At 41.0% G+C, this 72,089-nt stretch overlaps 3 protein-coding genes across 3 annotated transcripts in view; 1 reads left to right on the forward strand and 2 right to left on the reverse strand.

The window, feature by feature from the left end:
• The window catches only part of LOC130737948 (aquaporin SIP1-1-like), a 5,652-nt gene extending 3,963 nt beyond the window's left edge, over positions 1–1,689 (reverse strand). Inside the window, exons 1-2 of the mRNA XM_057589825.1 lie at positions 1,137–1,689; positions 1–126 (exon numbers count right to left, since the gene is read on the reverse strand). The exon at positions 1–126 is cut by the window's left edge and continues 147 nt beyond it. Of these exons, the coding sequence (XP_057445808.1) occupies positions 1–126; positions 1,137–1,451 (441 nt within the window). The 5' untranslated portion in view covers positions 1,452–1,689. The remainder of the gene's footprint in view (positions 127–1,136) is intronic.
• A 25,033-nt stretch (positions 1,690–26,722) lies between these two features.
• On the forward strand, positions 26,723–28,207 carry LOC130737949 (syntaxin-related protein KNOLLE). Its single transcript, XM_057589826.1, has 2 exons — positions 26,723–26,881; positions 26,982–28,207. Exon 2 carries the CDS (start codon positions 27,020–27,022, stop codon positions 27,980–27,982), a length of 963 nt encoding a protein of 320 aa, XP_057445809.1. The 5' UTR covers positions 26,723–26,881; positions 26,982–27,019; the 3' UTR covers positions 27,983–28,207.
• Positions 28,208–42,205: 13,998 nt separating this feature from the next.
• LOC130736387 (uncharacterized) lies at positions 42,206–43,537 on the reverse strand. The gene has a single exon (XM_057588221.1). The coding sequence runs from the start codon at positions 43,535–43,537 to the stop codon at positions 42,206–42,208; it is 1,332 nt and encodes a 443-aa protein (XP_057444204.1).
• Positions 43,538–72,089: the final 28,552 nt, after the last annotated feature.

Consider the following 72,089-nt stretch of genomic DNA (forward strand, 5'->3'; position numbering starts at 1 on the left):
CAACACCCCTTCTGCAACGGCTCCTGTATGCAAGTCAACCTTCAAAGTAGGCCCTCCAATCATGTGCCTATATTTTGGTGGAATCACCTCCATAATTGCGACAACACCGCCAACTGCACCTAGCGCCTGTTTAACACCACTCATTCAATTCACTCACGTCTATAAAAACTCTCAAGCACCATGAAAATAATACAGAACACAAATCACAAGATAAAGAAAATGGCTGATGCATGGCTTTAAAAGCTTCTAAACTCGTGCATGTTTGAATACACTGTGGAAATCAACAGTAAAGCCAAAACCATAGCGGAAAGCCACAAAATCTAAGTGAAGTTGTTTCTATCCCCTGTGATTTTGGCTTACAGAGGTTCTCAAACATACAATATTGCAGCCACAACCATGGTTGTTATGAGTACAACATGTTGGGTTTCGTGTTGCTCATCTGCAAAAGCACTTCTAATCTTCTCAAACACAGTGTTTCATAATTAAAACAAGTTTGGTGAAATTCTTAGAAGAAATTGAGACGGACAATATCACTTTGAGGTCAAAGCAAAAAGAACATGAAAGTGATTTCAGCTCTTCTCACAAGACATTTCTATCATGTTCCCATAAAATCATGATTATAATAAATGTATTCAAACATAAATCACATCACCTTCAACTCACTTTTACCATAATCAATTTTGTGAGTGTGTTTGGTTTGGGAAACCTCAGAATCAATTCTGGATGAAAATATCAATGTTCGGAAGTTATTTTGGATAGATGATTTCAGACCTAAAATCAATTTTGGTAGAAGTTCGAAACAGCAGCGGTTGAACATAACCAATTGTGAGATTTTACAACTGAATTTTACAACACTATTCTAACTCATTGTTTTCATACAGGTATCCAAACATAAATCACTTCACTTTTACTATCATCAATTTTATCAAAATCAATTGTGACAAACACTCATCCGAACACACACATAATCAATTCTATCCAAAATTATTTCTTCAAAAGCTCAACCAAACATACTTCTCCAAAGCTAAACCAAGCATGCACTAACCAGTAATCATGATAGAAAAGAGACAGGAAGCAATTTTTTCCCATCAGCATCTGAAAAGACCCTTTATGGCATAAAAACAAAAGTAACAAACCTGAGCAGGGAAACGCAGAGCCATAGAGAAAAGGGTGTCTGAGCCAACACCAGCTGCATAGAAGGAAGCATTGCCGGTGGGGTTGAAGCTGGCACCACCCAATGCATTGCCAATGATGGTGAAGATGGAGACAAGGACGAAGATGATGACAGTGGTGAGAATAATATTGGGGTAATCAAGACCATTGTAAGACAAATGATGAACATCAAGCGCTCTGGTTATGGCGTTGGCGACCCAGCCAATGTTGGCAGAGAAAAAGACCCACATGAAAGTCAACACCGCATCTCCAATCGCTGCCTTTACTGCATTAACCATCTTTTCCTAACCCTTATAGGATCTCTGCGTTTACAAAGCACGAAAGTTTCTTTTTTTTGGTGGGTTTTCTTCTTGCTTTTGAAACAAGAGAGAAAAATAAAGAATCAGAATACGGGAAAAGCACAAAGCATAGAGGTTTGGTTTCGGATCAAACGATGTGAGATAGTCACCTAAAACGACTCATGTTTTGTAGAGATAATTGTGCCGGAAAATGCTAACATGGATGATGTCTATCACATTTTTGACTGACAATAACAGATAAAGTGGTCCTTCAACTCGATCGGCAAATTAAACAGATAAGCACAAACAAACAAAAATACCAAAGATATCTTATTTTATTGACTTAATTGCATATTTGCTTCCTAATCTAACACGATTTTAGTCTCTTTTATTTTTGATGTGAGCAATTATGATCCTTCCGTCAATCTACCATCAAAAGCTAACGGAGGATGCTGACGTAGTATCATTAATTGATGTGGAAGTCCATCTCACCTTACCGCATGAATAATTTATTAATAAAACATTAATTTTGTAACACAAAAATTTCAGTAATAATTAAAGTTAACAAACAAAAATTTAAAAACAAAATAACCCTAAACAAAATCTAAAATAATTAAATAAGTAAAAAAATTCCAATTTCTCCTTCATCCCACCACCGCCACCCCACCACTTCTTCACCTTTCTCTCCTTCACGGCTTCACCACAACACCACCACCACAATACGTCGTACCAACACCGAACATTATCTGGGTTAAAAGATGGCTGGTGGTGGTTGCTTCAGAGGCGAAGAAGGATTCGCAATCTGGGTTGAAGAGAGGGGCAGGGGAAGGGCTCACAGACTAGCCAGGAAGAAGGGCTCCTGATCTGCTTGTCTACTTCTGATGGTCATTGAGGTTTCTCTCACATCTGCTTCTCTCGCATCCGCTTCTCTCCCTCTCAATCTGGGTTTCTCTCGCAAAGTGTTGATTGCGTAAAAGTGGAGAAGGATGGTGAACAAAAAAAATTGGTTTTTTGGTCAACTAGTGAAGGGAAAGATAGTGTTGATGTTGGTGAACAGAAATTCATCCCCCCGTCACTTTTGGGTTTGGGTGGGATTTCAGGCTTTGGTTATGGATCTAAATTCTGGGTTAACCGGTTTGATTTGGAAATCTAGATTTTTTCTAAAAAATCTGAGTTATAGCTCATCTTCTTGTGGTGGGAGATCAAGACTTGAGAAGAAATGGAGGTTTGGTTGTTGTTGTTTCACGGAAAAATGGGAAAGAGGAATGGATGGTTCTTTGTGTTCTAGGTTGTAATCTTGATATCTGATTAGAGGCACTATTGGGCAAGTTGCTGTTCAATACTAAGATGTGGTAATTTCGATAAGTATCACCACCTCATGCTATGCATTTTTTTCATAAGTTTTCTCTCTCAAATTATTATTAGTTCATAGATGATGTCATATTTTTATTTTCTAACTTTTCAGTTATTTAAATATTTAATAATTTCATATTTTCAAAAATAACTATTGTATTAAAATGACAGCTATTAATGATATTAGAATAATTAACAAAATTCAATTGTGACTTTTTTTAAAAATAACTACCGTATTAAAATGACATTTAATGGTTATTATGATATTAAAATAAGTAACATAAGACAATTGTGACTTTTCTACCAAAATAGTTTATGACATTTGAGGGTTATTATTGATATTTTTTTAGTATATCGGAAAGATAAACTGCACCCTCCAGGGATCGATCCCTGGACCTTGCACTCCCCAACCCATATGTTCCAAACTCTAATTTATTGATATTAGACAAATAAACAAAAGTCAATTGTGATTTTTCTACTATTAAAAAAAGGAATTAGAATAACGTCGTGAAATAACGTTGTGAATGTGACAAGGATCTGATACTATAAATAAAATAAAGTTGTGAATGTGGGTTTTTGACAAGGCAAGTAAACAGAGGTAGCAACAGATGTCCATAACATAAGAAGTACAACAAAATATGGTTTGGTTCGACAAATAAATCTATAATGCAATGACTCCATAGATCCGATATATTCCCTACGATTTACGCACCGGAGAAGTGCGGGAAAGCAATGCACCGGAACCTACCCAAAATCCAAAAATAAACTTATACAGTTTTCCTACAAGCTTTAACCAATGATGGTAAGCTTCTCTACCCAAGGCCCTCCATCATCACTCAAGTCTTATGTTGATCAACCAAAGGCCCTCAGGTCGATCTACTCACTTTTTATGAAGTCTTCCCGTCGATTAGCAATCACCTTCTCCCTGCAACACAGCAGCCACTCACAACACCACTTGTGATGGCCTCGAAGTTTTCCGACCGCCCAACCACAAACAACACAAACAATGCATATAAGGGTGAACTTCCTAGGGTAATGTCTAATACACTATAGCATAACTCAGTATAGCAATAGAAAACATGTAATTAGTGAAGTTGATTAGAGTAGCAGAAGAAAGGGGGTTTGAATTGTGCCCACTAAAATCTTGGTTCTCCAAACGATATAAAGATTTATCATCTTCGTTGGTATCGTTTGGTGTAGCAGAAATAGGTAAGCAGGGAAGTAGACGATGCACTCTAGTAATTTCATCTTCGTTGGCTGCGTCCAGTCCTTGGCAACGCCAAGATTTCACTAAGCTCAAGTATCAATGACTTCTCCATACAAGTATTATAATACATTCCTCTTCAAGCATAATAAGTATTCTTTTTCTCTGCCTCTTTAGGCATAACGAGTATTCTTTTGCCACTGCCTCTCCAGGTATTACAGAGTATTCTTTTGCCACTACCTCTCCAGGAACAAGTATTCGAATGACTCCTCCTCACTATGTATTATCAGGACTCCTCATTTACAACACGTTTAAATGACTTCTCCTCAAACGATCTTTCGCAAGATCGTTTCATCTACAAATAGTCTCTTTTAATAAGAGTGATGGTAGATACATTTAAGTTCATGAATCATAAAATATTTAAGACGAGGTTTGACTCTTAGTGTATACTTTATGTTTTGTTACATGTGAGAGTTACATAGAATTTGACTGTTAAGAAAATCTGCCCATGTTGAAGCAGACGATATTGATGATCATCTCTGAGTTATGAGCTCTGAGGCTTCTTTTCACGCTTAAGTGATTTGAGCATAGAAGCACAATCTATGTGAGCATAAGCGCTACCTCTTCAAGTCTTCACTTCTTCGTTTTATACTTCTGAATCTTCTATGAGTGAAAGATAGTCGTTGCAGCCCGTTGGAGAGTGTTCTTCACAAAGCTTCTAGGTGTTGGATCAAACGGTACAAAATGTACTTGCGTCAGAGCGTTGTACTGTTTGATGGAGGCCCTTTGTAACACCCCGATTTCGGTGGCATCACTTTAGTAACCAAAAGTAAACTTAATGCGGAAAAACGTGAAATATTTTTTTTTTCGATAATAACTAAGACAAGACTGAATTAAATAAAACCCAACACTAACAATAATCAGAACTAATATACAATATATAAACAGCCCCCGCTGTAGTAGTAACCTCGTCACGAGTAAACCTCCAGTGACGGAAAGAAAAGTGTAACGCCCGAAGGCAAAATATACAAACCAAATGAAAAGGGTGAAGTGCCCGCAACACCATCCCTCAAAACTGAGAATCAGCTGACCCAATGGCCTGAAAATAAGACTTCCTAAGTCCAACCAACTCTCTGTGATTCCTGTAAAGAAACCACACAAAAAGCTATAGGTGGGAAGCTACCCTGTCCCAAAAGAAACAAATGATGTTCAGAGCTAAGACTCTACTCCTACACTAATCCCATCTTGAGGAGCTCACACCAGCACTAAAACCTACATGCTAGCATGATCGTCGTCCGAATTCGAAATCCAGAACGACCTAGTCTATGTACACCATCCGTCATCCTCTCGCTACCGCGACGCGCTCCTGTTCCAGCATCCCAACCTAGTTTCCCCCGAAGGGTGGACCATGGTGAACCAGTCCGCAATACTCATCTGACAAAAGGCGTTGTCCGCCAAAACACACACAGAAGACGCGAGGGTCAACTCTAAAGAACTATGTAGATAATAAACCAATAAATATAAATAAGATAATAGCCACTTAGGCTTATAACTAGGGATAACATCCTAGGGTTGCATATTTCCACAAAGAATATAACGACTGTAAATCACAGTTAACATGCATCAAGTAGAACTAACAAGTATCAAACACACTCATCAACTATGTCAGTATGCATGTTGCATGAAATGATATGCAGGTTAACCCAGTCAACCAATATGCAATCCGGAACGGATGGACATCATCGGATCAGCCCTTCACCAGCCACGGTGGTGCCATTTCGGCCCGTGATGCCTCTTACTCCAACATCATCATGTAGTCAGATCAGCATAAAACCCGAAGGCCTGCCATTTCGGTCTGCTACTAAGAGTCGCCTAATAGCGCTCTTACGCGGAAATCCGGGTCTTATGACCATTTTGGAATCCACCGAGGTCCGGTATCACGCCGTGTATTAACCTCCAATTCACCGAGGTCCGGTATCACGCCGTGTATTAACCTCAAATTCACCGAGGTCCGGTATCACGCCGTGTATTAACCTCCTATGTATGCATGAGTGCAATGTGATTAGCCAAACAACGTCTCCGACCTCACTCGACACGTCGCCACGTGTTCTAGGTAAATTAATGTCTCTAAAAGCTTACCCTAAGGTAAAAGTCGATTCTGCGACAAAATACAATAATCATAAAATGAGTGCAACCACTCACGATAACTCTTCAAGTCATCAAAGCTCTCACGAAGTCTCACGCTTCAGTGAAGTTCCATGCTATTCACGAGGTCTCACGCCTCAGTGAAGGTCCATGCTTTCCACAAGGTCTCACGCCTCAGTGGAGTATCACGCATTCACAAGGTCTCACGCCTCAGTGAAGCTTCTCGGCTCATCCCTTGGATGGCTAACAAACTGCTCAACGAGCGAATGAGTACCAACATACTCATAACTTACTAAACTCCTCAACACTTGGATCCGACGACACTCCTCGCTTTTCCAAAACTATGATTTGACTTCCAATGCCTTCCTTCGAGGTTGTTATCATTACTTAAAGATTTTGAGGTTATTTAAGGTCTTATGAATTTTCTTTATAAAATAGATTCCATTTTGTCTTATCGCAAGTCTTATACATTTGCAGGATCTCCCAATCCCAAGTCGCTTCCAGAGGATGTCTCGATCCACTAAACAGAATTAAGGCCCGAACCTCGTTCGTCCTATCAAACTTTCTCAAAACTCTCAAAATAAAATCGGCATGACCTGCCCGCTATTCTCACCGTTCAGAATCTCAGATTCCAGTACAGAGCATATTTAAATCATCACGATCAACAACATGTCATATATCAATAAATCGCATCATAAACACTTAGCACTTAGCATATAAAGCATGCACCACACATCCTAGATTACCCACATAGCACATAGCATGTAAGTCAATCTTCAAAAACATTCAGTAGATGAATCATCTACATTGTCAGCCGAAGCCTCAGAAAACATTTTCAATCACACACAATCCCAGTGCATAAACAGTAAACAATGTCGAAACATCGACCCTAAGCATTAACTAGAGATTCAGTGAGAAGCCCTCACCTGTAGGTTCTCCAGAATAATCAACTAGTGCTTCCTCGCACTCAAAGTGTTGTTCCTCAGGAAATTCCTCAAAAGTTCCTTTAAAACAAAATCACAGAATTACTATCAGAATCTATCGGAAACTAAGCTATCGATACTTACTAAGGTTACTCGAAGTAATCTATACTCTAAGGTACGATAATCTAGCGCGAAAGACAAGTTTTCGGAAAAAGGAAATTTCCTCCTCCCCCCTTATAGCTCTCGGCCACTATAGGTAATTGTAGGGTTCGATTTTTCTTCGATCAAACTTGGTTCCTATGCTTTCATAAGCCGTAACTAAGGGTATTCTGAACTCGGAAAAATTATCGGATCAAAAACTGTCGCAGGGGTATTTTGGTCATGATTTTTAACTTAGAAATTTCAAAACTGAAATCCCAAAAATAAAATTTTGCAGGGACGTCACCAACGACGTTTATGACAACTAATCCTACTAGCACTAAGCTAAGGCTATAGTTTTCAGCCTAAAGGTTGAAGCTTTACTCCAAAAACTCCAAAATGGGTATTTTAGGCTAAAATCGATTCCGGCGGAATTCCGGCGACATAACGGAAAATCTAACCCGGCAGAAGTGATCTTGGGCATACATAGAAGAGGTTTAGAATCAGAAATGAAAGATTCAGGATAGTTTTGCAAAAACCCATAAACTATCCACTCAGAAAACTCTACAGAAAAGCTATGGAAAAAGCGATCAGAGGTAAGGATTAGCGACTATACCTCGAAGCCTTGAAGTAGCAACTAACGGATCAACGATCAAGCAAACGATGAAGAAAAACTCTTCTTCCTTCTTCCTTGTTCTTGGCCGCGGTTTAGAGGAGAGAAAATGGAGGAAAATTGTGTTTTTTCTTCCTTTGTTTGCTATATATAGAAGGTGGAAATTAGCGGGAAAATGAAAGTTTCGCGAATCTGATTTTTCCGGCATCATTCTCCATGAATTCTAAGATAGGTTTTGGCAAAGGAATTCCTAAGCTAAGAAGATGTCTCCTTGTATTTTTGGCAACTAATGCAAAGTCGGTGCAAAGTCGGTGTAAAACTATTTTACCCGATAAGTTGCTTTTTGCATCGAATGTCGGAATGGAAAACTTCCTTCGGAAGAAAGATTGAAATCATCAAGAGAAATAGGTGTACGCGTGTAGAATATTCATTTGAAGCTCTGAATAGAAAAAGTCTTCATTGTCGAGAAATTCTAGGGTTTTGAAATACCAGGGATTCGGTTTCGGCAAACTTCCGATGATTGGAATCGGACGTTCGTAGATCCTAGAGTTTCGCCTCGAAACGATTGTGATATATGGAAAAAGAGAAGTTCTAACATTTCTCTGAAGATTTTTGGAATTAACTTCCGTCGTGCCTAAAAGTGAAAATTAGCTATATACTAGGGTTTCTGACCTAGGTTTAAGCGTATAACGATCGTGCTATAACTTAAATCGACTTCGATAAAATCCTTTGACTTTTCCTGAACTTTCTCCTTCATAAATATATTTCCTTTAATAAACTTTTGTTCAGGTTTCCCTTCTCAATACGTCAAACCTAATCGTGAATGGAAATCTCTTCCACTTATTCTAAGCTTAAAAACTTGGGTCTTACACCCTTTGTTGGGAAGATGTAATCTATCATCTAGCAGGTAGCATAGGTCTGAATTGCTATCTGTTGGTGTAGAGATAAGGAAATCTGATAGTGACACCACGATACCATTTATTTTCATCATAGCATTTGTGGCAGAGATTGAGATTTCATCTTGAAACTTTTGCACAAAGCTTTCTTGGCTTTAACTTCAACGAGAAGTGTACTTCATTTGACTTTGTAGCTTGGTTGAGTGAGAGCTTGATTCCTTAGATGATCTTCTGCTTCTATCGTCTTCATTCTGCTTCAGACAATCTTTGTTCATCATTCTCTTGATCTTTAGACGATAATACTTGCTTCAGCTAATATGTGTTCCATCAGATGATGTAACTGTGATGCACATTCTTCATTTTGTTCTTCTAAGCTTTGTAGACGATGCTCTTTGCTTTGACCATTCTTCCCTTAGAAGATTTTATCTGTACAACACATGCTTCATTTCTTTCTTCAATTAGTCATTCAGAATGAGATTGATAGCGCTTACCCCGGGTTCATTTAAATGAGAAAAGAATTCCAGGAGCAGTCAGCTGCAAAATCTGACTAATGAAATATTCGTCGGATGAGAAAACTTCCTTCACAGAAAAGATTCCTAGAGGTCAAATGATTAAGTTAAAGCGAACGAAACCTCCGGAAGAAGCTCTGAACACAAAATCCTTTGATCCAGGGGCTCACATAAGTCCTTGCGGTGATAAAATATAATTTTATCGGGTTTCCGGAATGCGAACCCTATACATATATTGAATATTCTACATTGTTTCACTTGTCAATTCATCAATCACTTGTACTGGTTCCTCTCACGCTTACACAACACCCTAGGCATGAGTCCGAATTTACTTAATTCCCCTAATTCTAAAACTTGGGTCTTACAGTTGAGGAGATGGAATTCAATCGTGTTTTTCTGATTGGTTAAGGGGATTTACCTTAACCATGTTTATTGATCGGTTGAGGGGATGAACCTCAATCGTGTTTTGTTAATTGATTAAGGGGATGGACCTTAATCTTGTTCGTTGTTGGGATTTTGGGGATGGACCTTAAACTTGTGTGTTGCTAGTTTGATTAAGGGGATGAACCTTAATCTTGTGTTACTTGTTTGATTAAGGGGATGAACCTTAATCTTATGTGTTGCTAGTTTGATTAAGGGTGGACCTTAATACTGATGTTTGGTTTAATCGTTTGAACTTCGGGTCGTGCAAGCACTATAGAGGTACGTGGTGCTGCTCTGGTGAGGGCCTGGAGATATACATTGTGTAGGCGGCGAGCTTACGAACTCATGACGTAACTCATGGTCACCAAAAAGGAATATGTGTTGCTGTTAATTATTAATTACATGCCTTATATTGCTATGCCAAATTATGCTATGATATATATTACATTACTCTAGGAAGTTGACCATTGCATGCCTTGTTTGTTTTGTTTTTGCTCAGGCGGTCGACAAACTTCCAGGCCATAATGGGTGTTGCCGGGAGTAGCTGCTTGTTGCTAAGAGAAGGTGATCGGGTTGATCGAGGGGGAAGACTTCCTCGGAGTGAGTGGATCATCCAAAGAATGTAAAAGTGGTTTTAAATATAAGGCTAGGGCCTTAGGTAGTGAAGCTTACCACCAAGGTTCTAAATATCGTTTGCGGTCGCGTTGCGGATTTCGCGATAACGGATATTATCGTTGCTGCGGTATGTGTTGCGCCTATTGCGGTGTGAATGACTCTCAGATTTTCACAAATTATGTTTAAAATGCATAAATCATGTGAAAAAAGAAATATTATTATATAACATATATTATTGATCATAATAGTAACATCTACATTATACAAAAACTCATGACATATATTTTAAATCTTCATAAGATGTCAAAAAGTAAAGAAAATAATTAGAAAATGATTGATATGAATACATTAGTAGCTACTAATATATTTAATAAAATTCATACATTAACATAAATCAAACAATAAGAATCATTCAAAAGAATCATATGTCTATTAAGCTAGATATAAAGCTAGATAATCAAATAAAAAGCTAGATAATCAAATAAAAAAAAACTACATATAATATAACCCATTTCAGTTTTTTTTTTAAATCCATATAACCCATTCAACGAATTTGTTATGAGCCCAAACCAACACCCTTTTAACCAATTAAACAAATTAATTCAGAATCAATTCCAGGGAAGGGAAAAACTAAATCATGGGCATAATTTTAGGGAAATCAGAAAATCAAAATATGATAAAATAAATAACAAAACTGACCCCACTTTTTTTAAGAGAAAAAAATCAAAATCTTTCCACTCTCCTCCCATTCCAAAACACGATCAACAAAAACCCAAAAGCCAGAGAGAAGACAACTGCAGATCTGAAGAGATTGAACTTGAAGGGTGAAGAAGAGACAGAAGAGAAGAGTGAAGACGAGAGCGTCGCGGACAGTGTACGGTGGTTTTGGGTGGCAGCGCGGCTGCGCTGGTCGGTCAGAGGCTTGGAGCACGAACTGACGAACTCATCTCAGTTCTCACTTCTCACGGTCAAAGTCTCAGAGTCAGAGAGCAAGAGGGAAAAACACAGGAAGAAGGGAAGATAGAGGTTTCTGAGTTGAATCTAAGAAAAAGCTGAAATTTGGTACAAGATTCTCCAATTCTCCATTGATTCTCTCTAAAATTGATTCCGAAAATGGGTTTTTTTGGAGGAAAAGAAGAAGTCACGGCAGTAACGGCGTTACAAGGCTCTGTAACGCCTCTGTTGCGGCCGATACGCCGTTACGGTGCGGCCGTTACACGTGATTCTGCATAGCACCGAGAAATCGTTCCGTAACGGTAACGTTCCTCGCCGTTACCGCAACATATCGGACGATATCAAGATATCGTTCCGATATTTAGAACCTTGCTTACCACCATTAGTTAGAGCTTGTAAGGTTATTTGTATAAGTTTACTTTTGGTTTTTGGTAGGTCCTAATGCATTGGTTTACTGCGATTCTCCGGTATGGAAGTCATAGGGAGTATGTTGGACTTATGGAGTTGTTGCTTTTAGATTCAATTGTCGAACCAAACTTTATATTACTGTATTTCTTATAATATGGACATCTGTTGTTACCTACGGGCGCTTGCCTTGTTAAGCTGGTGTAAGATCAAGTTTTGATCTAGTAGTACAACTCTATGTTTTGATGATTACAAGTTAACCTTTTGATATGAACAATTGTGGTACTCTAACGTGTTTTTCTGAGTGTGCTATTTACAGGCTCTGACCTCAACTCAATCTCACACAAATCAGAAGCACTGTGTTAAAGAGCGACCCAAGCAACGCTTTCGCATTCACCATGTTCAGTATGAACAGTGGAAAAGCTTCAGAAGTTCTGAAGTTATACAAACTCTGATGTGGACTCAGTCACTAGAAGTTCTGAAGATCCAGAAAGTCTGATAACCAAGAAACACTGAAGGCTCAGATATTCTGATGGTGTAGAAGACTCTGAAGATCCAGAAGCTGATTAGTGAAATTCTGATGTCCAGAAGCAAGATACTCTGAAGACCATGTACTTCCCTCTGAGTTCAGAATCAGAAGAAACAATGGTCAGAGGATCTGGGCTTTCCCTCTGACTCTGATCAACCGGCTTCACAAGTTCCAATATGAAGCATTCCCCTGATCAGAAGTCTCCTAGGTTTAAAGGTCAAGTCGCTATCCAAGTACAAAAGCAACTGTACCTTCCTGACGACCTACCTAACAGTCTCAGACATAGCAGAAGCTGGATTTTCCAGAACTGCCCTCCAACGGTAGCATTTTCCATGCAACGCTCAACCCTAATCCTTGGAGTATATAAAGAGGCTGAAGACTGAAAGAAGCGGCTAGAAGCATTCACATACGCACAAGACAAATTCAAATTCTTCTAAGCTTTCTTTCATCTGAAATTCATTGAGTTTACTATTAGCTTTTTAGAAGCAAATCTCTTGTAAACAATTCTTTGATAAACAGTTTGTTTAGTTCCTTTAGGAGATCAAGGTTGATCGGATCCTAGAGAAGACTAAGAGAGTGAATCTTAGTGTGAGCTAAGTCAGTGTAATTGTTAGTCACTTGTAGGTTTCAAGTGCAGTTGTAACTCTTACCTGATTAGTGGATTGCCTTCATTCTAAGAAGGAAGAAATCACCTTAACGGGTGGACTGGAGTAGCTTGAGTGATTTATCAAGTGAACCAGGATAAAATCCTTGTGTGCTTTTCTATCTCTTATCTTTAGCACTTAAGTTCTCGAAAGATTTGTCAAAATCTTTAAGGTGGAAGCTTTATACTGAAAACGTTATTCAAACCCCCCCTTTCTACCGTTTTTCATACCTTCAATTGGTATCAGAGCGCAAGTTCTGATTACCACACCTAACAGTGTTCAGTGATCCGGGCCGGTGTGAAAAACAATGGCTGCCACCACCAGTGAAACTCAAAGAGATGGTTACAATGCAAAGCCTCCTATGTTCGACGGTCAAAGGTTCGAATATTGGAAAGATAGACTGGAAAGTTTCTTTCTGGGTTTCGATGCAGATCTCTGGGATATTATTGTGGATGGCTACGAGCGTCCAGTTGATGCAGACGGCAAGAAGATCCCAAGGTCAGAGATGACTGCAGATCAAAAGAAGCTGTACTCACAACATCACAAAGCAAGAGCAATTCTTCTAAGTGCTATTTCCTATGAAGAGTACCAGAAGATTTCAGATCGTGAGTTTGCGAAAGGCATTTTCGAATCTCTGAAGATGTCTCATGAAGGAAACAAGAAAGTCAAAGAATCAAAGGCATTGTCTTTGATCCAAAAGTATGAATCCTTCATCATGGAGCCAAATGAGTCCATTGAAGAAATGTTCTCCAGATTTCAGTTGCTTGTAGCTGGCATACGACCTCTCAACAAGAGCTACACAACAAAAGATCATGTCATAAGGGTCATCAGGTGTCTTCCTGAAAGTTGGATGCCTTTAGTGACTTCAATAGAGCTCACGAGAGATGTTGAGAATATGAGTTTAGAAGAACTCATCAGCATTTTGAAATGCCATGAGCTGAAGCGCTCAGAGATGCAAGATCTGAGGAAAAAGTCCATAGCCTTGAAATCTAAATCTGAAAAGGCTAAGGCTGAGAAGTCAAAAGCTCTTCAAGCTGAGAAGAGGAATCTGAAGAAGCATCAGAAGATTCTGATGAAGATGAGCTGACTCTGATCTCCAAGAGACTCAATCGCATCTGGAAGCACAGGCAGAGCAAATACAAAGGCTCTGGAAAGGCAAAAGGAAAGTCTGAATCCTCAGGTCAGAAGAAGTCCTCACTTAAGGAAGTCACATGCTTTGAGTGCAAAGAATCAGGGCACTACAAAAGTGACTGTCCAAAGTTGAAGAAGGACAAGAAGCCAAAGAAGCACTTCAAGACAAAGAAGAGTCTGATGGTGACATTTGATGAATCAGAGTCAGAGGATGTTGACTCTGATGGTGAAGTCCAAGGACTCATGGCTATTGTCAAAGACAAGGAAGCAGAGTCAAAGGGAGCCGTTGACTCTGACTCAGAATCAGAAGGAGATCCTAACTCAGACGATGAAAATGAGGTATTCGCTTCTTTCTCTACCTCTGAACTGAAACATGCATTGTCTGATATCATGGATAAATATAACTCCTTATTGTCTAAGCATAAGAAGCTGAAAAAGGATTTATCTGCTGTTTCCAAGACTCCTTCTGAACATGAGAAAATTATTTCTGATTTGAAAAATGATAATCATGCTTTGATCAATTCTAACTCTGTGCTTAAGAACCAGATTGCTAAGTTTGAAGAAATTGTTGCCTGTGATGCCTCTGATTGTAGAAATGAGTCTAAGTATGAAAAGTCTTTTCAAAGATTCCTAGCTAAAAGCGTGGATAGAAGTTTAGTGGCTTCAATTATCTATGGCGTAAGCAGAAATGGAATGCATGGCATTGGCTATTCTAAACCAATTAGAAATGAGCCCTCTGTGTCTAAAGCTAAATCCTTGTATGAATGCTTTGTTCCCTCTGGTACTATATTGCCTGATCCTTTACCTGCTAAAGTTGCTAAAAACCCTCTTAAAAAGGGATCCTTCTCTATGACTAAATATCATGCAAATATTCCTTTAAAATATCATGTTGAGACACCCAAGGTGATCAGAACCTCTGGGGTAACTAACAAGAGAGGACCCAGAAAGTGGGTACCTAAGGACAAGATTATCTATGTTGCAGATATCCTTGATAGCTCCACTGAAACACCAATCATGGTATCTGGACAGTGGATGCTCGCGTCACATGACGGGAGAAAGGCGTATGTTCCGAGAGCTGAAACTTAAGCCTGGAGGCGAAGTTGGCTTTGGAGGAAATGAAAAGGGTAAAATTGTTGGTACTGGTACTATTTGTGTAGATAATAGTCCATGCATTGATAATGTGTTATTGGTAGACGGCTTAACACATAACTTATTGTCTATAAGTCAATTAGCTGACAAGGGTTATGATGTTATATTCAATCAAAAGTCCTGCCGGGCTGTAAGTCAAATCGATGGCTCTGTTCTGTTTAACAGCAAGAGGAAGAACAACATTTATAAGATCAGATTATCTGAGTTGGAGGCTCAGAATGTGAAGTGCCTTCTGTCTGTTAATGAAGAGCAGTGGGTATGGCATAGACGGTTAGGGCATGCCAGTATGAGAAAGATTTCTCAGCTGAGCAAGCTAAACCTTGTCAGGGGCTTACCCAATCTGAAGTTCGCTTCAGACGCTCTTTGTGAAGCATGTCAGAAAGGCAAATTCTCAAAAGTCCCTTTCAAGGCAAAGAATGTTGTCTCAACCTCAAGGCCGTTGGAACTTCTGCATATCGACCTTTTTGGACCAGTGAAAACTGAGTCTATAGGTGGCAAGAGATATGGGATGGTTATCGTTGATGACTATAGCCGCTGGACATGGGTAAAGTTTCTAACCCGCAAGGATGAGTCTCATGCTGTGTTCTCTACCTTCATTGCTCAAGTGCAAAACGAGAAGGCTTGTAGGATTGTGCGTGTCAGAAGTGACCATGGTGGAGAGTTTGAGAATGACAAGTTTGAGAGTCTGTTTGATTCCTATGGAATTGCACATGATTTCTCTTGTCCCAAAACTCCTCAACAAAATGGTGTTGTTGAGAGGAAGAACATAACTCTTCAGGAGATGGCTAGAACCATGCTCCAAGAAACTGGCATGGATAAGCACTCTTGGGCAGAGGCAGTAAATACAGCATGTTACATTCAGAACAGAATCTCTGTGAGACCAATTCTGAATAAGACTCCTTATGATTGGTGTCCTTAATTGAACCCAAGTTCATAGATGAAGCTCTTCAGGACAAGGATTGGATTCTGGCTATGGAAGAAGAATTGAATCAATTCTCCAAGAACGATGTTTGGAGCTTAGTGAAGAAGCCTGAGAGTGTCCATGTAATTGGAACAAAATGGGTATTCAGAAACAAGCTGAATGAGAAAGGAGATGTAGTCAGAAACAAGGCAAGGCTAGTTGCTCAAGGCTACAGCCAGCAGGAAGGAATAGACTACACTGAAACATTTGCTCCAGTAGCAAGACTGGAGGCAATCAGACTGTTGATCTCTTTTTCAGTGAATCACAACATAGTTTTACATCAGATGGACGTGAAGAGTGCCTTCCTAAATGGTTATATTTCAGAGGAAGTCTATGTTCATCAACCCCCAGGTTTTGAAGATGAGAAGAAGCCAGACCATGTGTTCAAATTGAAGAAATCACTCTATGGTCTGAAGCAAGCTCCCAGAGCATGGTATGAGAGACTCAGCTCATTCCTTCTGAAGAATGAGTTTGTAAGGGGTAAAGTAGATACAACTCTTTTTTGCAAGACTTATAAAGATGATATCTTAATTGTGCAAATTTATGTTGATGATATTATATTTGGTTCTGCTAATCAATCTCTATGCAAAGAATTTTCTGAGATGATGCAGGCTGAATTTGAGATGAGTATGATGGGAGAATTAAAGTACTTTCTGGGAATACAAGTTGATCAAACACCAGAAGGAACATATATCCATCAGAGCAAGTACACTAAAGAACTTCTGAAGAAGTTCAATATGCTGGAATCTACAGTGGCCAAGACTCCAATGCATCCTACATGCATTCTGGAGAAAGAAGATAAAAGTGGTAAAGTATGTCAGAAGCTCTATCGTGGCATGATAGGTTCACTTCTATACTTAACTGCATCTAGGCCAGACATACTATTTAGTGTTCATTTATGTGCTCGTTTCCAATCAGATCCAAGGGAAACCCACTTAACTGCTGTTAAGAGGATCCTAAGGTATCTGAAAGGCACCACTAACCTTGGCTTGATGTATAAGAAAACATCAGAGTATAAGCTTTCAGGTTATTGTGATGCTGATTATGCTGGAGATAGAACAGAGAGAAAAAGTACTTCTGGAAATTGTCAATTTCTGGGAAGCAATCTAGTCTCATGGGCAAGCAAGAGGCAATCAACCATTGCACTATCAACTGCAGAGGCAGAATATATCTCAGCAGCAATATGCAGCACTCAGATGCTCTGGGTGAAACATCAGCTGGAGGATTATCAGATCCTTGAGAGCAATATCTCAATTTATTGTGATAACACTGCTGCAATCTCATTGAGTAAGAATCCTATCTTGCATTCAAGGGCAAAGCACATTGAGGTAAAGTATCACTTTATTAGAGATTATGTACAGAAGGGCGTACTTCTTCTGAAGTTTGTTGATACTGACCATCAATGGGCAGATATCTTTACAAAGCCCTTAGCAGAGGATAGATTTAATTTTATTCTGAAAAATCTGAACATGGACTTTTGTCCAGAGTGAAGATGGATCAGAACCTCTGACTATGATACTTCTTGATCAGAAGATGTCTAGTCCAGAAGGTAACTCAATCAGAGTGTGTGTACCCATTGGTACTGACTCTGAAGCTGAGACAACAACACGTGTGTCAGTATTTCTGATGCATAGTTCCTTGTGCCCGTGTGACAGTCTGTCATGTTGCGTGTAGATGTGCTTCTCTCCTGTGTGTGATATGTGTATTTACTGTTACTATCTATCTTTAATTTTCAACCGTTGATTTTAAGTTGCTTTTTGAATCAACAACGGTTATTTGTCAAAACCCACTATACACACACGATCTCCTTCACTTTCGGTTTTTACTCTCTCTCTCTCTTGCTATTTCAAAACCGCTTATCCTCGATCTCTCTTCATCTTTCAACCTTCATCTTTTACCTAAACCTTCAACCGCTCCAAAAATGGTGAGTCAAACCAGAAGAGCTACTGCAGATGCAACCCAGTTCCCTCATATGGTAGTTGGTCTAGCAACAGGTCAAAGGGGTCCTGAGAATCCGACTCAAGATCAAGGTCAAGCTCAAGAGCAGATTATTCCGATTGCAGAACGGGGCTGTGCCGTTCACTGCGTATATGCTCCTGAGGAACTTCAAGTACTGGCAGAATGGAGATTCGACCTCGACAACCTTGCTACAAATGGGTATGATCTTCGTCCTGAAGTCCAAGTTCAAGGTTGGGGAAATTACTTCAACAGGCTTCGAGGACCGGTGTATGATAAACTGATCAAGGAATTCTGGAAGCACGCCGACTGCGATGATACTCAGGTGGTATCTCACATTCTTGGAAGAAAGATCATCATTACAGAGAAGTCTTTCGTGAACCTGCTGGGTGCAGAAACTGCTTTTGGGTATCGTTTCCAATTCATTGAATCAAAGCTGAAACCCAAGACGAAGGATGAGACCAACAAGGCCCTGTACACCAATTACAAACCGGGCAAGACTAATTACAAAGTGATGGACCTTCATCCCAAGCTCAGGATCTGGCACAAGATTTTGCTCCACTGCATAAACCAGATACCAAAGGGCAGTTCCCCAGATTACATCAACTTCAACCAGAAGGCGATGTTGTTCTTCATCCAAGACAAGAAGAAGATCTGCCTTCCCTACTTCCTGTTCTCCTACTTGAAGGAGTGTATCCGGAAGCCTCGTACCACTGCCTCCATCAAGTCAGCAATCAAGTATATTCCATTTGGGAGACTGTTGTCTGATCTCTTCATTGAGAGTGGCCTCATTCAAGATCTGGTAAATGCTGGATGCACAGAAGATCTGACCACCATTGTCAGTGATGTCTTCACTGCAAATTCTCTAAAGAAAATGGGCCTAGTCAAGAAGAAGATTGCTCCTGCCCATGAAGACACATCTTCTGAAATCAGAAGTAGAAGGGTGCCTCTGAATGACTACCCTTTGTGGACACAGGCAGACAATCCTGAAGCCATTAGGTGCTATGTTGAAGACCTAAGGGCTCAAGGCTTTGAAATTGATCTCGATGAATTCTTCAGCAGACTGCCGCCAGCTCCAGAGTTTCCTTCTCCTATCAAGAAGAAAGTTCAGAGGAAGATGATCCTAGAAGAATCTTCTGAGGAATCAGATGTTCCTCTGATCAAAAAGAAGAAGGCTGGTCAATCCAAGAGAAAACATGATGAAACCAGCAAGCCCGATGATGGTGATGATGGTGATAATGAGGATGGTCCTCCTTCTCCTAAGAAGAAGAAGAAGCAGGTCAGAATTGTGGTGAAGCCTACTCGGGTGGAACCAGCTGCTGAAGTGATCAGAAGGATTGAAACTCCTGCCAGAGTGACAAGATCATCAGCACATTCAAGTAAGTCTGCAGTTGCTTCTAATGATGATTTGAATTTATTTGATGCACTCCCCATATCAGCCATGCTCAAACAATCTTCAAATCCCCTCACTCCTATTCCTGAGTCCCAACCAGCTGCACAAACCACCTCTCCACCACATTCCCCAAGGTCTTCATTTTTTCAACCTTCCCCTACTGAAGCACCTCTCTGGAATTTGCTCCAGAACCAACCCTCTAGGCCAGATGAACCAACCTCTCCCATTACCATCCCGTACAACCCATTAACTTCTGAACCTATCATTCATGAGCAACCAGAGCCTATCCAAACAGAACCTGGACCCAGAACCTCTGATCACTCTGTCCCAAGAGCATCAGAACGTCTGGCTCCCAGAACCACGGATACAGACTCTTCCACAGCCCTTACACCCGTATCCTTCCCAACAAATGTTGCTGATTCTTCTCCTTCCAACAACTCTGAATCCCTTCGAAAATTCATGGAAGTTAGAAAAGAAAAGGTGTCTACCTTAGAAGAATATTATCTCACTTGTCCAAGCCCTAGGAGATATCCTGGCCCTAGACCTGAACGTCTAGTTGACCCAGATGAACCTATCTTGGCCAATCCTTTACATGAGGCAGACCCTTTGGCTCAACAAGCTCACCCTGCCCCTGACCAACAAGAGCCTATTCAACCAGAACCTGAACCAGAACAATCTGTATCTAACCAATCCTCAGTTAGATCACCCCATCCTCTGGTTGAAACTTCAGAACCTCACCTTGGAACCTCTGAACCAAATGCTCAAATGTTTAACATTGGCTCTCCACAAGGTGCCTCTGACGCTCACAGCAGCAATCACCCAGCCTATCCTGAAACCAACCTCTCTATAATTCCTTACACTCACCTCCGACCCACATCTCTCTCTGAGTGCATCAATATTTTCTATCATGAAGCCTCTTTGATGCTACGCAATGTGCAAGGTCAGACTGACCTAAGCGAAAATGCTGAACATGTGGCTGAAGAGTGGAACAATCTGGGCACTTAGCTAGTGGCTCAAGTTCCAGTTATGATGCAGCTCCTGCATGCAGAGGGAAGTCAGAGGATCGAGGCTGCAAAGCAAAGGTTTGCTAGAAGGGTGGCTCTTCATGAACAAGAACAGAGACATAAGCTACTTGAAGCTATTGAAGAAGCCAAAAGAAAGAAAGAACAAGCAGAAGAAGCTGCACGTCAAGCAGCAGCTCAAGCTGAACAAGACAGATTAGAGACAGAACGACTTGAAGCTGAGGCTGAAGCTCTTAGATGCCAAGCACTTGCACCCGTAGTTTTTACTCCTGCTGCTTCTGCTTCCACTCCAGATCCTCACGCTGCTCAGAATGTTCCTTCTAGTTCTGCTCAGCCAAACTCGTCCAGACTCGACATTGTGGAACAACGTCTTGACACTCATGAGTCTCTGCTGATTGAAATGAAGCAAATGATGATGGAACTTCTGCGTCGATCTGATAAACCCTAGCTTTAGGATCTCTTCGCTTTGATTTCTTTTTCTTTATCTATGTTTTATTTCGTTAACCTCTAGCTCTTTCTTATTAATCTTTACTTTGTTCGTTTGTGATTATCTATGCATATATATATATATATTTCTGACATTATGTTTGCAAATTAATTTTTTATTATTATTCATCATAAACGCTTTTACATCATACATTCTCTTTCTTTTTCCTAAAATCCTAGAATGGAGGATCCCTCCTCATTCTTCTGCACTCCTGGCGCTGCTCTGACCTCTCCTTCTCCAGACGCTCCAGTGCATACTGGATGTTGTTGAGCCTGTCTTTTAGCTCATCCCTCTCCAGAATCTCTTCTGCAGTCTTGAGCTTCTCTTCAAAAATCTCCTTTTCTTCCAGCAGCTTGAGTTCAAGCTGGTTGAGTTCTTGCACCTCCTCCACGAAGGCAAGAAATTCCCTCAAGTCTCTCTTCAACTCTGGACGTAGGTCCTCCTCCAGCAGTGTCCGTGTTAGCTCTGAGATGGTTTTTGTACCCTCTGGATGCCTAATGTTCAGGAACAAGTCCTCCTCAAAGGCCTTCTTTCTCAGCTCTTCTAGTGCTACGATGTATGATGCCATTTTTTTACTGATAATTGTTCGAGTTGTGAAGCTTACCTCTCTCTCCAACGCTTTATATAGGCTTCACTTTCTCTCTGAAAGTTAATGCTCCTACAGTTTCTCGAGGTTAAGTTCTTGGTAACTGACCCTCCTCTTTACTCCCTTGGCCGGTGGTAAACGTTCTTATCTTGCATTAACTCTTCTATTTATTTCGCCTAACTCTGATTCCTGCATCGTTTTCATTTTCTTTAAACTTAGACCTTCTCTAAGGGGGAGTACCTTGTACTTCAAGCTAAGTTTTTCACACCCCAAGCTTTTTGCTTATGACAAAAAGGGGGAGTAAACCCAGTTTTTGATGTGTAAGATGTGTTAGTGTGATTTATTTTTCTTTTGGAGAATTTAAGAGTTCCACCTTTATGACCATAGATGTGTCACTGGGCAAATACAAGGAATACATTTCACTTCTTCTGAAGTGATTCTAATTTGACTCTGATACCTTGTCCGTTGACTCTGATTACTTATGCGCTCTGATTACTCTATTTTCATCTATGTCATAAGTTTTTCACTCTGAACTCTTATATCATTTAGCTCAGAATCTAGACTTTACTAATGTTTTCATCAAGTATTAGATTCAGGGGGAGCTAAGCTCAGAATCAAGCAGTGACTTGAATTCAGAATGAGCAAGATAAACTATTCACATCAGGATAAGTCTTATTCTATATCTCTAAACTCTGAGTGAATTTAGTTTAATGTTTAAGAATTGTTCATCAAAAATCTTAGTTTTGTCATCATCAAAAAGGGGGAGATTGTAAGATCAAGTTTTGATCTAGTAGTACAACTCTATGTTTTGATGATTACAAGTTAACCTTTTGATATGAACAATTGTGGTACTCTAACGTGTTTTTCTGAGTGTGCTATTTACAGGCTCTGACCTCAACTCAATCTCACACAAATCAGAAGCACTGTGTTAAAGAGCGACCCAAGCAACGCTTTCGCATTCACCATGTTCAGTATGAACAGTGGAAAAGCTTCAGAAGTTCTGAAGTTATACAAACTCTGATGTGGACTCAGTCACTAGAAGTTCTGAAGATCCAGAAAGTCTGATAACCAAGAAACACTGAAGGCTCAGATATTCTGATGGTGTAGAAGACTCTGAAGATCCAGAAGCTGATTAGTGAAATTCTGATGTCCAGAAGCAAGATACTCTGAAGACCATGTACTTCCCTCTGAGTTCAGAATCAGAAGAAACAATGGTCAGAGGATCTGGGCTTTCCCTCTGACTCTGATCAACCGGCTTCACAAGTTCCAATATGAAGCATTCCCCTGATCAGAAGTCTCCTAGGTTTAAAGGTCAAGTCGCTATCCAAGTACAAAAGCAACTGTACCTTCCTGACGACCTACCTAACAGTCTCAGACATAGCAGAAGCTGGATTTTCCAGAACTGCCCTCCAACGGTAGCATTTTCCATGCAACGCTCAACCCTAATCCTTGGAGTATATAAAGAGGCTGAAGACTGAAAGAAGCGGCTAGAAGCATTCACATACGCACAAGACAAATTCAAATTCTTCTAAGCTTTCTTTCATCTGAAATTCATTGAGTTTACTATTAGCTTTTTAGAAGCAAATCTCTTGTAAACAATTCTTTGATAAACAGTTTGTTTAGTTCCTTTAGGAGATCAAGGTTGATCGGATCCTAGAGAAGACTAAGAGAGTGAATCTTAGTGTGAGCTAAGTCAGTGTAATTGTTAGTCACTTGTAGGTTTCAAGTGCAGTTGTAACTCTTACCTGATTAGTGGATTGCCTTCATTCTAAGAAGGAAGAAATCACCTTAACGGGTGGACTGGAGTAGCTTGAGTGATTTATCAAGTGAACCAGGATAAAATCCTTGTGTGCTTTTCTATCTCTTATCTTTAGCACTTAAGTTCTCGAAAGATTTGTCAAAATCTTTAAGGTGGAAGCTTTATACTGAAAACGTTATTCAAACCCCCCCTTTCTACCGTTTTTCATACCTTCAGCTGGATGTATGGGTTTTCAGACAGCTGTATGTATGTCAAGTTTATGGAAACATTTTGAGAAGAAAAAAAAATACCCGTATTCATAAATCCTTTATGGCATGCACAATATGCACTGTATAAAATTATGAAGAAGATCAAAGTGACTCCCTTTCTTCGGGGTGTTACAATGCATTGCATACTCTAGGAATTTTACTAATTGTGACTCCCCAAAAATCGGGGTGTTACATCATCTTACCTAAGGGAGGAGCAATACATCAAGTCAATTGGCATGCACAATATGCACTGTATAAAATTATGAAGAAGATCAAAGTAAATCCAGCCCATCTCATATGAGACTTCCTAATTTGCTTTCTGGCCAACCCTCAAGAAGACTTGCCGTTTGGGTCTCTCATCACTGCCATGATAGAAAAGAAAGGAATCCTGGCTTCATTTGTGGAAACTGGTGACCTTCTTGATGAAGACATAGTGTGGCCCACTCCCATTGAACTCTCAGACGTTCAGAAGATGAGGATCGCTTTTGATGATTCCAAAATTCCTGAGAAATTTCGAACAAACTTGAAGAGGAAAATAGCTAAAGGCAGAGGAAAAGGCAAGGAAATTGACTTGCAAAGAGCACCCAAGATCATACGTGAAATTACAGATTCAGGCAAAAACTTGGAATCGTAAGTCTAGAAGACTCAAAAGCCTACTCAAACACCTCTCAGAATTTCCTCCGGTGGAGATCCTGTGTTCAAGTTTCAAAGGCATGCTCATCCCTCTCTCAAGATATATTCTGAAGAAGACCCTCCTTTCATTGATCCGGTTGTTCCAAGAAGGACCAGATCTCAACAAATATCTTTCTGCAAATACACGAACTCTTCAAACTCATTATGGTCGACAAGAGCCATCTTCAAGGACAAAACAAAAGGAGGTTCAAATATCTTCAGTCAGTCAAAGGTTTGTCCCACGCTATGCCAAACGACATAGGATTGAGGAATTTGATGATGAAAATGAAGAGGATGATGACATCATCTTGCCTGATGTTGTAACACCCCGATTTTCAGGGGTCACTTTGGTAACCCGTTAAAGTAAATATGCAATATTTTCTAAAAAAGGATTTATAAATGCGAGTATTTTTTTTCCTTTTCGAAGTGTTTCTAAAATATGTAATGCATACTCCCAACCGTAAATAATTTACATCTGGCCTCGATCCAGGCACAACATAAAACACATGACAAATAAATTAAGATCCAACAACGGACTCACTATGCAATGACTCCATAGATCCGATATACTCCCTATGATTTCCACATGGGGGTAACCATAGAAAAGCAATGCACCGGAACCTACCCAAAACCTCAAATACAAATCATAAAATGATTATGCAAGCTTAAACCAATAACGGTAAGCTTTTCTACCCAAAGGCTCTAACCCTACACTCGACTCTATTCTTCGAGTCTTCTATAGTTCTTCCACGTGGAGTAGCATCTGCTCACATCACCTCCTTTCGTCGTCTGGTATCATAGCCGACCTCTCCCAGTATGGTGTAGTTCGAGTACAAACCAAGTAGAAGTTGGTGGGCCTGTGACGCCTTGAGCTGACGAGGGCGAGGATTGATCGCCTTCTATGTGGAGGGACGCACCACACCTGAACTAGAGGTATTCCGAGACTGTGTAGGGATGGACTATACAGTTGAGGAGAGCATATATGATTTGATTGTACTACTCATAACAACAAGTTGCAACTTCTTTTCGGGAGCCCAACTCATAAGAACTCCATGGTTAAGTGTGCTAGACTTGGAGCAATATTATGATGGGTGACCTCCTGGAAAGTTTTCCCGAGAAGCGTGCGAGTGAGGACAAAGTGCGCTGAAAAGACTCGTGTTGTTACCGTGAGGCCAGTCGTCAGATCGCGATGTTACAGATGTGAACCAAGTTCTTCAAACCTTCACGACGGTAAGGTCTTCATATCCTAAACCTTCACTTATCTATGCATCGTCTACCTTTCATGATCACTCGGTTCTTTTTATAAGCCATGTATGGGTAGTGGTGGTTGTCTTGTTAGAGATGATTAGGACCGGCGTAAGTTTGAATTTTTGTCTTATGATAGTGGTGGTGATCCTCTTTTGGTAGAGTGGAGGTCATAAGAGAGGGGTTGCAGGCACATCCTGTGTTAGGTTGGATGATTTATGTTCATAGGATTTATTGTGAATGCAATTCAACTTCACATTTACTTGTGCATCTAGGTGTTCGCTCCTCTATTTTTTTGTTGTTTTTCAAAGAAATAAAAAAGATATATATTATATTTTTTTGATGAGCCAGGGTATCACTGCCTATAGCAATGACTAATCACTTTGACCTGGTGCTTGCACTAAGCGGGAAACACGCTGGTCACAATATGCGCTCCATTCCCTGAGCATGAAACGAACTAGTGAGAAATTGAGCTAACCACGACATCATAATTTGTGATTACACCCTACATGGTTTGATCACTAGATCTTCCTCTCCCCCACCCATATGTCGCCAACATTTACCACTTGAGTGGTGACCATAATATATTAGGGGTGTAAGTGGGTATGGTCTGATCCACGAATCCGATCAAATCGATCAGAACCGAACACATTAAGGTGGGTTGAATTGGATCATTGGTTTGGTACAGATTTTTTTTACTGAATCCGATCACCATCGGTTCAAGTATCGGATCTGGGGATTGAAAAACCGATCAATCCGAACCAACCCAATGAATTAAGATTTTTTTTACATCAAACTCAAACACTTTCAGCCCATTACATTATATATATATATATATATATTTGTGTTAGAGATGTTAGTTTTATTTGAATTATATGAATTATGTCATTATTGAATGTTGTATTGGTTAAAAATGTTGAATTTTTATATATATTTTTTTATAATTTTTCACGTTTTTAGAATTTTTTTCTGATTGAAATCGGGTTGGTTTGGTCTGAATTTCATGGTAAAAATCATGAAATCCGAACCAACCAAAACCGAACATATTTGATTGGTTCGGACATTTAAACACCCTAAATCCGAACCAATCCGGTCCGATTACACCCCTATAATTTATGATTGATTACAATATTACATTATACATATTATTTATATTCGGATAATTATTTAAATATTTTTGTAACCAAAAAAGAATTGGTCAAGACTTAAGAAGTCAAGATCATGGTAAATACGTTTTGTTATTAATTGATTGATATTAAAAGTATCCGTTGGGATTGGTGAGAGAACAGCAACGGCTACTTACCTAAAAAAACTATCCGTTGGCACTCCGCTGGGAACTCATTAAATAAAACACCTTCAACACTTTGAATTTTCAAATCTACTCTACCCTTCATCTTCTCCGACTTCACTGATTTGCTTCTCTGTTCAAGTCCACTTCATCCTTCTTTCCTTTCTTACAACGCTAACGGGGTAAGGTGTTTCGTTTCCTATTTCGAATTCCTGACATAAACACTGATTGATTTCACTGAGGAATTGAATTGAATTGATTTTCTGTTTTTTTTCTATACAGGGAAGTGGATTTTCCCAATTAATTTCTGAGATCCAAAGATGAACGACCTCATGACCAAGTCATTCACCAACTACGTAGATCTGAAGAAAGCAGCGATGAAAGACGTTGATCTCGAAGCAGGTCACCCTCCTCGTCCTTCATCCGATGTGGAACTAAGCTTAAGATCTTCAATGGACACTGACATGGGTCTCTTCCTGCAAGAAGCAGAGCGAGTGAGAACCGAAATCGGCGATCTCCGTGAAATTCTCGGAAAGCTCCAACAAGCCAACGAAGAGAGCAAGTCCCTTCACAAACCGGAAGCCCTGAAATCGCTCCAAACCAGAATCAACACCGACATTGTGACCCTCCTGAAGAAGGCGAGGGTGATCAGGACCCAGCTCGAAGAGATGGACCGCGCCAACGACGCTAACAGAAGGCTCTCAGGGCTCAAAGATGGGACGCCGGCGATTTACCGGACGCGAATTGCGGTGACGAATGGGCTGAGGAAGAAACTGAAGGAGCTGATGATGGAGTTTCAAGGGCTGAGGCAGAGGATGATGAGTGAGTACAGGGAAACTGTTGGGAGAAGGTATTTCACTGTGACAGGGGAAAATCCAGATGAAGAGGTGATTGAGAAGATCATTTCGAACGGTGATGAAGGAGGGTTTATGTTTTTGGGGAAGGCGGTGGAGGAGCACGGCAGAGGGAAGGTTCTGGAAACTGTGGCGGAGATACAGGACCGGCACGAGGGCGCAAAGGAGGTGGAGAAGAGTTTGTTAGAGCTGCATCAGGTGTTTCTGGACATGGCGGTGATGGTGGAGGCGCAGGGGGAGAAGATGGATGACATTGAGCACCACGTGCTTCATTCTTCTCACTATGTGAAGGATGGAACGAAGAACCTTCAGACAGCAAAGATGTACCAGAAGAGCAGCAGGAAGTGGATGTGTATTGGGATTATCATTCTTCTCATCCTCATTCTGGTTATTGTCATCCCCATCGTTACCAGTCTCACCAGTTCTTGAATGAAAACCATTTTCAAATGTTTGGATTGTTTTATTTCTGAGTTTTAATTTGTACGACTCATCGTCGTTTCGATTTCCAATTTGTTTAGAAGATCCTTAATGTGAATTTCCAAATTTCAATTTTAATTTACAGGGTAGAAAATCCGTGACATTTGTTATTTGTAATGCAACCTTGTAAGCCATTCGCATTGTAACCCTGTTGCAGTAGATGATTGCTCTTCTTTACAGTCTTGTGGTACGACTAGTTAGTGAGTGATATTCTTCTTTTTAATTATGTTTTGGATCTAGAATTATGTTGGGCTCATTAGATGATTGAAGGAAATTTTTCAGTGTCTTTCACAATGTTGATGGAATGCAAAAAGTTCATCACCCCCTGTAGGATTCCGTCTTTCTAGCAACCGGGACCTTTCTCCATGCTTTTTCAAAATCAATTAAAAGTAATGTGTACAACATAATAATAACAAGAGGGGACCTTTCTCCATGCTTTTTCAAAATCAATTAAAAGTAACGTGTACAACATAATAATAACAAGAGGATGACTCCGTTTACAACTGTGTGAGTCTAAAACTCTTACACTTATTATTGTTCATTGATCAAATATAAATCTAATTGTCCCAAATAATTTAAATTAGTAGATCACGTGATTTTCTTTTACTCTTTTCCCCTTTTCAATTGCAGTTACCTCTATCCTCCCACCATTGAATTTAACCTAGCCTCAATCTCCCAAACATCACCGTTGTCATATGGAAGGTAAGGTCCTTTAATGATAATCATAATCATGTCATGGCTAGTCCTAAAAGTGTGTCTTATCTGAGGTGTCACAGAAAAATGAATGATGCTGCAAAAAAATCTTGTTGAAAAGTTTAATGAAGAAGGTTTGCCTACTGGAAAGGTTGCTGCAATATTCAGTGGTGGCGATTTAGCTTTTTCTCATAAAGATTGTTGGAATCATTTGACAAATGTGCGTAGAAAGAATTTCAATGTCGGAGATGCTCAAGCTGTATTCAATTATTGCAAACAAAAACAAGGCCAAAATTCTGATTTCTTATATGCAATACAGTGTGATGATGATGCTCGAATGAAAAGCTTTTTTTCGGAGATGTTGTCACTTTTGATACCACGTGTAAGACCAACAAGTACAACCTGCCATTTGCCCCATTCACTGGATTGAATCATCATCTTCAATCAATTTTATTTGGTTGTGCACTGTTACAAGATGAAACTGAAGCATCTTTCAGATGGTTGTTTGAAACTTGTCTTGAGGCAATGAATGGAAAAAGACCAATATCTATATTCTGCATTTAAGCGTGATTTGAAGAGGTGCATTCGAGAATCTCCAAGTACCAAGGATTTTGAAGATGATTGGAAGCGCATAATAGATGTGTATGAATTGCAAGAAAATGAGTGGCTTCAAAAGTTATTTGAAATTAGAGAATCATGGATACCTATTTATAATAGAAGCACTTTTTTTGCTGGTATCAATTCATTTTTTGACTCCTGTTAATTCAGGCACAACATTGCGAGACTTTGTGGTGAAATTTGAGAAAGTAGTTAATAGTCGTTGTGAGGTTGAGAAAAGAGAGGATTTTGAGTCTGTACATAAATCTCGTATTTTGACTATTGGCTCAAAACTTGAGGAGCATGCTGCATCTGTGTATACCAGAAATGTCTTTCAAAAGTTTCATCATGAGATTGCTAGTGTTAGCCAGTTTACAAAGGAGAAAATTGAGAAAATTGGTTTACAACTAAAGTATCGAGTTTCTAATTGTTTTAATGCTCGAGATGCATTCTTTGATGATGTAGATTTGGAATCAAAGAATGCTAAATGTAAATATGAGTTTATGGGAATACTGTGTAGGCATATCTTGGTAATTTTTAAAGCAAAAAATAGTATTCAAATTCGAAGTCAATAATATATTATGCAGCGCAAACAAAGGAAGCCAATATGTGTGTATTAAGGTTGAAGATATTGAGATTCAAAGTCATGAATCAGATGTTTTAAGTATGTATGTGCAACATCAATTTGAAATTTTTTCTCACTTGGCTAAAAGAGCAAAAGATGCATACAAGTATTTTATGCCAGAGCTTGATCGTATTTACAAAATAGCTGTTACAAAGGAAAATGAAACACCTGATGCCAATGAAGCTCTACCAAACCAGCAAGATTTGATGCTTGACAGGGATGATGCTGCTGCAAATTGTACTCTGAAAGACCCACATATATCACAAATAAAAGGTAGAAAAAGGAAGGATTCTGACAAAACGCCTTCAGCAGGAAGGTATAAGAGTGGTCTTGAGGTGTCATTGAACAAGACCTCGGTCAAAAGAAGAGCATGCAAATCTTGCGGAGAATGTGGTCACTATCAAACAACTTGCAAAATGTCAACTTAGCATGTAAGTGATGTTGTCTTATTTTTCAATTAAGATGAGTTATACTTGTATATCTATATTCTTAGCCTATTTCAAGATTATATATCTAATTGCACTTTATTGATAGAATTTACACTTATCATTGTGAAACATTAATCTAACTTTCTAGTATTACTTGTAGGTCTCAATATTGAGGATGGCCAGGAATGTCATATGAAGATTGTGAAGATGATATATTGTTGTACTGTGTCATTTTTACAAGACTAGTTTACTGGACAACTTCATTTCAATCAAGACAATATTTTTAATATGTTCTTTAACTCTTGTAACTCATTCTTTATTATTTCTGGGATTCAATTTCTTGCTATGATTTCAAATTTAATTTGAAGAGTAGTGGAATTAGAGCTCTTGACAACTCCTCCTCTGGAGATATCTAATATGAGCAGAGCAACATTTTTTTCATTTTCCTTACTTTTGAATCCTACAGGTTTGGTGTTAACCGTTTAACTTTCTTATTGCATGCCACGTGATGCTATAGTTCTTGTGGCTTATAAAGTCTAACATGATGATCAAACAGCTTCATATGTTTTCTTTCATAAGCTTGAGGTAGAGTTGCCAACACAGGTTCAAAGAAGGATTCAATTCCTAATTCACTCAGCACTTCTATCATAATATGTAGTACAGCTTCACATATTTTTGTGGCGTACATGATGAATGCTTATATACGATTGGATTCTAGTCAATACCCATTAGTAAAGGCAAGCACAAACCAGAGAAGAAATTGACACCAGAGATTCGACCCACGGACAAGGGATAAAGAAATTGTAGACTGACAAAAGAGAGGAGCCAAAAAAACCCGAACTTGCAATGCCTTTTTTTTCATATGCCACAAAACCTGGCAAAATCCAGATCCAGCTAAAGGATGAGGAAAGAAACGTTTTTCTTCCAGATCCAGTAAGGGAGAACACCAAATAACGTTCAGCCTAGCAGGTAGTGCATGGGTTTCTTGTTTATGGTTTGATTAGCATGGGTTTCTGGCTATTGGTGGTGGTGGTTTCCGAGGATGCGAATGAGGGCGGAGGTTTATGGTTGTTGGTGACGGTGGTTTCTCTGAGATCGAGACCAGAGAGGAGGGGCCTTGTTAATGGTGGGGCTCAACTGCTCATCATAGCATCTGAGTCATCGGCTTCGTCACCACCATACATGTTCGTCAGATCTTCGTCACCACAATCATTACTCTAAAACGCCTTTGTGGACGGCGGTGGGTTCGTCTCCACCGTTAGACACACATGTCGTTCGTCCTCAAGTTGCATCTTGAGGTCGTTCATGTCCCCTTCAGAGACGCAACCTTGAGATGGAAGGAAAAAGAAAAATTCAAAACTTGGGAATCAACAATTAAGAAGAAGAAGAAGAAGATGGGTTCTCCGTATGATGGTTAAATTTAGATCTGAAATTGATGTTTGTGTCGTTTCCACTTCTACTTTGACTATGTTTGGCACACATAGCTGAAAAGCTAGCTGATAGCTGATAAGCTAAATGAAAGCTGAAAAGCTATGTAACTGGAATAAAAGTGTTTGGTAAAACTACCTGTTGAACAAGCTGAAATTGTAAAATGACATAAAAGGACATACTTGTATAATTCTTTTTATATTTAACATTACTTTATTTTCACATTAATACCTATATAATATTAATATTAAAATTATTATAAATATTTTAATTTCACTCAAGTTATTTATCATCTTAAAAATATAATATTTTTTTTTTGAAAATGAAAGTAATATTATTAATAATAAAGCAACCATGAGTAAAGGTTCTCAAGGCTGGGACAATGTACAAGACCCATTATCTCACAATCAAGAAAAGAAAACAACTAAGAACCACCCGTTACCGACTTTCCCGCAAAACGGTTAAGAAAATCTAAAAGCACCAACAACAAAAAATAACATCAGCTGTAAATAACAAACAACACCAGCCAACAAACAGCAACAAATTCGTGACAGGAACAGCAGGGAAATTTCTGACAGAAACAACAGCAATTTCGTGACAGCAACATCAGCCAAAATTAACAGCAACAGCAGCAAAAAACCAACAGCACCAGCAACAAAACAACAGCAAATACTTGACAGCAACATCAGCAACTGCAACAACATCAAACCCCCACATGCCTAGCGCTTGAGCCTCCTTAAAACCTTTCTAGACGAAGTAAAAAGAGTACACCAAACAACTAGAGTGCCTTTGAAACACAATCCCAAAAAACCTGAAAAATTGCTCCAAACACCCTTAACCAGTTCAGCAACAAAAAGGGCCAAACGTGATACACCAAGGGATAACTAGCTGCTCCACTTTTCCCATCTAATGCCTCATGCAAGTAACCACCAGATATATGCCACCATAAATCAAATAAACCTACAATCTATATTTATTCCTCCATATACTTATCTCAGCAAAACAGCAATACCACGCAGCAAAAATCAGATTCTGCAGCTAAAATCTCCTTCGTCCATTAACACACAACAATGCTCCAACAATGACAAAAGACAAAAAGCACCATCAAAAGCTTCCTCATCCTTAATTTATCACCCATACCACATCCATACCTGTTAAAAAACAACCAAAACGGCATCAACACACAAACACCAAGACCTTAAAAAGCCAGACATGATCTAATCCAGCATACAATATCCTTCTTTACTGATTTTTTTTTTTCTGAATAATATGAAAAAAAAATTATTTAGCAAAAAAGGGTGGAAATTTTTTTTTTTTTAGCAAAGTGGGGTAGTTTTTTAGAAAAGGCAACGCAAGCAGTACCACGGGTCAAAAACCGTGGCCAAAAGTCATAAACTGTAAGGCCCGGATTTCAATAGGGTTATTGCTAGTATTGAGATGAATGATAATTGTGAAAGTCTAGTGAAGAATGTGTCTTGCTTGAGTGATGATGTATGTGAAATTTATTGAATGTGATTGAGTTTGATTATGAGTGAAGGGGGATATGTTTACTCATTTATTTTAATTCAGTTTTATTTAAATTGAATAATTAAATAATTATCACAATTAAGTATATGGAGAAAAGAAAAAAAAAAGGGGTGAACACGTTTTGAGAGTGTGGCCGCCGGCCACTCATGTGGGGTGAGGGAGGTTTCATTTTGACTTCATTCTCCTTAATGAGTGATTAATAGAATTGATTGCTTGGTCATGGGCTTGGGCTAGGAAGAGGAAAAAAAAAGAAAAACCTAGCCTATGTGGGTGTGGAGCCGCGGGTACAAAGGGGAGAAGGGGGACGGAAATTTCATTTTCTTCTCATTCTTACAAAATAGATAGAAGGAGCAACACCTCTGATTTCCTTCACCTAAGAGCTTCAACAAGAAGAGAGAAAAAGAGCCCTTGAGAGAAAAAAGAGGGAGATCACGAGAAAGAGAGAAAAAGAGAGAGCAAGAAAGAGAGAAAGGGAGAGAGCCGCCACCTATAGAAGAAGAGCAAGGGAGGAGCAGATTTGTGAGAGGAGCAAGGAGAAGAGAGGGTGCTCATCATCTACATCAAAACATTCATCTTTCATCTCTCATTTCCAGGATTAAGAACTAAGGTGAAGGTGGTTCTAGTCAAGGGTAGAGTCTAGGCGATAACATGCTCAAAGTTTTGTGATTTTCTTGCGAAAGTTGTGATCTATGATGATCTTGAATATATGTTGCATGAATGGATGATTTGAATCCCTTTTTGTGCAAGAACCTGATTTGTAGTTTCTATTTTGACTATGCTAAACTCCTATGCCATGATTTCATGATGAAATGTAGGAGAAAAATATGAAAAATTCATGTATGCACCAGACTTATGAAAGTAAGTTGGAGATGGATTTTTATGTTGATATGTTGATGAATAGTATGCTGGAATTTAGTATGATATATTGTTATAACATGAAAAATATGTCCTTTGGTGCTTTGTATATGTAACACCCTGATTTCGGTGGCGTCACTTTAGTAACCAAAAATAAACTTAATGCGGAAAAACGTGAATTTTTTTTTCCGATATAAACATAGACAAGACTGAAGTAAATAAAACCCAAAAGCGAAAAACAACAGAACTAATATACAATATATATAACAGCCCCCGTTGTAAGTAGTAACCTCGTCACGAGTAACCTCCAGTGACGGAAAGAAGAAAAGTGTAACGCCCGTAGGCAATAAGTACAATCCAAAAGGAAAGGTTAAGTGTCCGCAACACAAACCCTCAAAAAGAAGAACGAGTTAGCCCAGATGGCCTAAAACAAGACCTCCTAAGTCCAACCAACTCTCTGTGATTCCCGTAAAGAAACCACACAAAAAGCTATAGGCGGGAAACTACCCTGTCCCCAAAGAAACAAATGATGTTCAGAGCTAAGACTCTACTCCTACACTAATCCCATCTCGAGGAGCTCACACCAGCACTAAAACCTACATGCTAGCATGATCGTCGTCCGAATTCGAAATCCAGAACGACCTAGTCTATGTACACCATCCGTCCTCCTCTCGCGACCGCGATGCGCTCCTGTTCCAGCATCCCAACCCTAGTTCCCCCCGAAGGGTGAACCATCGTGAACTAGCCCGCCAACGACATCTGACAAAGGGCGTAGTCCGCCAAAGCACACACAGAAGACGCGAGGGTCAACTCCAAAGAATTATGTAAATAATAGCACCGATAGATACAGATAATAGAATAGCCACTTAGGCTTATAGCTAGAGATAACATCCTAGGGTTGCATATTCCACAATGAATGTAAACAACAATAATAGCAAATAGCATGCATCAAATAGGATTATCACTTATCAAACACACTCAACAACTAAGTCAGTATGCATGTTGCATGAAATGATATGGCGGTTAACCCAGTTAACCAAATGCATTCCGGAAATGGATGGACATCAAACGGATCAATCCTAGCACCAGCAACGGTGGGACCATTTCTGCCCGCGTGCCTCTTACTCCAACAACAACGGTAGTCAGATCAGCCGTAACCCGTAGGTCTGCCATTTCGGTCTGCTACAAGAGTCGTCTACAAACGCTCTTACACGGAAATCCGGGTCTTATGACCATTTTGGAATCCGACGAGGTCCGGTAATCACGCCGTGTATTAACCTCCTATGTGTGCATGAATGCAATGTGATTAGCCAAACAACGTCTCCGACCTCACTCGACACGTCGCCACGTGTTCTAGCTAACTTAATGTCTCTAAAAAGCATACCCTAAGGTAAATGTCGATTCTGCGACAAAATACAATAATCATAAAATGAGTGCAACCACTCACGATAACTCTTCGAGTCATCACTGCTCTCACGAAGTCTCACGCTTCAGTGGAGTCTCACACATTCACAAAGTCTCACGCTTCAGTGAAGTTTTATGCTTTCACGGGGTCTCACGCCCCAGTGAATTTACACACTTGCACGAAGTATCACGCTTCAGTGAAGTTTCACGCATTCACAAGGTCTCACGCCTCAGTGAAGCTTCATGCTGTTCACGAGGTCTCACGCCTCAGTGAAGATCCATGCTTTCCACAAGGTCTCACGCCTCAGTGGAGTATCCCGCATTCACAAGGTCTCACGCCTCAGTGAAGCTCCTCGGCTCATCCCTTGGATGGCTAAACAAACTGCTCCCAGAGCACAAGAGTATCAACATACTCAAAACTTCTTAACATTCTCAACACTTGGGATCCGACGACACTTCTCGCTTTCCAAAACTAAGATTTGCATCCAAAGCTTCCTTTCGAGTGTATTATCATTATTTGAAGATTTTGAGGTTGTTTAATGTCTTATGAGTTTTCTTTACAAAATAATATCCTTTTAGTCTTATCGCAAAAACTTATAAGTTCTCGGGATCTCCTAATCCCCAAATAACACCAGAGAATGTCTCGATCCATGAAACACCATAACAAGGCCCGAATCTCATTCGTCCTATCAACTTTCCCCAAAAACTCAAAATAAAATCGGCATGACCTGCCCGCTATTCTCACAACTCAGAATCACAGATATCAGCGAAAGACATAATTAAATCATCACAGTCAACCAACATGTCATATATCAATACATCTCAGAATAAACACGTAGCACTTAGCATATAAAGCATGCACCACACATCCTAGATTACCCACATAGCACATAGCATGTAAGTCAATCTCAAAAACAGTCAGTAGATGAATCATCTACATTGTCAGCCGAAGCCTCAGAAAACATTTTTCCAGTCAACCACAAACAAGTGCATAAACAGTAAATCAATGTCGAAAGCATCGACCCTAAGCATTAACTAAGGATTCAGTGAGTAGCCCTCACCTGAAGGTTCTCCAGGGTGATCTCCTAACTCCTCTTCACAAGCGAAGCCTTGTTCCTCGGGAAACTCTTCAAATGAACCTTTAAAGTAAAACCACAGAATTCTATCAAAATCTATCGGAAACTAATCTATCAATGCTCACTAAGGTTACCCGAAGTAATACATACTCCGAGGTACGATAATCTAGCGCGAAAGGACAAGTTTTCGAAAAAGGAATTTTCCTCCTCCCCCCTTAGGGTGCTCGGCCACTATTAGTAATTGTGGGGTTCGATTTTTCTTCGATCAAACTTGGTTCCTATGCTATCATTAGCCGTAACTAAGGGTATTCTAAACTCGGAAAAATTATCGGATCAAAAACTGTCGCAGGGGTATTTTGGTCAATATTTTTAGCTCAGAAATTCAAAACTGAAATTTCGAAAAACAAATTGGATGGGGACGTCACCAACGACGTTTATGACAACTAATCCTACTAGCGCTAAGCTAAGGCGATAGTTTTCAGCCCAAAGGACGAAGCTTTGCCCCAAAATGGGTATTTTCACCAGAATTGAAACTCGACGGTAGTTTTTCGAGAATCGGCGGAGTATTATTAGCTAAACATACTCAGGAGAACGTAGGGAAGATGTTTAGAATCAAAAATGGAATTATCAGGATAGTTTTGCAAAAACCTCAAAACTATGAGCACAGAATTACCTAGAGAAAAGCTATGGAAAAGACGATCAGAGGTAAGGATTAGCGACTATACCTCGATACCTTGAAGTAGCAACTGTCGAATCGACGATCAAGCAAGAAATGAACAAAAGCTCTTCTTCCTTCCTCTTCAATGGAGCTCGCGGGTTTGGGAGAGAAAATGGTGAAGGTTTTGCCATTTTTTCTCCTTTTCTTGCTATATATAGAGGTTGGCAAAACGCGGGAAAATGAAAGTTTCGCGAATCTGATTTTTCCGGCTTCATTCTCCGTGAAGAGTTTATGGTAATAGTTCTAAGACTAAAAGGATATTATGGTAACTCTTGATGACTTAGTCACTTGCAAGTAGTGTGATGTGACTTATGGTAATAGTTCTAAGAGTAGGCTATGGACCATGAGAACGATGGTGCCGTTAGAGACAAACAGTTACTTGCATGCGAGGGTGGTTGTGGATTGACTGTGTGTCTCCACGAGATGAGGTCGACTGCGGTCTCCTCGAGATTTATGGATTGACTGAGTGTCTCCATGTGACTTGGGTTGACTGAGTGTCCCCTCGTGATTGTTCATCTGCGGATGATCGAGATTGGATCCATGGTGTTGAGGTGGTTGTGTGAAATGGTGAGGACGTTTGTGTAAGATCAAGTTTTGATTATGTAGTACAACTCTATGTTTTGATGATTACATGTTAACTATTATGTATGAACAATTATGCTACTCTAACATTGTTTTCTGAGTGTTTTAATGACAGGCTCTGACTCTAATCTAATTACACATAAATCAGAAGCACTATGCTCAAAGAGTAACCTACGCAACGCTTTCGCACTCTCTATGTTCAATCTGAACAATAGAAAAAGCTTAAGAAGATCTGAAGATAGTTAAGCTCTGATATGGATTCAGATCACTTGAAGTTCTGTAGACCAGACGTTCTGAAGACTAGACGCTCTGAAGATCCAGAAGCTCTGAAGGTTCAGAAGCTCTGAAGGTCCAGAGGCTCTGAAGGTCCAGAAGCTAAGAAGTGAAGACTCTGAAGTCCAAGAGTAAGCTGGCTCTGAAGACCAAGTACTTCTCCTCTGAGTCCAGAAGCAGAAGTTACAAAGGTCAGAGGATCCAAGCTTCCCTCTGACTCTGATCACCAAGCTTCACAAGTTCCAACATGAAGCGTCGCTCTGATCAGAAGTCAACTAGGATAAATGTCATGTCACTATCCAAAGTACAAAAGCAATTGTACTATCCTGACGACCTTACCTAACGTGTTCAGCCACAACAGAACGTGGAAATCCTAGATCTGCCCTCCAACGGTAGCATTCCATGCAATGTCTAAACCCTAATCCTTGGAGTATGTAAAGAGGCTGAAGATTGAAAGATGCCGCCCAAGAAACTTTGTTCAAGCTTAAGCAACATTCAAATATTCTCTTAGCAATCTTTCTTCAAACTGATTTTATTGTGTTTACTTTAGCTTTCTGAGAAGCAATTCTTTGTAAACCCAAACTCTTAAACAGTTGTTTATTTTTCCTTAAGGAGACCAAGGTTGGTTAGATCCTTGAGAAGACTAAGAGAGTGAATCTTAGTGATAGTTAAATCATTGTATTGTTAGTCACTTTGCAGGTTGCAAGTGCAGTTGTAACAAACTCTGATTAGTGGATTGCCTTCATTCTAAGAAGGAAGAAATCACCTTAACGGGTGGACTGGATTAGCTTGAGGGATTTATCAAGTGAACCAGGATAAAATCATTGTGTGCTTTCCTCAACTCTTATCTTAGCACCTTTATCTTCTGTGTTTGAAGAGATTTGTTAAAATCTCAAGTGGTAAAAGTTTTAGTTTGAAAACGCTATTCAAACCCCCCCCCCCTTTCTATCGTTTTTTCATACCTTCAGTTAGTTTAACCAATTTAGGGTTACTAACTTGAGATATGTTACTATTTATTTTATGGCTATATGCTTGTGATTTCTGAGAGTCTTTGCATGAGAACTAACCCTCTATTATCTGCTATTTGTTTATTCTGGGGGGGTGGGGCAGATGGTGCTGACGAAGAGTTCGGTGTATTCTTGGACACTGAAACTTCACGATGAAGATATTGACGGCGCCTGGGTGGTCGACTCGCGCCAGGTGTGTCGGATTTATGTCGGCAAGGCTACGATCACGGGACGCGACGCTAGAGGACTAGTCAACCAGACCCAGAGGATGGAGCATGGGAGGGTGAAGGTGCCTTTTGCACCCCCTCGTTTCTATTTTTTAATGGACGCAGGGTCGAGGACAAGTTCCGCTCAGGTATCGACGAAGAGCAAGATCCTTCGGAGGATATGGGGATCGCCTTGGGGAGGACATTGGCAGGGCCCAGTGCACTGCCAGTACCAGCTCTGGAGGCAGCTGCCGTCAAGCGGAAGGCTGAGGATCCAGTAGAGCCACAGAAGAAGATATGCGGAGGGTGGCTTGAGGATGAAGATGAAGAGGAGGAAGAGGGGTCTGAGTTACTCTACTTTACTATTGGGTTGAGTGATCGTTAGTTTTGGAACTCATTTATTTTTCTTAGTTGGATTTTATTTCCCTTATTGAAAGGTTATTGTAATCGCATTTTGAGAATCATTTTAATAACTATCATATTGCGTTATGGTTTACTTTAATGTTAAGGTTACGACTATTTCTTTATTTCCGCGTGTTTTGAAAAGTAAAGTTTCAAGAGTTTTTCGGATCTTGAACGATTTGTCACTAATTAAAGATTAATAATTGAATCGACGAAAATTCTTTACGAAATTCATGACGTGTTGGTTACTGTGTGACACTCGAGAAATCGGGGCGTTACATAAACAGCCACGGTTCTATGCATGTGTGGGCGAATCCCGGTTTCAGCAAAGGTTTCCTTACATTCACATCAATTTTTTTTTTCTCTAAAAGATTCATATAAATTATTTTAACTGATGATGAATAAATTATTATATGTTTGTTGAATTTAATGACTTTACTATATTTCCTATGTAATAAAAAATAATGTCATATGAGTTTACTATATTCATTTGTGTTATTTATAGATATTTATTTTAAAGAACTAAAATAAATACAGGCATTTTTTTTATTTAGATATTTTCACAAAAAAAATTATACATCAGTAAAATTTCATGAGTTTATTATAGCTATTTGTGTTCTTTATTAATATTTAAATAAAGAAAAAGCCTCATATTTGTTTTTGTTCTTTAAAATAAATATCTATTTTTGTTTTTAAAAATAAATATCTTTAAAGAAAACAAATAAATACAGTAATTTCATATGAAATTATAAAAAAATTAAGAATTGTTTTTTACATAAGTTAAAATAATTTATATGAATTTTCTATTGTAAACAAACTTTAGGCAACAGTTACAGAACCGTAGCCTTTGACGAAACGTGGGTTCTACCCACATTTACAGTGAACCGTTGCCTTTACAGACTTTAAGCCAAGGTTTATTGACAGGGGCACAGTGCCCGTGGCATTTTCTCTAAAAACTACCCCGTTTGCTAAATGTAACGCCTCGATTTCTCGACGGTCACTTTAGTAACCTTTTTAAAAATTAAATATGCTGACTAAACTTTCGAAGTTCCAAAAAAAGCGAGAATATTTTTTTTTCCAAAACATGCTCTAGAAAATGCATAATAATTACACAATAATAGATATCTTTATATCCATAAATATGCATACAGATAAGTCTTCAAAAGAAAAATAAAAAGACTTCTTATGCCCGACAAGCTCATTGTGATCTCCACACTGGGTAGACCACAAAATAGCAAAACATCGGAACCTACCTTTCCCCTAAAACCAAAAGAATACAAACTCATATGATCGTCCTACAAGCTTCAACCAACAACGGTAAGCTTTCTACTCAAAAGGCTCAAGCCTTACACAAGAATCTATTCCTCCTCTGCGGGATTTTACTCGACGGTCGAACAATCGATCTCGGATAAGATCTGCAACAGGGTTCTGACATCAGCACACGTCTAGTCAATCCCACGGACGACTCACGACACACTTCATCGAACTGTGATACAAAGCATGGCTCATAACCTCATTATCATGGCTCCTCGTCATTGGCAGCATCACTGTGGCTCCTCCAAGGCATGGTACATGATCACGTCGTCGTCCATCACCTGGCAGTCGCCGACCGCCCAAACACAAGCTATACATACAATGGCGTGCGAGAGTCAACTTCCAGAATATATGTGTATATATATATATATATATATAATATTAGGTCTATTTGCTAATTGGATGACAACACCCGTAGGTTTCAAAGGTCCAAGTGAAAGTGATTTAAAAATAGACATAGGCATCACATTAATTGAAGCTCCTAGATCTAGCATGGCATTTTCAAATTTAGTATCACCTATGACACAAGGAACAGAAAACGTACCTGGATCCTCACACTTTTCAGGAACATCAGAAACAGGAGCAGGTTTACCAGCCTTACCTATGATTGCAGAAACGCTTCTCCCCATGCGAACTCTTTCATTTCCTTTCAGCTTCCTTTTCTGAGTGCATAATTCTTTCAGAAACTTTGCATATCTTGGAATTTGCTTGAGTGCATCAAGTAGAGGTATGTTCACCTCCACTTTCTTGAATATCTCCAAGATTCCCTTATCTACCTCTTCCTTCTTCTTGCTTGGCATAGCTTTCGGAGGGAATGGAAGAGGAATGGAAGGTGGTTGTACTTGGAAGGTTCTTGTGGCAGTGGTCTCTGTCTCCTTTTCAGGTTCAGGCTCTGGCTCTGGTCCATGATCTGCATCAATTTGCTTCCCCGACCGTAAGGTGATGACACTCACATTTCTTGGATTGACAACCGTCTGAGAGGGCAGCTTATCAGAATTCTGGGACTGTAGCTGGTTTATTGAAGTAGCCATCTGTCCTATCTAGGTGGTCAGATTCTGAATAGAGGATCTGGTGTCTTGTTGGAACTGCATGTTTTGGGCTGTCATCTGCTTCAACATATCCTCCAATGAAGATTCTTTAGATTGCGGTGCAGCAGGGTTGTTAGCCTGTTGTTGCATTGGAGGAGGAACATATGGTCTAGCATTATTCTGAAACGGTGCTTGGGCAGGTTGTGACTGATCAGACCATCTAAGATTTGGATGATTTCTCCAGCCAGGATTATATCTGTTAGATGACAGATCATAATTTTGCTGAGGTCGATTATTGAAAATGTTGGCAGCATATGCTTCAGGATTCTCATCTGTAGGTTCCTGCAGAGAAGGACAAACATCAGTATTATGGTCTTTAGTGCAAATGCCACAAACCTTTGCCTGTTGTGAAGGTTTATTCTGGTTCATGGCCAATTGAGTAACCAAGCTGGCAATGGTTTCCATCCTCTTCTCAAGCTTGTCCATCATTGGATCTGTCCCAATCTCATTAACAGGTTTAACAACATCATTACTCCTTGTTTGAAACTGGTGAGAATTAGCAGCCATCTTCTCAAACAACTGCCTGGCTTCAGTAGGATTCATGTCATTCAATGCACCTCCACAAGCAGCATCAATGAGATGTCTCTCCATGTTGAGCAAACCCTCATAGAAATACTGAACTAGGAGCTGCTCGGAAATCTGGTGATGGGGGCAGCTCACACATAGTGTCTTGAATATTTCCCAGTATTCATGTAGAGTCTCTCCATGTAGCTGCCTGATTCCTGAGATGTCTTTTCTGATTGAAGTTGTCCTAGAGGCAGGGAAGAACTTCTCAAGAAACTTTCTTTTCAGGTCGTCCCAGCTTGCAATGGATGAAGGAGGCAGGTTATACAGCCAAGTCTTTGCAGTTCCCTGAAGGGAATGAGGAAAAGCCTTCAAACATATATGATCTTTGTCAACTTCAGGAGGCTTCATGGTGGATATGACAGTACGAAACTCCTTGATATGCATATGAGGATCTTCACCTGCAAGACCACCAAACTTAGGCAATAAATGGATTAGTCCAGTTTTGAGTACACATGGTACATCCTCAGGATACTGGATACACAAGCTTTTGTAGGTGAAATCAGGTGCAGCCAGCTCCCTTAATGTTCTCTCTCGCGGTCCTTCTTCAGCCATGTTATCAGAAACTGCAACAAAATCAGAATCAAAATCAAGGTCAGAATCAGAATCACTTGAATGAGGATCAATAACAAAAGCTCTACGTGCTCTAATTAACCTATGAAATTCTCTATCTATTTCAGAAATAAATGGATGCAAAAACCCAGGATTAGCCCTAGTCATGCAACACTAAGTATCCCAAATAGAATAAGAATCACTTGAAAGTAAATTTTTTTTTTCAAAACCCTAAAAAAACTTTTGGCGGAAGGCCTCTTTTTGCGTTTTTAAGAATCGATATCACAGCGTAGCGGTCACAGATGAATTGGAAATTTTTTTCTACCCCAAAAGCATATATAATATGTTCAATTCCGAGTTTTGGAGCAAAATATATGGCCGTTTGAAGTTACAGCCTAATTATCCTTCAAAAATCACTAATCCTTACCTTCACCAACAAATCCAGTACCTGCGTCAGAGATCGAACTTGTTAATACTACTACTAATAATACTAATAATACTAATACTATTGAACCTTTGGTAAAGACGATAGTCCCCGGCAACGACGCCAAATTTGATCGAGGCCGTACCCGATACAAATAATTAATTTAGAAAACTGTAGTAACTAGGAAGTGACTCCTAGGTCGTTTCCCAAGGATTATCGTTTCAACAAAGACTCAGTATTAAGAGAACGCACAACACACACACACGGGGGGGTTTTGTGATTCAGTTCAAAAGATTAGCAGAAAGTAAAAACAGATTAATACGATAAGTAAAGACGGACGAATCCCTTCGTTCAGTATATCGCTGCTCAATCACGGGTATCTAAAGATCAATTCTTGTTATTAGTTTCCTAGTTCGTGAGAATTAATTAACTAAGCGATAACTAATTCACAGATTCCTAAACTAAGCGATTAAGAATCGTTTACGCCCTAATATGAACTAAGCGAACATACATCATCTTCTATTTCGTGAACATAAGGAATTAAGCAAACCTAAGCCAGAATTAGAGATGAAGAAAACTAATCAGGTGAATTCTATTAAGCACTATACCTCAAGAGCGCGATATACTTTGCAAAGGAATTCGTTCAAAGTGAATTAGCCTTCCATGGATGGGGCGAATTCAACAATTATATTGGAGAAGAGAATAGGGATTAAAAGCATAAAATCCTAGCAGAGCTCTAATATAACTGAAATTAGAAATTGCATAAAATAATAATCAGAAGGCAAAAGGTAATTGTTTCTCTCAGCACAAACCCTTAAATAGGAGCTGAGATTACAAATCCTAATCAAAATCAAATCCTAAAAGATAACAATAAATCCTAACAAATCCTAAAGATAGAGTTTTAAAATAACAACCTAAATAAGTTTGAATCTGAAAGATATCAAACTTAATTTATTTCAAAATTAAATCCTAATATTTCCTAAAATACAATCTTCACTCCAGCACAATTAAATCTTCATTCCGCAATTCTCCAAAATGCCCTTGATGTCAAATAAAACATGAAAATAAGAATAAACGTAATTAGACCAAATAATAGAAATCTCTGTCAAGCAAGGTCAATTAATTACGAATAATCATTAATAATGACAAATTAAGGCTATATAAAATGGATAAAATATTGCTCATCAATCACCAAGCTCAATCGACAACCCTAAGGTTAGTCTATATGCTCGTGCAAATGCAATGCCACACAGGCACATCAAATGATCCGAATATAAACGCCATTTTGATATGAGGTAGGCGGGACAACACTTCGTCGGTCTGATACCCACTCCAGTATCGACCTGTGACTAGTGAATGCCACTTAGTTGATACCCACTCCAGTATCAACATAGTTGATAACCTCTCCATTATCAACATCTGAAGGTACGACCACTCCATCGTCCTCAGAAGACAGGCATGGCCACTCCACCATCCTGACAAAATGTATGCATGCGTAATATGAATCATGGTTAGCCAAACAAACAAGAACGCCCTCTCCAGTGTTCATGTTTACTGCTAAGAAAATAGTCAAACTAGGACACAATTCTGGTTTCATCACCAACGGTGGCACTCCGCTCCAAGTGACCGAAGTTTACACTATGACAGGTCACTCAACTCCAAGTAACCGTGTCACCGAGTCTCGTCTTTCCTTTCTCAAAAATTATCAAATAAAGTTCCCCTTTGAAATTCTCTTTTCTAAAAAGGATTGAAGTCCCCTTTGAAAATATCCTTCTCATTCTTTAAAAGTTTTGCAGTGCAAATAAACCTTCTTTTATTAAAAAAAAATTATACATCATAAAGTAAATTAAAAAATTAAATTAAATTAAATTATCAAAAAAATATCTCCTTCATCTTCTCATTTTTTTTTGATAAGCCAACACATTGCATTTAACCAGCACAAGGGATGCTATCCCAAATACAATGAGAAAAAATTCTGTCTAGAAACAAGAATCAAAGATACAATAGGAGCAGAAAATGTAAACCAGAAAATCATGACCTGTTTCTTCTTGTACAGATTCATCAAACAAGTTTAGATTTGCAAACATTAGGAAAATGCCACTTGCATGTACAATGATTATCGAAAAACCAAACCGCAACTACATCTCAATTATTTAGGAAATGTGACAGAACATATGGATCACTAATTGATCAACAAATTAGTCTCTCTAGCCAAATCAGTCACAATTTTCTGTTCACCTTTCACATTATCTTATCTACATGCTGAGAACAATTTTTTTTCCAGAAATTCTACAGAACCCCAAATCAATCTCGAACGATAAGCAAGGTCTGAACTAAAAACCCAAATGACACCTCCCGTTAACCCGTTTCTCCTCCTTTCTTCTTCCCCTTCATCATCAATCTTCATTCTCTTATACACAGAACCCATTGAACACACAAGACAAAACCTACAAAAGGTTTGATTTTCTTAAAGATTCACAAAACCCATAATACACATGAATCTCTTAACCTGTTTGAGGTTCAATTCTCATAAGCTTGATGGGTGATACAACGCCACAGATTGGAAGTCAGCTACCAATGGCAGTGGTGCCGAAACTGGAAGATTTCTTCGAGAGCCACCAAGGCGAAGTGCAAGGTTCTTCTTTTTCACTCTCTCTGTTCGACCATGTGCCTCCACCTCATGGGTTCTTCAACAACGAGCAGGATCTGAACTCGGTTGCTGATGCTGAGTTTCAAGCCGAGTTGGCCACCATGAATCTGGGATGAGGGAGGCGCGATCTGGGCTAAGGGAGGCACGATCTAGGTTAAGAAGCAACACTCCTCTATGTTCCTCTCTATTTCTGTTGAGGGTGGGGGTGGGGAGTCGTGGGTTTGGGTTTCGTTTGGGTAAGGGTTGGGGTTTCTGTTGAGGGTGGGGGTGGGTTTGTTTGTTCCAGTGAGTATGAAGCTCCGGTGGGTTTGTATGAGGGTGGGTTACAGGTCTAAGAGATCAAAGAAGGAGAAGAAGCACAAGTCAAGGAACAAGAATTATGGACTTGCATTTTTCTGGGTTAGAATGATGAAGATGATGAACATGGACCAGTGGATGATGGTGATAATGAAAGTGTTTTGGGTTTGTTAATTAGATTACGTTAATTTTGTTAATTTGTTTTATTTTTCTTAATTTAATTTAATTTTTTGATGTCTTCTTTTTTTTAAATCCACGTAACGTAAGTGTTTACATAGGCCTCATCAATACAATTCGCAGGCCAAATCATCACTCGCCGGAGCCCGGGCTCCGGCGAGGACCTACTCCAAACGTTTTACATATAAGAGGACCTTTTGCACAAATTGTTTCGAGGAGGGACCTAGTTCAGACGACGAGACAAAGACATTGACTAATTTGAGGATTCAACCTTTAAAAGATTGAATTTGAAAACTGATGAAGAACTAGAATAAAAAGGTTCAAGCTTTGCCAAGGTTACACAGATAAGCATCGTAGAACATCAAATTGAGATTGAGAAATAGTTTGAATTTGGACAGACAAATACCCATATGAAAAAGAAGGGCTTGGGATGGAGGGTTGGGTGATTTATGGGTTCTAGGTGGGGGGAAAAGTATGGATTTTAAGAATTTGAGCAGACAAATACCCATTTGAAAAAGAAGGAGATGAAAAGTTGAAAGTCTGTTCTGATTTCTGAGATTGAGATGATTTCTTCTTTCTGATCCTCTTGCTTGACTAAAAACGTGTACTTTTTTAATTGAACCAACTCAACCAAGTCATAACCAACTTTGGTATTCTCAGTGGGAAGAGATTGGATTTTTTCCAACCGTGGGTGTCAAGGATTCAGAGAAAGGAACAAGATTTGATTTGTCTTAGAGCTAATGACATTACTTACCATTCACTACTCATACACTAATATTTAAATTATTTGAATTTTTGAAAAATACCAATTTACCTGTAAACCTAGTGCAGTAGGTAAAAAGCATTGTGCAACTATATACAAGTTTTGTGTATAATAAATTTTTCCCAAATATACATCAAATCAAATTTCAAATCTTCGTAGTTCGTAGTTCATACAATCGTACTTGATGCAGCCAAGTACGAAGAGTGCGTCTTACCTTGAAAGAGTTAAAGTACTGGAGAAATGAGATTAACAACTCTTTCACTGTCCTAATTCAAATCAACATGACTAGAAATCAAAGGGAAATAAATCTTATATTCAACCTGCTAATATAGAAATCATATCTGAATCCCGTTATAAAAAAAACATGGCTTAAATAAGTTTTCCGTCCCTAACCTTTACTAAATGCTTGACATTGGTCCCTCATCGGAGAAAAGGTGGGTTTTAATCCCTAACTTTTGTCAAAAGGTTTGGTTTTGATCCCTCCGGAGCTCTGGGTCAACGCCGGAGCTCCGAAGACCCATGTGGCATGGCCACGTGGGATTAATGAGACCAGGTGTGGACTGGGCGAGCCCCTAGAGGGGCAACGCCCAGCATATAGCCGGCCCCGTGGCGGGGCCCTGGCCTTAAATTGGGCCTTGATCTCGGAGGCCCAATTGGCCCAATAGGTAGTACCCGAGCTCTATAAATTGGAGGTAGTTATCAGTTGTAAGGGACGGGGGCTCATTTGATGAAATCATACATGAAATTCAGCATTCTCTCTCTAGCGCAATTCTCCACTCTCTAGGTACTATACCTTTCATCAATGTTCATGGCAAGAACATTTGGCGCCGTCTGTGGGGACTGTAAACTTTCTACTCCCATTCACGTGGATTGATTGTGCAGGAAGTTATCTCTGTTTGTGATCGGCAATTCTCTGGACTTTTGATTTTGATTCTGTAACCGGTGTTCGTTTTCTGATCGAGTTTGCATCGTTCTTGGTTTGGATGGAGACTCGACGCAGGAGGCAGCATCATTCACCGGTGCGTCAGCGAATTTCGCCGCCTCGGCGGCCTCATCGTGTGATCCTGGATTCTCCGGTACGAACGGCGGGAGTACAGCCGCCTTCTCCTCCTCCATCACCACCACCTCCTCCATCGCCTTCACAGGTTGGATCTCTGGAGCGCTCACCAGAGAATTCACCTGCTCCGGAGCAACAGCCGGCGGTGACACAGGAGCAATGGCGCCATCTGATGCGCAGCATTGACAACATCCAGCAGAGGAATGAGCATCTACAGGCTCAGTTGGATTTCTACCGTCACGAGCAGCGGGACGATGGAAGCAGAGAAGCAGATTCCGTGGCTGAGTTCCGTCCGTTCTCGGAATATGTCGAGAGTGTGGCGATTCCGGATAATATGAAAACGTTAGTTCTGGATTCTTATAGCGGAGATTCCGATCCGAAGGATCATCTTCTGTATTTCAATACGAAGATGGTGATAATTGCGGCGTCAGATGCGGTGAAGTGCAGGATGTTTCCATCGACGTTCAAATCGACGGCGATGGCGTGGTTCACAACTTTGCCGCGCGGATCGATTTCGAATTTCAGAGACTTCTCATCAAAGTTTCTAGTGCAATTTTCGGCGAATAAGAATCAGCCGGTGACGATCAATGACCTATATAATATTCGCCAGCAAGAAGGAGAGTCACTGAAGGAGTACATGGCAAGGTACAGCGCAGCGTCGGTCAAGGTTGAGGACGAGGAGCCTCGAGCTTGTGCTCTAGCATTTAAAAACGGTTTGCTACCGGGAGGATTGAACAGTAAATTGACACGTAAGCCGGCGCGTTCGATGGAGGAGATGCGTGCTCGCGCCAGCACTTATATTCTTGATGAGGAGGACGACGCTTTCAAAAGAAAGCGCGCGAAGCTGGAAAAGGGCGACACGTCGCCCAAGCGCGCGAAAAAAGATAAGAATGGCGAAGATAAGGGGGATGGCAAGCAGCAGCGGCAAGATAAAGGGAAGCCGGCATTGAGGCCGACCAAGGAGCAGTTGTATCCACGGCGTGATGACTATGAACAGCGCCGGCCATGGCAATCCAAGTCCCATCGCCAGCGGGAGGAAGCTGACATGGTAATGAATACCGAATTAACGGATATGCTCCGTGAGGCGAGGGGCGCAAATCTAGTGGATGAGCCAGAGGCCCCTAAGTATCAATCACGGGACGCCAATCCCAAGAAGTGGTGTGAATTCCATCGGTCCGCCGGGCACAGCACAGACGACTGCTGGACTTTGCAGCGGGAAATTGATAAGTTGATTCGGGCAGGATATCAAGGAAATCGCCAAGGCCAGTGGCGCAACAACGGCGATCACAACAAAACGCATAAGCAAGAGGAGGAGCGAGTGGACACTAAGGGCAAGAAAAAGCAAGAATCAGCGGCTATCGCCACAAGAGGAGCTGATGACACGTTCGCTCAACACTCAGGACCGCCCGTCGGGACCATAAACACCATCGCTGGAGGGTTTGGCGGCGGTGGCGACACCCATGCGGTGCGGAAACGCCATGTTCGTGCGGTTAATTCCGTTCATGAGGTCGCTTTTGGATTCGTACACCCTGATATAACAATCTCGATGGCAGACTTTGAGGGAATAAAGCCTCATAAGGATGACCCGATCGTAGTGCAGTTAAGGATGAACAGTTTCAACGTTAGAAGGGTACTCCTGGATCAGGGTAGTTCGGCTGATATCATTTATGGCGATGCATTCGACAAGTTAGGACTAACTGACAGTGATCTGACTCCATATGCAGGAACCTTGGTAGGTTTCGCGGGGGAGCAAGTGATGGTGCGAGGATACATTGATCTAGACACAATATTCGGGGAAGATGAGTGTGCCAGGGTTTTGAAGGTAAGGTATCTGGTTCTCCAGGTGGTGGCATCTTACAACGTCATCATTGGGCGAAATACATTGAATCGCCTTTGTGCTGTAATTTCAACGGCCCACTTGACGGTCAAGTATCCGCTAAGCAGTGGAAATGTTGGAAAGCTGAAGGTGGACCAGAAGATGGCGAGGAAGTGTTACAATAATTGCCTTAACTTGTATGGCAAGAAGAGTGCGTTGGTCGGTCATAGATGTTATGAAATTGAAGCTTCGGATGAAAATCTTGACCCACGTGGCGAGGGGTGGGTAAACAGGCCCACGCCAATTGAAGAAACGAAGGCGCTAAAGTTTGGCGATCGCACTTTGAAGATTGGGACCAGACTGACAGAAGAGCAGGAGACGCGCCTGACAAAGCTTCTTGGGGAGAACCTAGATTTTTTTGCTTGGAGCTGCAAAGACATGCCTGGAATTGATCCAAACTTCATCTGCCATCGACTAGCATTGAATCCAAGTGTCAAGCCTGTTTCACAACTTAGGCGGCGCTTGGGAGGAGACAAGGGAAAGGCGGTTCAACAGGAAGTTGACAAGTTGCTGGCCGCAGAGTTCATCAGGGAAGTGAAGTATCCGACGTGGTTGGCGAACGTCGTAATGGTGAAGAAGGCGAACGGGAAGTGGCGAATGTGTGTAGATTACACAGACTTAAACAAAGCATGTCCAAAAGATTCGTATCCCCTTCCCAGCATTGATAGCCTCGTTGATGGTGCCTCGGGCAACGAACTGCTTAGCTTGATGGACGCTTATTCTGGCTATCATCAGATCCGCATGCACCCGGCAGACGAGGACAAAACGGCTTTCATGACCGCCAGAGTCAATTATTGCTATCGCACCATGCCGTTTGGACTAAAGAACGCTGGGGCGACCTACCAAAGGTTGATGGATAGGGTGTTTGCTGGGCAGGTGGGAAGAAACATGGAGGTTTACGTTGATGATATGATTTTTAAATCGGTACGTGGTTTGGACCATCATCAAGATCTGGGGGAAGCATTTGGCGAGATAAGGAAGCACAATATGCGCCTCAACCCGGAGAAATGCTCTTTTGGTGTTCAGGGTGGCAAGTTTTTGGGATTCATGATCACATCCAGAAGAATAGAGATAAACCCAGATAAATGCAAGGCAATTCAGCAGATGAAAAACCCTTCTAATGTGAAGGAGGTCCAACGTTTAACAGGGCGAATAGCAGCGTTATCTCGGTTTCTTCCTAAGTCTGGTGACAGATCTTTCCCTTTTTTCAAGTGTCTTCGCAAGAATGTCGCATTTGAGTGGACGGCGGAGTGTGAGGAAGCTTTTGTTCGCCTCAAGGAACTCCTATCGTCGCCACCGATCTTGTCGAAGCCAATACAGGGACACCCGCTGCATTTGTATTTTGCTGTAAGCGATAGTGCTCTGAGTTCTGTGATATTGCAGGAGGTAGATGGCGAACATCGAATTGTTTATTTTGTTAGTCACACACTCCAGGGCGCAGAGGTCAGATACCAGAAAATCGAGAAGGCAGCATTAGCGGTCCTCGTCACCGCCCGGCGGTTAAGACCTTACTTTCAGAGTTTTCCAGTAAGAGTGCGGACGGATTTACCCCTGAGACAAGTGTTACAAAAACCGGATTTGTCAGGCAGATTGGTCGCCTGGTCGGTTGAATTGTCCGAATATGGGTTGCAATATGATAAACGAGGCAAGGTTGGCGCACAGTCGCTGGCTGATTTTGTGGTGGAATTAACCCCAGATCGGTTTGAAAGAGTAGACACACAGTGGACTCTCTTTGTAGATGGATCCTCCAATAGCAGCGGCAGTGGCGCGGGAGTAACGTTGGAGGGACCAGGGGATCTAGTACTGGAACAATCGCTGAAATTTGAGTTCAAAGCCACAAACAACCAGGCAGAATATGAAGCTCTCATCGCCGGGTTGAAGTTGGCGCGGGAGGTAAAGATCGGGAGCTTGTTGATAAGGACGGACTCGCAGTTGGTGGAGAATCAAGTGAAGGGCACTTTCCAGGTCAAAGATCCTAATCTGATCAAGTACCTGGAGCGAGTGCGATATTTGATGACGCTTTTTCAAGAGGTTGTGGTGGAATATGTTCCTCGGACTGAAAACCAGCGGGCGGACGCGTTGGCCAAATTCGCGAGCACGCGAAAGCCCGGCAACAATAGAAGTGTGATTCAGGAAACGCTGGCGTTCCCCAGCATTGAAGGCCAGCTTATAGTATGTGTGGACAGAGGGGCGACATGGATGGGGCCTATATTGTCTATCTTGGCGGGGGACCCGGCGGAAGTAGAGCAATGCACAAAGGAGCAGCGGCGAGAGGCGAGCCACTACACTCTCATCGACGGACACTTGTATCGCCGTGGTTTTTCGGCGCCATTGTTAAAATGCGTGCCGCCAGAAAAGTACGATGCGATCATGTCTGAGGTGCACGAGGGAGTGTGCGCAAGCCACATTGGGGGGAGATCTTTGGCTTGCAAGGTGTTGAGGGCGGGATTCTACTGGCCCACCCTCAGGAAAGATTGCATGGACTTTGTGAAAAAATGCAAAAAATGTCAAGTGTTTGCTGATTTATCTAAGGCACCGCCAAAGGAGCTGGTAACGATGAGCGCCCCGTGGCCTTTCGCCATGTGGGGCGTGGACTTGGTCGGACCTTTTCCGATCGCCAAGTCGCAAATGAAGTTTATATTGGTGGCGGTGGATTATTTCACTAAGTGGATTGAGGCCGAGCCCTTGGCCAAAATAACCTCTGCAAAAATAGTCAACTTCTACTGGAGGCGAATTGTTTGCAGGTTCGGGATCCCAAGGGCGATCGTATCCGACAACGGGACCCAGTTTTCAAGCAATCAAACTAGAGAATTTTGCAAGGAAATGGGCATACAGATGAGGTTTTCCTCTGTGGAACATCCGCAAGCAAACGGGCAAGTGGAATCTGCAAACAGGGTAATCCTGCGTGGATTAAGGCGGCGGCTCAAGGAGGCTAAGGGAGCATGGCTGGAGGAACTCCCGGTGGTGCTATGGTCATACAACACCACTGAGCAATCCACTACAAGGGAAACCCCCTTTAGAATGACCTATGGGGTTGATGCTATGTTGCCAGTGGAGATTGACAACTTCATATGGCGAACCCAGCCAGATTTTGAAGGGGAGAATCAGGCCAATATGGCGGCGGAGTTGGACCTTTTGTCGGAAACGCGTGACGAGGCGCACATTCGGGAAACAGCAAAGAAGCAGCGCGTGGCGGCAAAGTTCAACAGCAGGGTTCGCGTCCGAGATATGCAGGTCGGCGACCTGGTCCTCAAGTGGCGATCGGGAGCCCCGGGAAATAAGCTTACTCCTAACTGGGAGGGGCCCTACCGCATTATTAAAGTTCTTGGTAATGGGGCCTATCATTTAGAAGAGCTTGATGGAAGGCGGCTACCTCGGTCGTTCAATGGTTTGAGCTTGCGCTACTATTATAGTTGATCGCAGGCGAGAAAGCGAGCAAGGCGGAGTCGCCGGAGCCAGAGATCTTTAAAATTTTCTGAAAAGTGTTTCCAAATTCTCCAATGTATTACAAAAACAAAGCGTGCTCTTTTTCTCCGAAATGAGTTTTTTAATGAGGCGCTCCATTAAAAAAATAAAACGAAAATTCACGAAATTCGTGTCCAAAAATTCCAGGGATTCCCTGACGATCGGAATTGCCGATCGACTTAAAGAATTACGGCGATCACTAAGTGGGACAAGCTTGATCCCCAAAGGGGCTTGCTGGAACCCTGAAGGTGGCAGCGATTCCACAAATGGCCTTTGACGCCTGGGAATCACCCCCCGGAAAGTCTGACGTGATCGCCGGTCCCGTAAACGATGTGCTGGGTAAGTCTCGCCAGAATACGACGAGCGCCGTTAATTAGGCAAAAGTCTTGGGACCTCCAAATGGCCATTGGGATCCAAGCATTGTAAGCCCCGAGCGGGCAAAGCCCCGGGCGAAGCCCTCGAGAATGGAGGCCGTTTTCTCCCTTTGGGGAAAACGTCTAAAGTCTTGGTGGTGGAATACCAAGCAACAAGTCCTAGTTAAAATTAATGCACGAAATCGTTAGGCGTAATTCAATCATATGACGCGTGAAAAACAACGCAAGATATAAGGTCGGCGAATGAATAAGGTGGAAGGCGAGTGCTTGGTCACTCAGGATGTTGAGTATTTTACTACTTCGGCGTGTTGGGGGGTTAAACTATGAAACTCGTTCTTAAATTTTTTAAGCAATAAGAATACGGCGACCAAAAAATGTACGGCGAAGAGCATTCCAACATGGTTTACAAAATATCCAACGGCGATATAAAAAGCTACGGCAAGGTGGCGAGGTTGCTTAAACATAGATGCATGGCGGAAAAGTACACTATAAGGTGGCAGTAAAAGCTAAAGTAATGTTAAAATTACATTATTCATTGTTTTCTTTCTCTTTCTCTTTATCTTGTTCTTCTTCTTCCTCTTCTTCTTCAGTCGCTGTCCAGAGGTGTTGGTCAATCAGGGGAGGATTGTCGGGACCAACCAGTCCTTCAGCGGTTATCTCTTTCATTACTCCCATGGCGCTAAAGTCAAAGTTCGGGTACAAAAGTTGGGCCTGATCTTTGGCGAGGTAGAAACCGCGCTCGCGGTTGTCGAGGGCGATGTCAGCGGCTTCTTCCCTCGCCTCAGTGGCTTTGGTTTTCTCCGTCGCCAGCTCGTCCTCGAGCACTTTGATTTTTGCCAGTTGGGAAGCAATCTCGGCATCTTTCGAGGCGAGGGCCTCGGCGTGAGCACCAGTCGTTTTCTTGATTTCCTCAGCTGTGGCTTGCATCACCGCCTCCATGTCAGACCTCGCCAGGGCCAGGGACTCGGCAGACTTTTTCTCTTGCTCCGCCAGCGCCTTCTTCACTAACTCCAGCTTAGATCCCAGTGCACAATAGGACACATGTAAAGGCATTTAAAAGACACACTTAGCTCTCATACTTCGAGCTCGGTGTCTTGTGGACTAGTGGACTGGGCGAGCCCCTAGAGGGGCAACGCCCAGCATATAGCCCGCCCCGTGGCGGGGCCCTGGCCTTAAATTGGGCCTTGATCTCGGAGGCCCAATTGACCCAATAGGTAGTACCCGAGCTCTATAAATTGGAGGTAGTTATCAGTTGTAAGGGACGGGGGCTCATTTGATGAAATCATACATGAAATTCAGCATTCTCTCTCTAGCGCAATTTTCCACTCTAGGTACTATACCTTTCATCAATGTTCATGGCAAGAACAAGGTGGAATAATTTTTTTTATTTAAATTATAAAAAAAAAACAAATTAATCTCTTCCTTCATCTAATTAATATATCTTCCTCACTAATTAATCCAGTACATCATCACTTTCAACACAATATAAATGAATCATAACAAAGTAACATTGACTCCAGGTAGGACTGTTCATGGTTCTCTGAAAACCGAAGCTAACAAAAAACCGAACAGAAAATCGAATCGTTTAAGAACCGAACCTTTAAGAATCGAACCTGAATTGAAAAACCGGTTCGATAACCGAACCAAAATTTCAACTACCAGTTCAGGTTCAGTTCGGTTCGAACCATAGTATATCGGTTCGGTTCGGTTCGAACCATACTATTAATATGCATGTTTTACCGAATTGGTTAACCGAAATTTGAAACCGGTTCGTTTTGGTTCGAACCATACTATATCGGTTCGGTTTGGTTCTCTCGAACCATAATTTTGGTTCAGGTTCGGTTTCGGTTTGGTTCAAGCAAAGAACCGAACCATGAACCGTCCTAACTCCAGGTTCTAATTGTTTCAAAACAATATCTCAAATTCTTTTTCCAGATAAACCTTAGTAGCAACACTAGTTAGCACCTACGCAGATCTCAGCATACAGAGCATTTCAATTCGCCAGCCAATAATAAGCCAAAAATTCATCCTTGATTGATGCTTGACTTCTTCTTCTTTGATCCATTTCCCCTCCTCCCTGTTGCAACCCAGAAATTCATCCCAATCTTCTTCTCCTTACCCCGACCCAGACCAAAACAAATTAAACCACACCCATCTCTTTTAACAAAAAAGAAAAGAACAGTTAGGAATTGGGAAATTAAGCTGAAGAACAAGTTCAGGTTGAAAACCCAGATGTGATACGTGGGCTTCGGGTATCGATGGATCTTGCAGCTCTTCTCCGTCGACCTTCCCAACCCTAATTTCAACCCACCCCTCATCTCTCTGATAATGGCGATCCCACCCACTGCTGCCACCCTTCACCGCCCGATTTCAGACCACAAGACTATCTTCCTCTCTCTCTCACTCACTCACTCAATTCCCTATCTTCCCTTCTCTCTTATAAGTGGTGTTGATACACTTGAGCAGCATAAGAGGACGACAAGTCTGGTTGATCCATCACGCGACGGTGGTGGATCGACGACAGGGAAAGATTACGACGGATCTGATTGTGGGTAGATGGTGTAACATCCCACACTCGAACCAATCAGGTGATGACCATTAGTCGACAAATTAACCCTATAACTAGGAATGGACTAGGATTAGGACTCTAACTAAGCCAGAGGTAGTATAAATATCTAAATATACATATATATATATATATACATATATGTATGTGGGATTGTATGTGTGTGTGCTTGTGTATATACATATGCTTTATTTTCTATACACGATTTACGATGCGATGATAAAACGTTGGTATGACGATTAGATCGGCCCGACAATTGAAAGTACCAAAGACATGGTCGTCATGACTCCCATTTAATTGAGTAACTCGAGTAGATGAGGATATGAAACTACTCTGATCGAATCTCTTGACTGTAGTAACACACTGTCTTAGATCGGCCGATAGTCGAACCAACAAACCAAACCCTAGTATACAATATGTGTTAGTATTAGGCATTCAGAGGGGAAATACACTACTAGAGAGCCCTTAGTAATCAGAAATGATGAAGCATAGTAGCCAATTCGTCCCGACTTGAAGACAGAATAAAATAATTGACCAACTGGTGCCCTAGGTTACTATTCATCCATGATGACACACTACTATTCATCAATAGTAAGCACCATGATGACTTCTAGTTCCCATAAACCCCTCTTGAATGATGCCTGGACGTGTTCAGACCTGCAGTAGCCCCTAGAACCTTGTGATAATCAGCTTGCATGCAATTCCATAGGTGGTGCAACTTGGTTAAGCTCTTAATCTTGATTTACTTAATTTAGCCACTTACAACTTATAAAATGGTGCCCATTCGAACCCCTTGAGCCTCATACATTCCATTCCAACACTTAGCCTCTTCAAACTCCTAGAGAGCTCATAGAGAGTGAGAGACCGAGAAGAGCTTCACAAGCTTCTTCTCTTCAATTATCATAATTAGCTGAGTGTTAGAGTGTAATTTTCATTCCAATAAGTTCCTAAGAGAGTGAGGATTCGATCTGGGTCAGTTTCGTGAAGCTTTGAGCCCAGAAAACCCAAACCCGCGAGCAACCTGCAACTCCGGCGAGCATTCCCCATAATCCGGCGAGTGCTCTGACCTACAACTCGACTTTTCTCACGCTCCAAACCTCCATAGCAACACCCATTGGCACCAAACTCATCACCATAACCTGTAGATCAAGTTCTAGTGCCCATAACAACACGGCGGTGACGATTTAGACACCTCCGATCGTCTTCTCTGGCGAAGTGAGTTTCTGCAACTCATTGATTCAAAACTTACCCTTAAGCATGTTAGGACATTTTTAGGAAGCTTTAGACTAGTTTGGAGCCTCAAATCATCACGAATTAGTAGAACCAATATTTGATTTTTCAAACTCGAGCATGCTATCGGGTTGAGCTTCAAGCCTCGAATTAGAGTGCCAAATTGATTAGTTTATGCTTCTGGAACATGGTAGAGCCTTTTAGGATAGGTATGAACGATGATAAAGCTCTGAGGTGAAAAACCTCAATTTCACCTCACGACCGATTGGAAAACTGACCAATTGAGGTAGTTACAGTACTCAGATGCTTCTGAAAATGGCATAGATGAAGTCAGAAGGTTGGAGACTATTGGAATAGAGTATCAGAAGTTAGTTTTAGCTTAGTTTATGAATTTCTTAATTTGCCAGTAAACTTGGAATTAATTTGTACTTAAGCTAGATTAATCAGCTTAATTAAGTGATTCTGAACTTGATTATGATTTAGGAATGCTAGAAATAGAGTAATGAAAAACCAGAAGTCAGAGGTCAGTTGTAACGCTCCGATTTCTCGAGTGTCACACTGTAAGGCCCGAGTTTTTAAGTTCATACTAAGTGAATAAACTTCTTATTCACGATTAGGGTTGATGTAATGTGAAGGGAAACCTGAACGAAAGTTTATTAAATGAAATATATTTATGAAGGAGGAAGTTCAGGAAAAGTTCAAGGATTGCATTATGATCGATAAAAGTTATAGCACGAACGTTTTACGCTTAAACCTAGGTCAGAAACCCTAGTATATAGCTAATTTTCACTTTTAGGCACGATGGCAGTTAATTCCAAAAATCTTCAGAGAAATGTTAGAACTTCTCTTTTTCCATATATCACAATCATTTCGAGGCGAAACTCTAGGATCTACGAACGTCCGATTCCAATCATCGGAAGTTTGCCGAAACCGAATCCCTGGTATTTCAAAACCCTAGAATTTCCCGACTTTGAGGACTTTATCTATTCAGAGCTTCAAATGAATATTCCACACGCGTACACCCATTTCTCTTGATGATTTCAATCTTTCTTCAGAAGGAAGTTTTCCATTCCGACATTCGAGGCAAAAAGCAACTTATCGGGTAAAATAGTTTTACACCGACTTTGCACCGACTTTGCATTAGTTGCCAAAAATACAAGGAGACATCTTCTTAGCTTGGGAATTCCTTTGCCAAAACCTATCTTAGAATTCATGGTGAATGACGCCGGAAAAATCGGATTCGCGGAACTTTCATTTTCCCGCGAATTTCCACCTTCTATATATAGCAAATAAAGGAAGAAAAAACACAATTTTCCTCCATTTTCTCTCCTCTAAACCGCGGCCAAGAACAAGGAAGAAGGAAGAAGAGTTTTTCTTCATCGTTTGCTTGATCGTTGATCCGTTAGTTGCTACTTCAAGGCTTCGAGGTATAGTCGCTAATCCTTACCTCCGATCGCTTTTTCCATAGCTTTTCTGTAGAGTTTTCTGAGTGGATAGTTTATGGGTTTTTGCAAAACTATCCTGAATCTTTCATTTCTGATTCTAAACCTCTTCTATGTATGCCCAAGATCACTTCTGCCGGATTAGATTTTCCGTTATGTCGCCGGAATTCCGCCGGAATCAATTTGAACCTAAAATACCCATTTTATGTAGTTTTTGAGTAAAGTTCCAATCTTTAGGCTGTAAACTATCGCCTTAGCTTAGTGCTAGTAGGATTAGTTGTCATAAACGTCGTTGGTGACGTCCCTGCAAAATTTTATTTTTGGGATTTCAGTTTTGAAAATCCTAAGTTAAAAATCATGACCAAAATACTCCTGCGACAGTTTTTGATCCGATAATTTTTCCGAGTTCAGAATACCCTTAGTTACGGCTTATGAAAGCATAGGAACCAAGTTTGATCGAAGAAAAATCGAACCCTACAATTACCTATAGTGGCCGAGAGCTATTAAGGGGGAGGAAGAAATTTCCTTTTCCGAAAACTTGTCTTTTCGCGCTAGATTATCGTACCTTAGAGTATAGATTACTTCGAGTAACCTTAGTAAGTATCGATAGCTTAGTTTCCGATAGATTCTGATTGATTTTTGTGGTTTTGTTCTAAAGGTGATTTTGAGGAATTTCCTGAGGATCAACACCTTGCTTGTGAAGAAGAGTTTGAAGTTTTTGCTGGAGAACCTTCAGGTGAGGGCTTCTCACTGAATCTCTAGTTAATGCTTAGGGTCGATGTTTCGACATTGTTTACTGTTTATGCACTGGGATTGTGTGTGATTGAAAATGTTTTCTGAGGCTTCGGCTGACAATGTAGATGATTCATCTACTGAATGTTTTTGAAGATTGACTTACATGCTATGTGCTATGTGGGTAATCTAGGATGTGTGGTGCATGCTTTATATGCTAAGTGCTAAGTGTTTATGATGCGATTTATTGATATATGACATGTTGTCGATTGTGATGATTTAAATATGCTTTACACTGAAAATCTGAGATTCTGAATGGTGAGAATAGCGGGCAGGTCATGCCGATTTTATTTTGAGAGTTTTGAGAAAGTTTGATAGGACGAACGAGGTTCGGGCCTTGTATAGGGTTTATGGATCGAGACATTCTCTGGAGTCATTTGGGGATTCGAAGATCCCGAGAACTTATAGGAATTGCGATAAGACTAAAAAGGATATTATTTTGAAAAGAAAATTCATAAGACATTAAACAACCTCTAAATCTTTAAGTAAGGGTAATAATCTCGAAAGGAGGCTTTGGATGAAAATCATAGTTTGGAAAACGAGAAGTGTCGTTGGATCCAAGTGTTGAGTCTGTTGTTGTTGTGCTGTTGGAGCAGCGTTGGTTGTTGTGCTGTTGGAGCAGCTATGTTGTGGGGCTATCCTGGGGATAAGTCCGGGGAACCGTTAGTTCCCGAGTATGTGATACTCTTGTGCTGTTGGAGCAGCGATGTGTGTTGTGAAGTGTGTCTTTTGTCGCAGAATCGACTTTGCCTTAGGGTAAGATTTTAGAGACTTTAATTTACCTAGAACACGTGGCGACGTGTCGAGTGAGGACGGAGACGTTGTTTGACTAATCATCCTGCATTCATGCAACATTAATGGGGTATTAACACAGGACGTACTCTGGACCTCGTCGGATTCCAAAATGGTCATAAGACCCGGATTTCCGTGATAGAGCGTCTGTAGACGTCTCTTGTAGCAGACCGAAATGGCAGACCTACGGGTTACGGCTGATCTGACTACCGTTGTTGTTGGAGTAAGAGGCACGCGGGCCGAAATGGCACCACCGTGGCTGGTGAAGGGCTGATCCGTTGATGTCCATCCGTTCCGGATTGCATATTGGTTGACTGGGTTAACCTGCATACATATCATGCAACATGCATACTAATTTAGTTGTTGAGTGTGATTGCTATTTGATTATCTTACTTGTAACATGCTAAGTGTTATTATTGCGTTCATGTTATTGTGGAACATGCAACCCTAGGAATGATATCTTTAGCTATAAGCCTAAGTGGCTATCTATTATTTGTACCTATTGGATTTATTATCTACATAGTTCTTTAGAGTTGACCCTCGCGTCTTCTGTGTGTGTTTTGGCGGACAACGCCTTTTGTCAGATGAACATTGCGGATTGGTTCGCAATGGTCCACCCTTCGGGGGGGATTAGGTATGAGATGATCGACCAGGACGACCCCGGGTCGTGGGTGGTTGACCCCGTGAGCCACCGAGCGACGTATTCGGGGCGTATCATGGAGGACCACGTGGATAGTGGAGGACTCTTGAGGTCAGGAGTGTTGAGGCGATGCTCTATCAGCTTCAACTTGCCACCGGGCGTTCACTGTGGACCAGGTCTTGGAGGAGCACCGCCGCCACCGTCATCTTCAGAGGAGGAGGATCCCTCAGAGGAGATTCCAGTGGGAGTGCCTTCGGCAGGGTCTAGTGCACCCTCCGTTGCGATCATTGATGATCAGGGTTCGGGCCCTAAGCCCGTGAGTCCAGCATCGGAGAGCGTTGCAGGAGCGAGGGGAGGACGGATAGGGTTGATAGACTTCGTCGTTCTGGATTCTGATTCAGACGACGATCATGCTAGCACATAGTTTTGAGTGTTGGTATGAGCTCCTCGAGTTAGGATTAGTGTAGGGGTAGAGTTTTAGCTCTGACAGTCTTGCTTCATTTGTTACTTAGGGGACAGGGTAGATCCGCCTATAGCTTTTTGTGTGGTTTCCTTACGGGAATCACAGAGAGTTGGTTGGACTTAGGAGGTCTTATTTTCAGGCCATTGGGTCAGCTGATTCTCAGTTTTGAGGGATGGTGTTGCGGGCACTTCACCCTTTTCATTTGGTTTGTATATATTGCCTACGGGCATTGCACTTTTCTTTCCGTCACTGGAGGTTACTCGTGACGAGGTTGTTACTTACAGCGGGGGCTGTTTATATATTGTATATTAGTTTTATTACTTTTCGCATTTGGGTTTTATTTAATTCAGTCTTGTCTTAGTTATTATCAAAAAAAAAATATTCACGTTTTTCCGCATTAAGTTTAGTTTTGGTTACTAAAGTGACGCCACCGAAATCGGGGTGTTACACACACAGCAACCAAATGACGTAGTTTTCGTAAAGAATTTTTGTCGATTCATTTATTACTCTTTACTTAGTGACAAATCGTTCAATTTTACAAAATTCTTGAAACTTAACCATTTCGACTTGCGGAAATAATCATCCACGTAAACCTCAAACTTTATTAATCATTGAAAAGAGTATGAAATAAATATCCGAAAGAAAACTTCAAAGTAAATTACATCAAGTTATAATATCCCAACTAAAATAAAGTAATGGTTCAATGCTTCCAAAACTCGGTCCTCTCAACCCAAAAGGAAAAATGGATGTCTCTCAACCCAACCATATCCTTGGCCCCTTCCTCTTTATCTTCTTCCTCTTCATCAGGAGTATAGTCGTCATCCGGTAGTGGCTCGTCACGTAGTATCAGCTCCCAAGAATGAGTCGTCGCCATTATCTTCACGACCATCTACCCCCCGCAAATAAACACGTAAACAAGTAGTGCAAGGGTCAGGTTCCACAACAAATCATGCATAAACTAAATCACATCTCATATAAACTTTCATCATATGAACATAACCAACTGTCATAACTTCTCTTGTATCAATAGCACTAATTGAGTTAGTAACCTACTTCTCAGTTAGACTAACGTTTTCTCATATCACACAACCCACCAAAACTCCTTGGCCAATCACATACATCCGCAGATGTATAAATCACGTGAAGCCGCAATGCTTCACCAAAAATCTCACGGTGACCGCAGTCAACCAAATCACGTGAAGCCGCAATGCTTCACAAAAGTCTCGTGGTGACCGCAGTCAACCAAAGTTTCTCCCTTGCGTGCAAGCTACCGTTGTCTCTAACGGCACCATCGTTCTCATGGTACATAGCCTCACCTAGACCTATGTTCCATTAATCACATTCTCATCTCTTAATACTTGCAAGCGATTATTCTCAATCTCATAATTTAAGGCTCTAAAGTCAGTCCTAGAGTCTTATGTCAACTTCGATTTAGAAATAAACGACAGCATACAAAACACAATGGAAGGGATTACAGCTGGATGAGCGACCTTCCAAAAACTTCGCAAGTAACATCATGCTTAACATATAGACAATCATGAACATGTTCAGAAGCTTAATCACATATAATTCATAGCATCTCCTAATCACATGTTCCTAAACAAAAACTTCAAACATTTTCGCAACTTAGTTTTTGACAGCAGGAACAACATTCATTGAAACTGGTCTACAGAACGCATATTCCAACAAAAAATAACGTATGATACCTTTCTGGAAAGCTATTTTAAAGATCTACTACTCTCTTGTTAAACACGGTTTCATCCGAGATCCAGAAAAGGGTGATAATAGGCCCTGAAGTCCGCTGACCAGTACAGAAAACTGGCAGAGAAACTTCCGCCTCTAAATTAATTTATAAACCAATTAAGCACAAGGTTTAAGGCTATATTCAAACAACAAAAATCCAGTCAACATGTGTCACATAACATGCTTTAGTTTCCAGAACCAACAACACTCAACAAGATTCCATAAAAGTATGCTAAGAATCACAACATCAGAAAACACTCATGATAAAGCCCTAACTCTACCCTTTTCCTAAGAACAAGCCCTTACCTTTGTCAAAGTTGATGAAAAACAGAGGTTTTTGGAGATGAAAGGTGAGCAAAAGCTGTTGTCCAAGGTCCCTCTTCACCTCCCCTACTCGACCTCTCCCTCTCTTGCACGGTCTCTCCCTCTCTCGCACGGTGATCGGCGGCGGCAAGCTAGGGTGCAGCAGCGGCTCCCTCCTCTTCCTCTCTTTCTCTCTTATGTTTTTCTTATGTGAGTGGTGTATGGGTGCACTTCTATTTCTGCATGAGGAGGAAATAAGGGTTTCCTCCCCCCCCTTTCACCCCATTTAACTTGCGGCTACACTATAGATGGGCTAGGGTTTTGTTTCTTTTTTTTTCTTTTCTTTTTAAGCCCAAACCCAATTAAACACTTGACCCTTTAGTTAATCACCTAATCAGGTCTGAACCCATTGAAAACTTAGCCCTTTTTCATTAAAAACAGAAACAAAATCGGAACTAAGAGAAAAATATTTCAATTAATCCGCTGGCACTGTACAGCTCTGACAACAGTCACTAAAACGAGAATATCTCGAGCTACGCAGGTCGGAATGACCTGAAACCACTTGGAGAATTTTCTTCACTTAAAGGGCTACAACGCTCATGAAGGAAGTTTTCCCAAATGAGGTCGTTAAGACGCTTTAAAATTTGTACAAAGTGACATCCTGAATCTGTCAAAACTCAAACCTTGTCAAAACCTTCATTTTTATTCAATTTTCCACTTGAATAGTATAAAATGAGCTTAGGGCCTTACAATACCACCCTCCTTAAAATAGTTTCGTCCTTGAAACTATTATAGGAAGACTCACCACGCTTCCATTGCGCACTCTGATACTCTCCACAAATTTCTCAGTCGTCTCGACGCATAGGTTATTGTCCTTAGTCTCATCTTTCTGGTCTTCACGTGACATATCTAGTGGTTTGGTTCCACATCATTTTCACAAAGGGAAATTGTCTCTCCTTAACGTTCCTGTCATAGTCCAACACCAACTATCATTCCGATCACCATTTTCCAATATCAAGTTGATCAGGCTCAATATCTAAAAGATGGCAACTAGAAAATAACTGGTAAGGATGTTCGAGTCACTCTCATTTCACTGTCTATAACCTAGACACTCGTCGTAGAACGTCACGGAACTCTTCGGTTGGAACACGACCCGGACTGCCTCATTGAAGTCTCACAAAACAACAAAAAGTTTAAGTCAAACAGGTGTTATGCTCATGCCGGTACACGCTGGTCGGCGTCCCGTCCAGGTGATCCAGATGCAACATCAACAACTCAGACACGGGAAAACAAACTTTCCGGACACCGAGCTCAAAGGTTCCATCAACCAATTCACTCGTTCGGTAGTTCCATCCACCACCTAGTCAATTCGACGGTTCCATCCACCATCTGGTTTGTCCGATCTATGGTTCCATCCACCATATACGATCGTTGGTTCCATCCACCAATCCCGTCTTTCCTGATGGTTCCATCCACCATCTCGGTTTGACCAATGGTTCCATCCACCATTCCTGATTCACCGATGGTTCCATCCACCATCTCATCGACCGTGATGGTTCCATCCACCATCTTGATCGACGCACTCCGTTCACTGGCTCCATCCGCCATCTCATCGACCTTGATGGTTCCATCCACCATCTTGATCGACGCACTCCGTTCACTGGCTCCATCTGCCATCTCATCGACCTTGATGGTTCCATCCACCATCTCGATCGACGCACTCTGTTCACTGGCTCCATCCGCCATCCTTTCTTAGCTCATGGTTCAATCCACCATCTTTGCTAAGTGAGGAAAAATCAGGAGTGTATCACAATCACACAAAGCACCACAAAAACCTAAGGAAGACATTGACTCGGTCAGTGTTCTCCCCCGCCTCTATGACTCAATAATGAGCCTTCAGCACACCAAATCACATCACACACATAAATCACAAACCATTCACAAAATGAAATAATACCAAATATTATTTATTTTACCAAGTCTGACACAAGGTCTCGATGTGGTCAGGCGTGTCCCACTTGGAGCGTCCATTCCAACCTCAATATTTGGTAAGCGACAACCGTTAGATATCTTGCAATCATCTTCAGATAGACCTAGATATCACGCTCGTACTAGGGCACTAGGCGCCAAATCCAAATCCAATTGATCAACCGTTTATAAGCTAATCATCATCTTAATACATAACAATCCATACGTCATCTCTTGTTTCGGAACTATCCTCATTCAAACCTTAAATCAATCTTTCACTTATCCACAAGTCAAATTATAACTTATTTCTAAGTTTGAAATCTCTGCATAACTCAGAATTCATTCCCTTCAAGATCTAACCATATATTGTGCCTCAAGGGACTTAGCCCAACTTTCGCTCCCTAGATTTTAATCTTCAAAGGTTCAACTGCTATCGTCACAACTAAAACCCTTAAATCTCTTATTCATACCTGTCTCTCAACTCTCAAGGACAATCTTAACCCCTAAGGTTTTAATCCAGCTTAGTAAATCTCACTTAATAATCCTAGCACATTTCTCTTAAATCCATATCAACACTCTCATGTATTCAACTTATGCTAAAACTTTCTTTCTCTAACTTGATCACTATCACACCAGTCAACTCCTTAATCTCTCAATCCAATTTGTAAGACCCACATTTTTGAATTAGAATAATTAATTAATTTCCGACTCACGCCTAAGACGTTGTGTAAGCGTTAGAGGAGCCTGAACAAATAGATTTTCTATTCGGAGCTTCTAACGAAGTTTCCATCCGCGTGACCTCATTTCTTTTGATTTTTGGGATCTCTTTCCAGAAGGAAGTTTCTACATTCGACGTCATTTGCAAAAAGTAGTTCTGCGGCATATTTTGAAGCAGATCGCGTTCAAGCAATTTTCTCACTTAAATGAAATTCCGAAGCAAGTATCGACCTTTTATAAAGGGATACTTAGCTTAGTTGTATAATATGATAACATCATATTTATTCTAATTGTCTCACAATTATTCTTTAGTTCAGTTTTGACTCATTTCTTGGTTCATGGATCATTTTAATTTGCTCAAAGTGATCCTAATTTATATCTTATTATTTCATAAAGTTCCTCATAATTTTTAGGATAATAATATATCACCTCTATATTTTTCTCTTAACCCTATGAGCTAAATCTTTCGGTGTCTAAATCAATTCGTACCGAATAACGAAATATCTTCTCATTTTCCTAGGTTCTCCCTCCTCCACGTCCCTTGCTCAGATGTTTATTTGATTTTTCTTACTACCAACAAATATCTATTTTCCTCTCCCTTACTATCATTCACGCACACTGTCCCTCTCTTCTAATTTCAGTTTCATTTTCTTTGTTTTGCTGCTTTAGACCCATTTCTTTTCTTCTCCTCCTTATTTCTCCTAAGCTACCGACCCACACTTCTCCAATTTTCCCTTAAACTCTCCTTCATTTCCTTTCTTGTTACAACAACCGAACCCCATCACCATCTTCAACTTATCCTTCCTCTCATCACCACCGTACCTCCTCTCTCAATGGAGCAAGCAACCACGAGCTTCTCCTTCTTCACGTGAGCAACCGCCACCACCTTGTGTCTCCATCAATGCGAGAACCAGCCTCATTCTTCTTCTTCATGATGACAGCACCCATACAACCTTGATCTCTTCACGTTGCAGCACCACAAATCACCAACATCATCATGCTTTCCTCTCCCTCTTGCAGCCGCTGATCACACCATCACCATCACCATGGTTTTCTCCTTATATGGCCAGCAAAGAATCACCACCGCTAGCCATAGCACCACCAACACCATGCCATGCTCCAATTTCTTCTTCACCAAGATCACCATGTATGAACTCCCTAGTCCCTCATTTCACCTTCATTACATTTATATTTCTGGTATTCAATTGTTTTTCCCCTGTTTATGTTGTATCATGGAGATGTGATAAGGCTTGCTTTTTGGTTTTCTTGATGGCTTATGGACCTGATTCATTCGTCTTAGGCTAAGTGGATACATGTAGTTAGACAAATAAATTGATGATGTGGGTTTTCATGTTGCGGATTGCTTTTTTATTGATCTGTTGAATACTTGTATCAAAATTGCAGTGGCTATGAAAATGTATATTTATAAACTAGGAGTAGCTTTCTATTAATATAAATGTTGTGTGGAAAAGTAGAACTTTTACAAAAAAATTGGACTTTGATTATGTTAGAGTCATATTCATGCTTAGGGTCTTTGCATTAGTTGTTTATATATGCTTTAATTTGAGCTATGTAAAACCAATTTCAGAAAAATCATAACTTTAAAATTTTAGGGTTTCAAATTGGGGCTTTTATTCTAGCGCCTTGGGGAGAGTATAAGCATGCGGTAATCAATTCTTATGCCTTAATAATGATGCATGATGCCTAGGAATTAGCTTGTAGTAAAAGAAAACATCAATCTTGGATTATCCATTTTTGGCCGAGAGCTAGCATGTGTATTGGGGGAGAAAAACCTTTTCTTGAAACTCTAGTAATGATGCATGATGTTTAGGGTGATTTCGGGGAAAATTTTGGGTAGAGTTTTGTGGATGAATGGTTGAGCATGCTTAATGTTACTTTTCCTTTAAGTAATCATGTCTTATGTGAGAAGCAATGGAAATGTGGAATATGTTACGTGTAATTTCAAACATGCTAAGTGCTACTTGTTTTTTAAGTAAGTGCATTTTATGGCATAAATGAATGCATGGTGAGAAATTTAGATTCAACTATAAGCATGGTGATTTAAAAATGAGCTGAAGCTTTGGGAAAAATTATAGAGACCTGTTCAGATTTGAAGCATGATCAATATGATGGTGATGCAATAAATGTTAGCTAGTATTATTATGAACATGCCTATGTGCCTAGGGTGTTAGCTACATTTATCGATATGCCTGCAAGTTACTATGTTATGATAATTTGTTCATATGAGATGAATGTGATGGGCCTAGGGCCTAGTGATGATGACTGACTTGCATGGCATGCATTTGTGGGCCAAGTGACCTGGACTGGGCTTGGTTGGCCACGGCTGGTGACCTGGATTGGGCTAGTCAGTGGTGACGTTCAGGGGATGGACCTGAACAAAGGACGAACGTGAAACGGCAGTGCGTTAGAGAGGTCCAACCCCGATCATCAAGCTGTTGGGCAGCGGTGCGTTGGAGGTGTCCAACCCCGATCGTGGAGTCGTGTTCGTCCTGCCTTTCCATGAGGGATTCACTTATGGATATCCAAAGCGTCTGCATGCATGTGCACGAGCATTGACTAACAATAAACTATGAGATAGTTCCCTATACTTGTGAAACTTAGAATTATGAGATAGTTCCCTATACTTGTGAACCTTAGAACTTAATATAGTTCCCATATTTGTGAATGTTAGCTTAGTGAAGAACTTGTGATTGATAGGGTAGTATACCCTACTTATGATGTGTGTGTGTTAGAAGTTGACCCTTGCTTGTTTGCTTGTTTGCTGTTTGTTGTTTGGGGCGCTTAACGCCTAGACAACAAGCATGCGTGTGATCAGTCGAGATGCGACCCTATATCTGCTTGATGTGGACAACGACAAGGCTCGAGACATCGACTGCGCGACTGATGGTTCAGCTATGGGATTGGCGAGAGCAGAGGATGCGAGGCGATATGATTCGAGCGCTGGAGGAGGCCTTGGAGGGCACGCGACCTATGAGTCGGGTATTGAGTGTGATAATTGAGTCTGTACTTGGGGGTGAGCTGAGTTTGTTTATAGGGTTCGAACCTAACCTAGAGACCTTCTTGTTGTGTTGGCTCGGGGGCGGTCGGACACTAGTTTAATCATTATGTTGTAATTTGAAAGAATCATTGTACGCTTCCAAAGCTTTTATTAATAACATGATTTATTCAGTCTACTTCTCAAGTTACTACATTTTATTTGTAAGCAATGTTATTGAAAAGTTTTATTTCAACGAAAATTTACACACGTTTTTGGAAAAAGGTTACTAAAGTGACCCTCGAGAAATTGGGGCGTTACATTGTGGTATCAGAGCTTTGGTTGAGAAAACCAGAGCTTTGGGTTAGTGGTGCCTAGGAGTTGAGTTGGGTAGAACTTGTTTGCTAAGATGGTTGATTGACTTGTGAGATTGTCTGGAGCGTCATTGCCGTGATGCTCAAACCTTGGAGTCCTTAGACTCTAAGACTCTTGTTTGAAGTGCAGTTTGAATTTGGATGGTAAACTTGTGCAGGTTGAGAGATGCCTCCACGACAAGACCCATCTAACGAACAATTGGCTCAAGCCATGGCTCAGCTGGCCCAGTTGGTGGCACAACAAGCTGCTGCAACTGTTGCTAATGCTGCTGCTCAAGCTCAATGGGAGGCTGAAGAGCATACTCTGAGGGCTCAGCAGCAAGCACGAGAGCTAGCTCAGGCTCAGACAAGAGGGTTGAATGATTTCAAGCGCCAAGACCCGCCAAGATTCAGTGGTGAACCGGATCCTGAGAAAGCTGATCTTTGGATCCAAGAACTCGAGAAGATTTTCGGGGTTTTACAAACCCCCGATGATACTAAGGTGGTGCTAGCTACGTACATGCTGCTGGGGGATGCTGAGTACTGGTGGAGGAGCGCCAGGAAGATTTTGGTTGCAGGCAATGTGGAGATTACCTGGACTTCTTTCAAGAGGGCATTCCTCGACAAGTATTTCCCAGAGACTGCAAGAGAAGATAAGGAAACACAATTTCTGAAGCTCCACCAAGGGGGCATGTCTGTCGGAGAATATGCCGCCAAGATGGAGGCGTTATCAAAGCATTTCCGATTCTTCCAGCTGCAAGTGGACAAACCCTACCTGTGCAACCGCTTTATGTTGGGGCTTCGGTTCGACATTGAGGAAGCTGTGAGGCCCCTGGGTATTCGGAAATTCCAAGTGCTAGTCGAGAAGGCTCGAGAAGTTGAGGCTATGAAGAACCGCCGAGGAAGTAGGCAAGGAAGGGGTGGACCAATCAGGCCAAGCCATCAAGATTATGAGGGGCATGGTAAAGGGAAACAACCTCAGAAGAAGCCTTATATGACTACCAGCGAGGCAACAATCGAGTTATGGGTCAGAACACACCCAATGAGACAACCCATGAAGGTCAAGGTAACCAAGCCCAAGGGAAGGACGTGACTTGCTTCAAGTGCGGAAAAGCGGGTCACTATGCTAATGTCTGCAAGGAAGACCCTAGAGTGTGCTTTAACTGCAATAAGTCAGGACACGTGGCAAGGGATTGCAAGGCACCAAAGGTTGAAGTGGGAGCAACCTTGAATGCCGCAGGAGGAAGGTGTCTGGTAACAGCAGGACGAGTGTACACCCTGAACGCTGACGAAGTTGAGAACACCAGGGAGCTAGCTCGGGAATAGGCTAGTTATGTTAGTGACCTTGTCAGCGCTTTGTTTTGAACTTGAGGCTTTGTTTTTTTTTGAAATTGTATTCCACTTATCTATGTTGTAGCGGTCGCTACCTTTCGTTTTAACTTCTAAATCAAGATGTAACCTCTTGATGACATTCAATAAGAGATTTCCTTGCAACCCAAGTCTTCGCTAGAAGTTTGCTTAACTATGATGTATGTGATTTGTTGTGTTGGAGACTCATTCTTGAGTCAAAGGGTGACCAAGTCACTATCTTCCCTATGTTTTTGTGGTGTTTTGTGTGATTGTGTTTCACTCT

The sequence above is a fragment of the Lotus japonicus genome, chromosome 2 (genome assembly GCF_012489685.1).
Source record: "Lotus japonicus ecotype B-129 chromosome 2, LjGifu_v1.2".
Taxonomy (NCBI): domain Eukaryota; kingdom Viridiplantae; phylum Streptophyta; class Magnoliopsida; order Fabales; family Fabaceae; genus Lotus; species Lotus japonicus.

Coding starts and splice junctions, on each gene's coding strand:
- LOC130737949 (XM_057589826.1), top strand. CDS start 27,020: ATGAACGACCTCATGACCAAGTCATTCACCAACTACGTAGATCTGAAG.
- LOC130736387 (XM_057588221.1), bottom strand. CDS start 43,537: ATGACTAGGGCTAATCCTGGGTTTTTGCATCCATTTATTTCTGAAATA.